This window comes from Cryptomeria japonica, chromosome 2, assembly GCF_030272615.1.
Source record: "Cryptomeria japonica chromosome 2, Sugi_1.0, whole genome shotgun sequence".
Lineage (NCBI taxonomy): Eukaryota > Viridiplantae > Streptophyta > Pinopsida > Cupressales > Cupressaceae > Cryptomeria > Cryptomeria japonica.
Genome location: NC_081406.1, coordinates 238,436,109 through 238,508,197, shown reverse-complemented (window position 1 = coordinate 238,508,197; position 72,089 = coordinate 238,436,109). Strand labels below are relative to the sequence as shown.

At 35.4% G+C, this 72,089-nt stretch overlaps 1 protein-coding gene across 1 annotated transcript; it reads right to left on the bottom strand.

Annotated features, from left to right (window-relative positions):
- Positions 1 to 12,583: 12,583 nt before the first annotated feature.
- On the bottom strand, positions 12,584 to 68,391 carry LOC131046577 (protein NODULATION SIGNALING PATHWAY 2-like). The gene is made up of 3 exons (XM_057980339.2): positions 66,969 to 68,391; positions 24,263 to 24,523; positions 12,584 to 12,705 (listed from the first exon to the last, which is right to left on the bottom strand). The coding sequence occupies exons 1-3, from the start codon at positions 68,389 to 68,391 to the stop codon at positions 12,584 to 12,586; spliced, it is 1,806 nt and encodes a 601-aa protein (XP_057836322.2).
- Positions 68,392 to 72,089: the final 3,698 nt, after the last annotated feature.

Below are 72,089 nucleotides of genomic sequence, written 5' to 3'. Positions count from 1 at the left end.
ATTGGCTATATACCCACAAAGCCAAGATGGATTTTCACCAGAAGAAGATTGAGTGTGTGGATGATCAGGGTACCTCCATAGTTATTTCAAGGATTCAGAGGCCCGTGTCACTTCGTATGATTTCCACTATGCAGCTTAAGTGGAGCATGCGAAAGGGATGTTAGTTGTTTTCTATCACCATTAGTGATAGAGAGGAAGAGAATGAGGAGCCTTCCCTAGATGATCATCCCATCCTTGACAATTTTGCAGATGTGTTTCCTTCCAAGCTACCTAGTATACCACCTAGCAGAGAGATTGATTTCCACATAGATCTTGTACCAGGAGCCAAGCCGGTTTTGAGAGCACCTTATAGGATGACCAGAAATGAGCTTAATGAGCTCAAGATGCAGCTTGAGGAACTCTTAGAGAAGGGTCACATTCATCCTAGCATCTCCCCTTGGGGCACACCAATCATCTTCATGAAGAAGAAGGACGGGTCCCTTCGGTTATGTATGGATTACATGCAGTTGAACAAAGTGACCATCAAGAACCGTTATCCCTTGCCCAGGATCGATGACTTATTTGATCATCTTCAGGGTGCTAAAGTGTTTTCCAAAATAGATCTGAAGTCAGGGTACCATCAGTTGAGGATTGTGGAGAGCGATATCCACAAGACCGCTTTTCATACCAGATATGGTCACTATGAGTTCACCGTGGTCCCATTCGGTCTTACGAATGCTCTAGCTATATTCATGAGTCTCATGAATGGGGTATTCCACACTTTCCTTGATCAGTTTGCGATTGTGTTCCTCGATGACATATTGATATATTCTTGGAATGAGAAGGAGCACAAGGAGCACTTGGGACAGGTATTATAGTGCTTGAGGGACAATCAGTTATATGGTAGTCTATCGAAGTGTGCATTCTTCAGATCAAAGGTCAGATATTTAGGTCATGTTATATCTGGTGATGGGATCTCAGTTGATTGATCGAAGATCAGAGCTATTATGGATTGGCCAGCGCCATCTAGCATGATAGAGGTCAGGAGTTTCATGGGTCTAGCAGGGTACTACAGACACTTCATTGAGGAGTTCTCCAAGGTTGCACATCCCATTACATCCCTTTAGCGAAAGGGAAAGAGATTCAAGTGGACATAAAGGTGTGAGAGGGCCTTTCAGGATCTAAAAAGGGCACTCACTAGTGCACCTATTCTTATTGTGCCGGACCCCTCAGCTGATTTCATGGTATGCACAGATGCTTCCCTGGATGGATTACGAGCAATCCTTATGTAGGAGGGTTGAGTTATAGCATATGAGTCTAGGAAACTTAAGACTCACGAGCTTAACTACCCTACACATGACCTTGAGCTTGCAGCAGTAGTGCATGCACCTATGAGGTGGAGACACTTCCTTTTGGGTCATCATTATGAGCTTCATTTAGATCATCCGAGCTTGCAGTACATATTCACCCAGCCTAATCTTAATGCCCGTTAGAGGAGATAGATGGAGTTTCTATGTGAGTATGATTTTGATGTTCAATACATCAAGGGGAAAGAGAACGTAGTTGTAGATATCTTGAGTAGGGGACGTCATGAGATATGCTCCATGACTATGGACATAGATTTGAAAGGTCATATATTGCAACAACTATGAGAGGACGAGTGGTATCTTGAGGTATGTTCGGTAGTGAAATCTCAGGAGGCCCTGGAAGGGAGATATGCAGACTATTCTTTAGAGTTCGATGGACTACTATGCCATAGAGGGCGCATCTATGTACCTTCTTCCAGAGGATTACGTGATTTCATTATGTTAGAGGCTCATAGAGCTCCTTATGCAACACATCCTGGAGTTAAGAAGATGCATGTAGATTTGAGACAACTTTATCATTGGCCAGGTATGCGACAGTTCATTGTTGTACTAGTAGCCCGATGCCTTGAGTACCAGAGAGTCAAGGTGGAGCACCGCCATCTAGGTGGGTTGCTCCAGTCTCATGCGATACTAGAGTGGAAGTGGGATACCATATTGATGGACTTTGTCATTGGTCTTCCTATGTCAGCACATCATCATGATGCCATCATGGTGACAGTTGACAAGTTAAACAAGGTGGCCCACTTCTCACTAGTCCGGACTACCTTCACAGCACCAGTAGTGGCATAGGTATTCTTGCAGGATATTGTTAGACTTCATGGCATTCCATGCAAGATTATCTTGGATAGAGACCCCCTCTTCACTTCTTCCTTTTGGAAGACGTTATAGGCAGCCATGGGTACCAGACTCAAGTTTAGTACAACTTATCATTTGGAAATGAATGGATAGAGAGAGAGGGTAAATCAGGTGTTAGAAAATCTGCTCCGCATGTGTACGTCATGGATCATCAGACCAGATGGGAAGAGTACCTTCCTTTAGTAGAGTTTGCCTATAATAATGGGCATCACACTTCTTTGGGGATGCCACATTTTCAGGCTTTGTAGGACAGACCTTGCAAGACACCTTTGAGATGGGACCGTATTGAGGATAGAGTGGCCATAGGTCCTGAGATGGTTTGTGATATGGAGCAGCAGGTGATTTTAATTAGACAATGCCTTAGAGAGGTACAGGATAGGCAGAAGAAGTATGCAAATGTGAAGAGGATAGACCGGACCTTCATGGTTGGGGACCTAGTTTTCCTGAGAGTGCATTTGCATAAGAGTCTAATCCATTAGGGAAAGAGTTCTAAGCTTGCACCTCACTTTGTCAGACCATTTGAGATCATTGAGAGGATAGGACCAGTTGCATATCATCTAGTTTTACCACCTAGCTTGTCACGCATCCATGATGTGTTTCATGTATCAGTTCTGAGGAGGTACATTTATGATGAGTCTCATATTCTGGATTGGGACGCCTTGTAGGTGGAGTCAAATAGGCAGCTAGCATTGCATCCCATCCATATTTTGGCTTGCCAGATGTTGTCTCTTTGAGGTCGAGAGCTAGACCAGGTTAGGGTCCAGTGGGATTTTTATGACGAGGTTATGACATCAAGGGAGGATGCAACATAGATGAGATCTCAGTACCCCCATCTTTTTGATGAACTCCAGGAGGAAGTTCATGCCTAGAGGGGGAGAGTGTGAGGCCCTACCCCGAGCCATCATAGCATTTCTATTATTTTCATGTTGGACCTATTTTGGATACTATATTGTGATGTATTTTGGACATAGATTTTATATGGTCTCGTGTGGTGGATAACATTGATATGATTATGTTATTTACTTTGATTTGTAGTACTTTATTTTGATGCTTGAAATTACATATGCATGCTCTATAAATGATTTAATTCCATATTTATGAGGATGATGCCATTAGTAGATGATTGTATGTGGATATTATCAGATAATTGGATACTTGATTTTTATAATTGAAATTTTATGCGATGTCTGAATTGTATTCTTTTGATAATATTGTACGTGATTTTGGGAATTATAAATGTGCAAGTGAGATGTGTAGGAAAATTATTCCACGTGACCATGGAAATTATTTGGAGAATCAAGCCTAGGCCTATGTGCGATTGTGAAGCCAGGGGTTGTCTATTTGGAGAGACAACTCCTCGTTTGTAAATGTATTTTAATTTATAAATGTTATGCTTGGATGAGTGTTTAATTTGGAATTTTTTTTAATTTCTAAATTTCAAAAGGGACATTTGCCATGTGTGTTTTAGTGATGTGCAATTCTTTTTATAGTGTCACTTGACACATGTGTTGTAAGTTGAGTTGACATTGTCATGTCTCTTTTTGAGAAAATTTATTTTACCAAAGCATATATTTTCAATTATCCTAAAATGGTCCCAAGTAAACCTTGGAAAGGGAGCCATTAGGAGGGTCAACTCAGGGTTGACCCGTAGGTAAACTTTGGTTGGACTTCCAAGGGGTTAAACTAACTCCTGGGGTCAAGTTAGGGGAATTTTTAGTGGGCAATATGATGTACCTATTGATGAAGGCCAAAGTTAGCCATGTGTCCACTCCCTAGGGCTTGTTTAACCTCCCCCAAAAGTGAGTTTCCCAAGTTGGCCAAATTTCATCTTTAGAAGAGCCTTCCTTTGTTAGATAACCCACTTCCTGAGTGTCATTTCTCTTCCCCATTCCATTTCCCCTTTTTGAGGTGCCTTGGTTAGGGAGTGTGTAAGGTTTTGGGAAGACCAACCAATGAGCATCCTTTACCCTTCCCAAGTGGGTTGGAAAGAGTGAGGCGTGGCTTCATAGGGAATAGTTTGGGAGGGAGAAGTTTGGTCACCCACTCTCCATTTTGGAGACTTAGAATTTTCAGAATTTTTGCAAGTATTGGGAAGATTTTTGGGCTAAGTTTGGAAGGAGAAAAGTTGTGGATTTGGGAAGCTCTCCCACAAATTCTCTTACCTTCTTTTTGGTAGATTAAGGTTGGCTGAATTACTAACTATTGTATGATGTTGTTTTATTTTGAAAAGATTGTGGTTGTTTTTATTTTTCCATTGTTGTTGTTTTTTGTGTAGGAAGGAGTAGAAATATTCCTTATGTGTTTTTGTTGTGTTTTTATGTTTCCTCGTTTTGGGAGTTTTCAAGGCCAAACTCACCCTTCAGAGAGTAGAGTGGCCTTGGGGTGAAGGGTTGTTTGATAGCCTTTGAGTGAGAGGCTCTCTTTGGAAGAGAGTGATTCTCAAGGGATTTTTGTGACCCTTGATGCATAGTATTATGTTTATGCAATGGGGGTCATAAGGGGAGTTGTTGGCTTGTATGCCTTGGGGGTCATAAGGAATTATAGGGAAAAGTTTGGAACTTGTGAATGTGTTATATTTGTAGCCTTGTTATGGCATTATGTTCACTATTTGCAGAATTCTCCTGAAGGGTACTTAGTCCACCTTCACCCCACTTAAAAAGTCACATAAGTGACATTGTTTAAACGTTGGGTTGGGAGTGTTTTTATTGTTTTGAGTTTCTGCATGTATGTGTTTGTATGGGTGTTTCCCGTCTAGCCTTGATTCTCCTAGCTTGGGGGTGGCTTCTCGTAAGCCTAGGTTGGGAGGTGAGCCTCCATGGTCACAACCTCAAGTTTTTATTGCAGGTTACTTTGGAAAAGATTTGGAAGGGAAAGATTGGAGATGATCCTATTGCTGATTGTATTTTAGTTGTAGAAAATAGGAGTTCATTATTGTATTTTAGTTGCAGTAAAAGAGTTTATTATTGTATTTTAGTTGTAAAGAAAAGAAAGAAAAATAAGTTTTCTATTGTATTTATATTGCAGAAAAGAAAATGTATTATTGACTAAGTTTTACCATGTAAAAAAAAGGGCATTGTATTTAACTTTAAGTATTTATCCTTTAATTGAAATGAATGCATTTTGGATTATTTCTGTTTTGTTATAGTTGCTAGAAAAATGATGTTTTATTCTGTTTTAAAATATTAATGCAGAAACAAAAAAAAAGGAAACAAAAAGAAGGATAAAATAGTGTATGTTGCTATAAATAAATGAAATAAACATGCTCTTGTATATATATATATATATCTGATACATTATATTCTTAAAAAAACAAAAAAACTATTTGTCATTTTAAGTTTCTGGTTTTTACAAAAATCATGCATGTGAACCAGATATATATATATATATATATATATATATATATATATATATATATATATATATTTATTTATTTATTTATTATTTTTAAATAAAAATTTAAATAAATTATTTTTTTGATAGTAGAAATGAGGGAGGTCAAACCTCCCCCCCAAAACCCTAGCGAGCTCGTGAAAGGGTGGCTCGGGCCCCCTCTGTGGGCTGAAACCCACAGGGGCGCCCGCGGTGCCACTGCCGGCCACGACCCGTAGGGGCGGCCTCGATCGCTTGTTAGGTCCCGGAGACAACTGAGAGGGGGGGGGGGTGAATCAGTTGTCTAATAAATTCAAATAAAAAACTTATTAACCAACTTAATACTTAATACCAGTAAACCAGTTTAGTATGCCGGTAGACAATGTTAACAGTAAATTGCTATATCGGTAAGAATTAATGCATGAAACATAAACACAAAGTCATCCACAACACATGACACCAATATTCGTATGTGGAAACCCTGTAAGGGGAAAAACCATGGTGGGAAACCTTACCCACAATCAGATGATACTACTATAGATAGTAAGTGTACAAAAGGGGTCTGCACATGCAGAAAGGCCAACAACCTAGAGCTCACTGCTCAATCACAAATGGGAGTCACACTAAGTATAGTTGGATGGTTAAATCCAATAAGAATGTACTGCACAAAATCGCATCTTCATATGCTGAATTCAGTACCGATGTAATGCTGATATGCTTCTACAAAAACCTAACTTCACCTTCAAATGATGTCTTTGTGTATGCCTCTGCTTTATCTCGCATATACCTTCACTTGAATCTTTTTTGCATTCCACACTTGATCTTACAAATAAGATCTTACATTTATACCATACCCTAAGACCAATTTTAGTAGGTCGGCTCTACAAGATATTACAATAAAAACATTTTACAAATAATATAATATCTGATGCAATAACCTATTAATCATGTCGGCTTAATGCATTTACAGCAATAATAAATCATCTCCATAGCGTGCCATGCTGATCTGGAAAAGATAAACCTGCCGGTGTAACCCTAGATAACCTAGAACTATTTGCTGGTAAAAGCAAATATGCAAATATGAATATACCAATGATTATTACTTCAAAATAAAGTGTCCACATGATGTCTTCGACATTACCAAGTGTCTTCTATGTCATTCTAGGTACCGGTGAACATTATATCCTGCCGGTTAATCATATACTAGTAACTGTTGCACAGATTACTGCTTGCCAGTGAATGTTGCTAGATCTCCAAAGTAGGTGTATTTAGTAGGTGTTGACATCAATGAAAAAACCATACCAAAATACCAACAATCTCCCCCTTTGGAATTGATGGTAACACAAGATGGAAAAACCATCACAGTGCCAAAACAGAAATGCCAAAAACTAACAATCTCCATATCTGCCCCTGGGAGTAACAATCTTTCATACCAATTCTTCTTAAATGTGTTTTTCAAAATTTCTCCTCTAAAATCTCTTTTACCAAAAAGATAATGTGTTTTTCCATAGATATCTCTCCCCCTTTGACATCAAATGCCAAAGTCAGAAAGGGTCAAGTTCATACAAAATTCCAACCAATTCAATATACCAACTACTTCCCCTTTGAAGTAGCTTCCTCATCAAATACCAGAATAAAGATTTTCCCATTTAATTCTACCGGTTGATGACAATCATCAACTGTCTAAGTCTCTACCAGTGGTGGTATGAATCCGAGCTGATCTCTGAGATACTCAAAAGTTTCCTTAGGCAAAGGTTTTGTGAAAATATCTACAAGCTGTTCTTTAGTATTCACATAAACTAGTTTTATCTCTTTTTCTTCAACTTTTTCCCTTAGAAAATTCAGTTTGATAGAAACATGTTTTGTTTTAGAATGTAATACCGGATTTTTAGATATATCAATTGTAGTAGTGTTATCACAGTATATAGTAATAGGTTCCTTGCATTTTACCTTTATGTCTTTCAATATTTGCTTAAGCCAAAGTACTTGTGTACAATTTGTTGCTGATGCAACATATTCTGATTCTATTGTTGATAAAGATGTACAACTCTGTTTCTTACTCAACCAAGAGACTAATCTTTTTCCAAGAAAGAATGCTCCTCCAGTGGTGCTTTTCCTATCATCCACATCTCCTGCCCAATTTGCATCTGTATATGCACATAGATCAAAATTTTCATCTTTAGGATACCATAATCCAAGATTTGCTATGCCTTGTAAGTAATGGAAAATCCTTTTTACTGCTGATTCATGATTTTCCCTAGGATTACTCTGAAATCTAGAAACTATACATACTGCATTCATAATATCAGGTCTGGTTTGTGTCAAATGCAGTAAACCTCCTATCATAGATTTATATCTAGTTGGATTAACAAGTATAGATTCATCCCTTTGAGATAATTTGTCATTTGTAAGCATAGGTGTGCTTATCGGTTTAGATTTCTCCATCCCGAATTTCTTTAGTAGTTTTTTCAAGTACTTAGATTGACTCAAAAATATACCTTTATCAGTCTGTAAGATCTGCAATCCTAAAAAGAATTTTATTTCTCCAATCATAGACATTTCAAATTCTTGCTGCATTTCAAGAGAAAATTCTTTGGATAATTCATCTTCTCCTCCAAAGATTATATCATCAACAAATACTTCAATAATCAAGATGTCATCATTAGTTACTTTGTAATATAAGTTGCTATCTGCATTTCCCTTAGTAAAACAAATTTTTAAAAGATACTTATCCAATCTTGCATACCAAGCTCTTGGGCCTTGTTTTAATCCATACAGAGATTTTCTTAATCTGCAAACCATATCATTGTCATCTATCAAAGAAAACCCATCAGGTTGTTCAATATAGACTTCCTCTTCAAGATCTCCATTAAAAAATGTACATTTAATATCCATTTGATAAACTTTGTAATCCTTGTGAGCTGCAAAAGCCAATAATAATCTAACTGCCTCAATTCTGGCTACTGGTGCAAAGGTTTCATTGTAATCCACTCCTTCTTGCTGAGAATATCCCTTACACACTAGTCTTGCTTTATTTCTGACAACCTTACCATCTTCATTAAGTTTGTTTCTAAATACCCATTCGGTTCCAATTACATTTTTATTTTTAGGCCGGGGAACTAATGTCCAAGTATTATTTTTCTCAATTTGTCCTAATTCTTCTTCCATAGCTTTAATCCAAAAATTATCTTCACATGCCTCATTGATAGATAATAGTTCAATTTGAGAAATAAGACATACCTCTTCATTTGCCAATCTTCCTCTTGTCATAACTCCTTTAAATTTGCTTCCAATTATCTGATCTTCAGAATGATTCAGTCTTACATACCGGGGTGTCTCAGTCTGTTGTTGTTCTTCAATTACTGTGGAATCCTCTTATGATACCGGAGTAACTGGATCATCATTATGTACCAGTGGATTTATTGTAGGTTCATTTGTCATAATTTCTATTTCCGGTTCAAAGTCTATATATCTTGAAGTTCATCTGAATTGTTCATCAATCTTTACATTTGTACTCTCAACAATTTTCTGTAATCTTTTATTAAAACATCTATATGCCTTGCTCTTAGATGAATAACCAAGAAATATTCCTTCATAACTTCTAGGATCAAATTTGCCAATATACTCATCTCTTCTAATATAACATTTACTTCCAAAAATTCTAAAATACTTAAGAGTAGGAATATTACCAAACCATAGTTCATGAGGGGTCTTACCGGTTTCACCTTTGATGTGAACTTTGTTGAATGTATAGATAGCAGTGCTTACTGCCTCTCTCCAGTACACATGCGGTAGATTTTCTTCTGATAACATACTTCTTGCTGCATCCAAGATAGTTCTGTTTTTCCTTTCAATAACTCCATTCTGTTGTGGTGTCCGAGGTGCTGACAACTATCTTTTGATTCCATTCACTTCATAGAATGTATTAAAATATTTAGATGTGAATTCTCCTCCTTGATCTGATCTTAAACATTTGATTTTCTTACCGGTTTCATTTTCAACCATTGCTTTGAATAGTTTGAACTTCCCAAGTGCTTCTGATTTTTCTCTGAGAAAAGTAACCCAACACATTCTAGAGTAATCATCAATAATTAGCATGAAATATCTATCACCTTGTAAGCTTTTAGTTCTAGCTGGACCACATAAATCAGTGTGAATTAGATCAACAGCATTATTGGATTTTTCTGGAATACTTTTAAAACTAGCTCTAACTTGTTTTCCAAATTGACATTCCTTGCAAATTGTATTCTGAGGTTTCACAATTTTAGGTAGATCTCTAACTGCCTTAGAAGTATTGATTTTTACCATGCAATCAAAATTTACATGACATAGTCTTTTATGCCATAACCAACTTTCATCTATATGTGCAATTAAGCATGCTTTTTCATTGCTATTCAAATGAAAGATATTACCTCTAGTCTGATTACCAGTTGCAATTTCCAAACCAGTTCTATTCATGATTTTGCATTTTCCATTTTTAAATTGTAACTGAAAACCTTTCTCAACTAATTGACCAACACTTAAAAGATTATGCTTTAATCCTTCAACATAGTAGACATTGTCAGTGTTATGTTTACCATCAAGAGATATTGAACCCTTACCTTTGATTGAATAGGCTTTGTCATCTCCAAATCTTACTAAACCTCCATTGTATTCTTGAAAGTTCAAGAATTTAACTTTGTCTCCAGTCATGTGATGTGAGCATCCTGAGTCAATAATCCATTCATCCTTTGATTCAACTTTAGCTGCTAGGGCTTGTTCTACCAGTTGAGCAGTAGGTGCCGGTTGATCTTTTGTTATAGCAATAAAAACCCATCCATTGTCTGCTAGATCCTCATCAGAATCATCAATCACACCTTCATCAACAATGTAACAAGATTTATCTTTGTTCTTCTTAAATCTATATCTCTGATATTCAGGATTAGGCTTGTATGTTCTTCGAGCTTCTTCTCTTAGTCTAGCATGTCTATCAGGGCATCTTGAAGCCATATGACCAATCTTATTGCAGTTAAAACATTTAAAGGGTGCTTTACCTTCATACTTACTTCCAATTGGACCTTTTCGCATTTTTCTTGCAAATAGTGCTTCAAGTTCTTCAAGCTCTTCATTCTCCTTCCTGGTTTCTTCAAGTTCTCTTGCATAAAAGGCTCTCCAGTCTGATTTGTCAAAAGATGGAGTAGATGATGTTGATGCTTTGAAGGCCAAATCAGTCTTTATAGTAGCAACAGGACCAAATTCCTCAATTTCAAAAGCTGAAAGTTTTCCAATCAATGTATCTCTAGTTACTGATGTATTAGGCATTGTTCTCAACTCATTTATACCCAAAACAATTTCTTTTACTCTTTCCATAAAAGCAGAAATCCTTTCATCTTCTTCCATTTTCAGATGTTCATACCTGACTCAGAAGCTTTCAAGTTTTGCAATTTTGACTATGGAATCTCCTTCATTCAGTGTTTCCAAATGATCCCAAATAGCTTTAGCAGTAGACCTATCTGATAATCCCATGATTTGTTGATCTGATAATGCACTCAAGAGTGCTTATCTTGCTTTGCAATCATTTTCTTCATCTTTGGCTAAAGTAGTTGGAGCAGTCAGACCAGCTATAGCAGCAGTATAACCATTCTTAGTAACTTCCCAGATGTCTTTACCAATGCAATTCAGATGTGTCTCCATTCTGATCTTCCATATCCCATAGTTGGTTCCATCAAGTTTAAGACTATCCTTCCTGAAATAACTAGTAGACATTGGATCTCCTCAAGTTGTTTAAATTTTGCAAAAAGAGGACTAGGCTCTGATACCAATTGTTAGGTCCCAGAGACAACTGAGAGGGGGGGGGGGGGGGTGAATCAGTTGTCTAATAAATTCAAATAAAAAACTTATTAACAAACTTAATACTTAATACCGGTAAACCAATTTAGTATGCCGGTAGACAGTGTTAACAGTAAATTGCTATACCGATAAGAATTAATGCATGAAACATAAACACAAATTCATCCACAACACATGACACCAATATTTGTACGTGGAAACCCTGAAAGGGGAAAAACCACGGTGGGAAAACTTACCCACAATCAGATGATACTACTGCAGATAGTAAGTGTACAAAAGGGGTTTGCACATGCAGAAAGGCCAACAGCCTAGAGCTCACTGCTCAATGACAAATGGGAGTCACACTGAGTACAGTTGGATGGTTAAATCCAATAAGAATGTACTGCACAAAATCGCATCTTCATATGCTGAATTCAGTACCGGTGTAATGCTGATATGCTTCTACAAAAACCTAACTTCACCTTCAAATGATGTCTTCGTGTATGCCTCTACTTTATCTCACATATACCTTCACTTGAATCTTTTTCGCATTCCACACTTGATCTTACATTTATACCATACCCTAAGACCAATTTTAGTAGGTCGGCTCTACAAGATATTACAATAAAAATATTTTACAAATAATATAATATCTGATGCAATAACCTATTAATCATGTCGGCTTAATGCATTTACAACAATAATAAATCATCTCCATAGCGTGCCATGCTGATCTGGAAAAGATAAACCTGCCGGTGTAACCCTAGATAACCTAGAACTATTTGCTAGTAAAAGCAAATATGCAAATATGAATATACCAATGATTATTACTTCAAAATAAAGTGTCCACATGATGTCTTCGACATTACCAAGTGTCTTCTATGTCATTCTAGGTCCGGTGAACATTATATCCTGCCGGTTAATCATATACTAGTAACTGTTGCACAAATTACTACTTGCCGGTGAATGTTGCTAGATCTCCAAAGTAGGTGTATTTAGTAGGTGTTGACATCAATGACAAAACCATACCAAAATACCAACACCGCCATTGCGGGCCAAGATCCGCAGGGACACCCGCAATGCCATTGCGGGCCGAGACCCGCAGGGACGCCCGCAACGCCATTGTGGGTTGCGACCCATAGGGGCGGCTACGACCGCCACTAAGGGCCGAGACATGCAGGGATGCCCGCGGGCTAGTGGTGGCCTCAGCCGCCACTATGGGTGGCCTCCTCAGCGTCGCCGCCACCGCCGCCTCCCTTAATATCTGCGGCTCTCCTTTTCTCGACACCCCTTCCCCTTTGGCCTTCCTCTGTCGCCTCCATTAAACCTACACACACACACATAGGGGCAAACAAAAATAAAAAAATTAAGATATGATAAAATATGCAACCCTAACCCATTTTCGGTTTAGGGTTAGCATTTAAAATAAAAGAGAAAATAATATATGCAACCCTAGCCCATATTGTTAGGTCCCGGAGACAACTGATGGGGCGGGTGAATCAGTTGTCAAATAAATTCAAAACAAAGAAAACTTAACCAACTGACTGCTTAATATCGGTGAACCAGTCTTTTATACCGGTGGACAGTTTTATCAGATAATTGCAATACCGGTAAAGATTAATGCATTAAACAAAAAGACAAAGTCATCCACAACACTTAACACCAATATTTGTACTTGGAAACCTTGAAAGGGGAAAAATGACGGTGGGAAACCTTACCCACAATCAGATGATACTACTGTAGATAGTAAGTGTATACAAATGGGGTCTGCACATGCAGAAAGGCCAAGCACCTAGAGCTTACTGCTCAAACACAAAATAGGAGTCACACTGACTACAATTGGATGGTTAAATCCAATAAGGATGTACTTCTCAAAATAGCATCTTCATATGCTGGATTCAGTACCGGTGTAGTTCTGATATGCTTTCACAAAAACCTTGCTTCACCTTCAAATGATGGCTGCGTGTATAGCTTTGCTTAATCTTGCATATATCTTCACATAATTCTTCTTTTCATTCCACATCCGATCTTACAAATAAGATCTTACATTTATATCATAACCTAGGACCAATTTTAGTAGGTCGGCTCTAAGAGATATTACAATAAAATCAATTTACAAATAAATTAATGCTCGATGCAATAACCCAGTCAACATGTCGGCTTAATGCATTTACAACAATAATAAGTCATCTCCATAGCATGCCATGCTGATTTGGAAAAGATAAACCTGCCGGTGTATAACCTGGACCTATTTGCCGGTAACAACAAATATGCAAATACGTATATACTAATAAATGATTTTCCAAGACAAACTGTCCAAATGATGACTTCAACATAACCAAGTGTTTTCCATGCCATTCCAAGTGCCGGTGATCATTATATCCTACCAGTGTACCAGATACTGGTGACTGTACATAAGTCATTTGCTTGCCGGTGAATGTTGTTGATTCTCCAAAGTGTCAGAGTTGATAAGGTTTAGTAGGTGTTGACATCAATGACAAAACCATACCAAAATAACAACAATCTCCCCCTTTGACATTGATGGCAATACAAGATGGAAAAACCATCAAAGTGCCAAAACAGAAATGCCAAATACCAAAATACCAATAATTACCAAAATATAATTAATCTTTCTCAAAGTAATAATCTCTCCCCCTGAGAGTGACATGTAATTCCTTGTGTTTTTCCATACCAATCACTCCCCCTTTGACATCAAATGCCAAAGTTACTACAAAAACAAGTTTATTACAAAATACAAACCAATTTAGTATACTAACTACTCCCCCTGAGAAGTAGCTTCCTCATCAAAGCCAGAGTAAATGATTTCTCTGTTAATTCTGTCGGTTGATAATAAACATCAACTCTCTAAGTATCTATCAGTGGGGGTATGACCCCAAGCTAATCTCTAAGATATTCAAAAGTCTCCTTAGGCAGAGGTTTAGTGAAAATATCTGCAATCTGCTCTTTAGTATTCACATAAACCAGTTTTATTTCTTTTGCTTCAACATTTTCCCTTAGAAAATTCAGTTTGATGGAAACATGTTTGGTTTTAGAATGTAGTACATGATTCTTAGATATATCAATTGCTGCAGTGTTATCACAATAGATGGTTATAGGTTCCTTGCATTTTACCTTTATGTATTTCAACATTTGTTTAAGCCATAGTACCTGTGTACAGTTAGTTGCTGCTAAAACATATTCTGATTCTGCTATTGATAAGGATGTACAACTTTGTTTCTTACTCAACCAAGAAACCAGTCTGCTTCCAAGAAAAAATGCTCCACCGGTGGTGCTTTTTCTATCATCCACATCTCCTGCCCAATTTGCATTTGTGTATGCACATAATTCAAAGTTTTCATCTCTAGGATACCATAATCCAAGATTTGTAGTGCCTTGTAAGTACCGAAAAATCCTTTTTACTATTGATTCATGATTTTCTCTTGGATTACTCTGAAATCTTGAAACAATACATACTGCATTCATGATATCAAGTCTGATTTGTGTCAAATACAGTAAACCTCCTATCATAGATTTGTAGCTAGTTGGATTAACATGTGTAGATTCATCCCTAAGTGACAGTTTGTCATTTGTAGTCATAGGTGTGCTTACCGGTTTAGAGTTTTCCATCCGAAATTTCTTTAGTAACTCCTTTAAGTACTTGGATTGACTCAAGAATATACCTTTATCAGTCTGTGAAATCTGCAATCCTAGAAAGAATTTTATTTCTCCAATCATAGACATTTCAAATTCTTCCTGCATTTCAATAGAAAAGTCTTTACATAATCCATCTTCTCCTCCAAAGATTATATCATCAACAAAAACTTCTATAGCCAAGATTTCATCATTAGTCACTTTATAATATAAGTTGCTGTCAGCATTACCTTTAGAAAAACCAATCTTCAAAAGATACTTATCCAATCTTGCATACCAAGCTCTTGGAGCTTATTTCAATCCATACAAAGCTTTCTTTAACTTGCAAACCATGTCTTTGTTATCTATCAGAGAAAATCCATCAGGTTGTTCAATGTAAACTTCTTCAAGATCTCCATTCAGAAATGCACATTTAATATCCATTTGATATACTTTGTAGTTCTTATATGCTGCAAAAGCCAAAAATAATCTGACTGCCTCAATTCTAGCTACCGGTGCAAAGGTCTCATTATAATTAATTCCTTCTTTCTAAGAATATCTCTTACACACTAGTCTTGCTTTATTTCTGACAACCTTACCATCTTCATTAAGTTTGTTTCTGAATACCCATTTGGTTCCAATTACATTTTTATCTTTAGGCCGGGGAACTAATGTCCAAGTGTTATTCTTCTCAATTTTTTCTAATTCTTCTTCCATAGCTTTAATCCAATATTTATCTTCACATGCCTCATTAACTGATGATGGTTCAATTTGAGAAATAAGACATACCTCTTCATTTTCCAATCTTCCTCTTGTCATAACTCCTTTGTACTTGTTTCCAATTATCTAATCTTCAGAATGATTCAATCTTACATACTAGGGTGTCTTTGTTTGCTGTTGTTCCTTAGTAATAGTGGAATTTTTAGATGATACCGGTGTAACTAGATCTTCATTCTGTACCAGTGGGTTCAGTGTAGGTTCATTTGTTAGAATTTCTGTTGCCGGTTCAGAATTTATATACCTTGAAGTTCCTCTGAATTGTTCATCAATCTTCACATTTGTACTCTCAACAATTTTCTGCAATCTTTTGTTAAAATATCTATATGCTTTACTCTTAGATGATTAACCAAGAAATATTCCTTCATCACTTCTAGGATCAAATTTCCCAATATACTCATCTCTTCTAATATAGCATTTACTTCCAAATATTCTGAAATATTTAAGAGTAGAAGTAATACCAAACCATAGTTCATGAGGGGTCTTACCGGTTTCACCTTTGATATGAGCTTTGTTGAATGTATATACTGTTGTACTTATTGCCTCTCTCCAATATACATGTGGTAGGTTTTCTTCTAATAACATACTTCTAGCTACATCCAAGATAGTTCTATTTTTGTTTTCAACAACTCCATTTTGTTGTAGTGTTTGAGGTGTTGATAGCCGTCTTCTGATTCCATTCACTTCACAAAATGCATTAAATTCCTTAGATGTAAATTCTCCTCCTTGATCTGATCCTAGACATTTGATTTTCTTACCAGTTTCATTTTCTACCATAGCTTTGAACAGTTTGAACTTTCCAAATGCTTCTAATTTTTCTCTGAGAAAAGTAAGCCAACACATTCTAGAATAGTCATCAATGATTAGCATGAAATATCTATCACCTTGCAAGCTTTTAGTTCTAGTTGGACCACATAAATCAGTATGAATTAAGTCAAGAGCATTATTGGATTTTTCTGGAATACTTTTAAAGGTAGTTCTAACTTGTTTTCCAAATTGACATTCCTTATATACTGTATTGTGAGGTTTGACAATTTTAGGTAAATCTCTAACTACTTTAGTAGTACTGATCTTCACCATGCAATCAAAGTTTACCTGACAGAGTCTCATATGCCATAGCCAACTTTCATCAATATGTGCAATCAAGCATGTCTTTTCACTATTATTCAAATGAAAGATATTACCTCTAGTTTGATTACCGGTTGCAATTTCTAAACCAGTTCTATTCATGATTTTGCATTTTCCATTTTTGAATTGTAACTGAAATCCTTTCTCAACTAATTGACCAACACTCAAAAGATTATTCTTTAAACCTTTAACATAGTAAACATTGTTAGTATTATGCTTACCATCAAGAGATATTGTACCTTTACCTTTGATCAGATAGACTTTATCATCTCCAAATCTCACTAGACGTCCATTATATTCTTGAAAGTTCAAGAATTTACCTTTTATCACCTGTCATATGATGTGAGCATCCTGAATCAATGATCCATTCATCCTTTACTTCAATTTTATCTACCAAGGCCTACTCTATCGGTTGGACTATAGGTGCTAGTTGATCTTTTGTTATAGCAACAAAAACCCATCCATTGTCTGTCAGATCCTCATCAGAATCATCAGTCACACCTTCATCAACAAGATAATAAGATTTATCTTTATTCTTCATAAATCTGTACATCTGATATTCAGGGTTAGGCTTGTATGTTCTTCTAGCTTCTTCTCTTAGTCTAGCATGTCTATCATGGCATCTTGAAGCCATATAACTAATCTTATTACAGTTAAAACATTTAAAGGGTGCTTTACCTTCATACTTACTTCCAACTGGACCTTTAAGCATTTTCCTTGCAAATAGTGCTTCAATTTCTTCAAGTTCATCATTTTCTTTCCTGCTTTCTTCAAGTTCTCTTGCATAAAAGGCTTTCCAATCAGATTTGTCAAATGATGATGCAGATGATGTTGATGATTTAAAGGCTAAATCTATCTTTATAGTAGCAACAGGACCAAATTCCTCAATTTCAAAGGCTGAAAGTTTTCCAATCAATGTATCTCTAGTTACTGATGTATTATGCATTGTTCTTAACTCATTTATAGCGGTGACCTTCATTTTATATGCCGGTAGAAATCCTCTTAAAACTTTTGAAACAATTTCATCTTCACTTAAGGTTCCTCCACAACATTTAATACCCAAAACAATTTCATTAACTCTTTCCATAAAAGCAGAAATCCTTTCATCTTCTTCCATTTTCAGATTTTCATACCTGACCCAAAAGCTTTCATGCTTTGCAATTTTGACTATGGAATCGACTTCATTTAGTGTTTCCAAATGATCCCAAATAGCTTTAGCAGTTGATCTATCAGATAATCCCATGATTTGTTGATCTGTTAATGCGCTCAAAAATGCTTCTCTTGCTTTGCAATCATTTTCTTCATCTTTAGTCAAGTTAGGTGGATTAGGCTGGCTTTGAGTAGGAGCAGTATAGCCATTCTTTGTAACATCCCAGATGTCCTTTCCAATGCTATTTAAATGTGTCTCCATTCTGATCTTCAATATGCCATAGTTGGTTCCATCAAGTTTAGGATTGTCCTTCCTGAAATAGTTAGTAGAGATTGGATCTCCTCAAGCTGTTAAACTTCTGCAAAAGAGGACTAGGGACTAGGCTCTGATACCAATTGTTAGGTCCTGGAGACAACTGAGGGCGGGGGGGGGGGGTGAATCAGTTGTCAAATAAATTCAAAACAAAAACAACTTAACCAACTGACTGCTTAATACCGGTGAACCAGTCTTTTATACCGGTGGATAGTTTTATTAGATAATTGCAATACCGGTAAAGATTAATGCATGAAACAAAAAGACAAAGTCATCCACAACACTTAACACCAATATTTGTACGTGGAAACCCTGTAAGGGGAAAAACCACAGTGGGAAACCTTACCCACAATTAGATGATACTAATGCAGATAGTAAGTGTATACAAATGGGGTCTGCACATGCAGAAAGGCCAACCGCCTAGAGCTCACTGCTCAAACACAAAATAGGAGTCACACTGACTACAATTGGATGGTTAAATCTAATAAGGATGTATTGCTCAAAATAACATCTTCATATGCTAGATTCAGTATCGGTGTAGTTCTGATATGCTTTCACAAAAACCTTGCTTCACCTTCAAATGATGTCTGCGTGTATAGCTCTGCTTAATCTTGCATATACCTTCACATAATTCTTCTTTTCATTCCACATCTGATCTTACAAATAAGATCTTACATTTATATCATAACCTAGGACCAATTTTAGTAGGTCGGCTCTAAGAGATATTACAATAAAATCAATTTACAAATAAATTAATGCCCGATGCAATAACTGATTCAACATGTTGGCTTAATGCATTTACAACAACAATAAGTCATCTCCATAGCATGCCATGTTGATCTGGAAAAGATAAACCTGCCAGTGTATAACCTGGACCTATTTGCCGGTAACAACAAATATGGAAATATGTATATACTAATAAATGATTTTCCAAGACAAAGTGTCCAAACGATGTCTTCAACATAACCAAGTGTTTTCCATGCCATTCCAAGTGCCAGTGATCATTATATCCTGCTGGTGTACCAGATACCGATGACTGTGCATAAGTCATTTGCTTGCCGGTGAATGTTGTTGATTCTCCAAAGTGCCAAAGTTGATAAGGTTTAGTAGGTGTTGACATCAATGACAAAACCATACCAAAATACCAACACATATTCGGGTTAGGGTTAGCATTTAGAAAATATAAAATGAATAGGTTAGTATAGGAATAGATCAACCCTAATTAGGGTTCACAATTAAAATAATATTAAAATGAAATGAGAGGGAATTCATTTTTTAATTTTGAAAAAGAAGAATCCCCCCCCCCCCATTTAACTATAGCTATGTGGGATTAATTTTAACTCTTTATTTTGACTAAGGTGAAAATTGATTAATTTTAATATAGTCTTTATTATCAAGGTATAATTAAAATTGGGGATTAACTTTTATATAGCTACATTAATCACATAATTGATTTAATTTTATTAACTAGGGTTATTAATGAGAAATTTAATATAGTTATTTCTCATATTTAATTAAATATGGATGTAGGGTTAAATTTCTTTTGGGGGATTGTATTAATGAAATTTATTAATTGTTTTATGCGAATTCTAGCCTATGAGGTCATTATTGGCCGATTATTAAATAGTTGAAATTCAAATGTCTTAGGGGATTTAAATTTGAATGTAATATAGAATGAATTAATTAATCTGATATTATATTTGAATTAGGTTAACTTTATTAATTTAATTAAAGGCATTTTTTGCGGTTGCTCAATAAATTTTTTTTAATATAAGTTAGCATTATCATTATTTTATTTAGTCCTGAGTATTTTAAATACTATTGAAATAATTAATATCTCCCGATTCTTGTTGGAGAATTTTAATTAGAGGAAATTATTTAGTTTAATTAGATTAATTAATTAAGTTAAGATGACCCTCTTAGGGAATAATTAGTCTTCTCTAATTATTATCACCATATTGATTTAGTTAATTAAATAAACTTTAGTAAACGACTCCATTTAACCTAGAGTTAACCCTTAGTTAAGACAAAACTTATTCATTCCTTTTTAAACGTAGATGTTTTAATGAATTTATGTTGTTTTTAAAAAAAAAATTGTTGTTCCGTTTTTGCCCAAAAGTTTGGGCATGACATATATCCTCATCTATCTTGATATAACACTTTCTACCAAAAATTATGAAATATCTCATATGAGGAACATGACCAAACCATAGCTCATAAGGAGTCTTACCAGTGTCACCTTTAATATGAACGCGGTTGAATGTGTAGACAACAGTGCTAACAACTTCTCTCCAATAGATCTTTGGAATATTCCCTTCAATCGGCATAGTCCTTGCAACATCAAAGACAATCCTGTTCTTCCTTTCAATAACTCCATTCTGTTGTGGGGTTCTAGGAGCAAATAGTTGTCTTCTAATCCCATGCTTCTTATAGAATGAATTAAACTCACCAGAACATAATTCTCCTCCTTTGTCATATCTCAAACATTTCACCTTCAATACTGTCTCAGTCTCAACATTTGTTTTGAATATCTTGAATTTTTCCAGTGCTTCTAATTTCTCCTTCAAAAATAACATAAAATATGTGTCACCTTGCACACTTTTAACATTTGTAGGTCCACATAGGTCAGTATGGACAAGATCTAGAAATCAATCAGATGTATACTATTTTCTCTTGAAATAAATCCTTGTTTTCTTACCCAATTGACATTCCTTACATACCGGATTAGCAGACTTAACAATTCTAGGCAAATCTCTAACAAATTGAGTATAATTTATTTTAATCATTGAATCAAAGTTAACATGACACATTCTCCTATGCCACAACCAACTTTCATCAATCTGAGCAATCAAACAAATTTTCTCACCGGCATTCAAATGAAAGATATTACCTTCAATCTTAGTTCCATATGCAATCTCTATACCAGAGGCATTTAAGATCTTGCATTTACCATTCTTGAAATTTAAATCATAACCTTTTTCAACCATTTGTCCAACACTCAAAAGATTATGCTTCAAACATTCAACATATAAGACAACATCAGTGTTATGCTTACCATTAAAGGAAATAAAACCTCTACCACGAATCACACGGGCTTTGTCATCTCCAAATCTTACTATTCCACTATCATACCCTTCCATATTCACAAATTTTCTTTTATCACCGGTCATATGATGTGAACAACCACTATCAATCACCCATTCATATTTCTCTTCAACTTTAGCAGCTAAAGATTTCTCCTCAATAGTGCAGCTTGTGGAATCAACAAAAACCGATACATCTTCTTTCATATCAATAAAGACAACTTCATCTCCTTCTGATTCTTCATTTCTAACACCTACATCAACAACATAGTAGTAGTTCTTCTTATGCTTAGACATTCTCTCTAGGCATCTAGAAGCAAAATGTCCTATCTTATTGCAAGAGAAACATTTCAAAGGCAATTTTCCATCATACTTACCGGCTCCCGTAGGCAATCTCTAGGCAATCAATGCTTCAAGCTCTTCCAATTCTCTTTATTGCTCGTGCATCTCTCTTCTCTCTCTTTCATATCTGGATATTCTACATTTCATATCTGGATATTCTACATTCTTCAGGGTCATATTTTTTCTTTCCAAATACAAATGCTCTAAATGTTGTCTGAGACTTTTCATTTGATTCACCAAATTCTCTCCGCTCAAATGCAATAATCTTTCCAACCAATATGTCTCTTGTCACAATAGTCACACTCTGGATCTCATCAATAGAAGCTACCTTATGTTTGTAAGAAAAAGTCAATGATCTCAGCACCTTAGTAACAATTTCATCTTCTTCAAGGGTTCCACCAACACAACTGATACCTAGGAAATGTTCATTCACTTTATCCATAAAGGAATTTATGTTCTCTTCTTCTCCCATTCTCAACATCTCGTATTTCCCTTTCAAACTCTACAACTTAGCAACTTTGACCTGTTTATCTCCTTAATACAGGGTTTCAAGCTTCTCCCAGATCTCATGTGCAGTTTGAAGTCCCATTACATTTGTCATCTCTGAATCAGTTAGGGAACTCAACAATGCTTCCTTTTCTATAATGTTATTTTTAGCTTCCTTGATATCATCAGGAGTAACCGGTCCATTCGGTGGAGCAGAATAGACAATCTTTGTAATCTTATAGTAATCTTATCCAAGGCATCACAAGTGCACCTCTATCTGATTCTTCCATATAACATAGTTACTTCCATCAAATCTCAGACTCTCGTTAAAGATAACACTTCCACTTCTAGTTGCTATCCCATATCTCCTTAAGAAGTTAAGCTTCTTCTGGAGGATCTAGCTCTGATACAAATTGTTGGCAACAACAAGGAGTGAAAAATGAGAGGTGGGGGGTGAATTATTTTTCTATCAGATATACAAACTCAACCACAAGTTCAAATCTGATAAACTATAGCAACAATAAAGATAAGAAAATTGATAGCACAACACAAAACCTATTTTTTGACCTGGAAAACCCGGTTAAGGGGAAAACCATGTTGGGAACCTATCCACAATAAGATGATACTCTGTAGTAGTATGTGAAAAATATTACAATGGGGAATGCACTAGTATTCAGGCACACTGCCTAGAGCTTACAACTCAAGAAACAATAATCCGGAAGGCTACAACCCTCAGGGAAGGTTCACTACCTTACAAGGAAGTCTCACTGACTTACAAACTGATCAAACTACAATCTGGAAGAAATGAAGTAAAATAATAACATCTCCAAATTCCTGATGACATTTTTGATTAAGCACAATTGTCTTCTCTGCAACGCCAGTCTCTACTCAATACATCACACTAAAAGATGAATCCTTGTTCGCACATACACCACTCTCTGATAATGCAGGCACAACCACGATACACAAGTATGAAAATATCACCTATTTATACAATTCATCAACCTTGACAACAAGGTCGACTAAACCTTCAACTCACAATTACAAAATTAAATCACACGATACAAAGATCGACCACCGGACCAATGTAATGATATACATGATATAACATGGACCTAATTCAAATCCCCAAATGTGCAACACCACTAAAAATCACGCCAAGATCAATTGCAACATACTACACCACTAGGAAAACCACATAACATGAAGAATATCATCGGTTTAGCAAAATCACCAAGAACACACACAACAATCAATGCGGATCACCAAAACATGTTAGAGTAAAGTAATTAATTAACTTTGCTCTCCTCTTAAGATTTCTCTTTATGCATACATTAGTCATTTAATAATTAATATTTAATTATTAAATTCTCACACCTTAGGGTTAGGTTTTCCTTTTGGTGTTGATCTCCTTTATAAGGATTGATCTCTTGTATTATTCATCTTCTTGATTCATTTTTCTCTGATAATACATCTTTTCTCTTTGTCAGAGCCAAAACCCTTGTATTCGTTCTCTCTCTTTCTCTGTGACAGGTTTCTTGCATGCAGGTTTCTTTTGGGTTCTGTGGATTTGTATTTCTCAAATCCTACATGGTATCAGAGCTAGATCTGCTGCAGCTTGTTCAGACTTTTGAAAGATTTTGAGATCCAGGTTTTGGTTGCATCAGATCTGTGTTTGTCTTCTGTTTTTTTATTTTGGAATAGGGGGTATTTTTTTTTTCGGTGCACTTTAAGCCCAAACGGACCTCACCGTTGAGCTCGTAGCACCCAAAAACCCCTATTTCCATATAAAATTCGTCCGATTTGGACACAGTTGCACCAGGAGGCAAATTTTTTTTGGCCCCAAGGCTGTACGACCCTAGGGCACGAAAACCGAGGCGGAAAAATAAAAAAAACCAGAAAAATAATATAAAAAACGCAGTTTTTTATAACAAAAACAGTGCAGCCGATTGGGAGCACCGCGCCGCCGCCCGCACAGCCCGGCGGCCACCGCCGCCGGCGGTCAACCGCCCCCGCGCCGCCTGCCGCCCGCCGCGCCGCCCGTCGAGAACCCCCACCCGAGCGCCGCCCGCCCGCAGCCAGCGCGCCGCCCCCGCGTCGCTGCCTCCTGCGCCCACCCTTGGTCACCCAGAGGACCAGGGGCTGATTTTTTTTAAGCCCTTGAGGACTTAGGGGCCCATCTGGGTTCTTTTTGAAGCTGTTTTTACAAAATCGGGCATAACTTGGGCATCCGATCTCTGTTTTTCGAAAACAAATAGGCGTTGGAAAGCTGGTTCCGAGCCGGATCTAATTAATGCAGGACTTTTTTTCTGATTTTGCCGTTTTGTAGTGTTTTTTTCTAGTCAAAGTCAGAACAAGTTTTTTGCACTCCAGGAGCCATATCTTTTGCATACAGACTCCGTTTTTCGAAAGCGAATAGGCATCAGAAAGGTGGTTCTCTGCTCTTTCCAGCTCTACAGTCTATTTCATCAAAAAAATCTTCAGGTGCTCCAAATTTTGTCTCAACCCGTTATTGCTTTCTATCATTTTCTGGCTTTCAGTTTGTACTGGGGATTAGTTTTTTGCATTGTGGGGGGGTGTTTTCTCTTGCTTTCTGTTATTTACATCAGAAAACTAGCATTTAAAAACACCAATACAAAAAAAATCAAACCCCCTTCTGCATCTTCTGTCTAGTTCTGAAAGACCACTTAATAATAATTAAAAATTCAGAGCAGTTGAGGCATAGTTCACAGGATGGCAGACAAACCTATTGAATCTCTCACACCGCATAATTACCACACTTGGAAGGGTCGCATGATGACTCTTCTCCAGTCAAAAGGGTTATGGTCCTGTTTGGATGAGGTTCAGCCTCAGTTGACACATCCTTTTGAGATTATGCAACACAGGAACAATATGGATCAGGCTATGGGATTGATGGCTTTACACATTTCCGACAGTCGCCAGTTTCATCTTGAGGGTTGTATCACTCCTCGAGCCATTTGGATCAAGTTTGAAGGACTTTTTGGTACTGTCAACGAGTTCAGAGCTTTGCAGCTTGAGGCAGAGTTAACTTCCTTGGTATCTGATTCATTTCCTTCTATTGAGGACTTTTTGATGAAGTTCAAACAACAAAGATCAATCTTGCAGGGTTGTGGTAAGACTAAGACTGATATAGAGTGCATTTTCCTGATTCTCTCCAAGCTTCGGGGTCCATTTCAGATCTTCTCTTCGACCTTCTATTCCACCATGGATGCCTTGGGTGCTCGACATGTCTTGCCTTCTTTTGAGGTCTTTTGTGATCATCTGACTCGTGAGCAAGCTAAGCTTAAGCAGTTGGATTCACTTTCAGGTTCACAGAACCAAGCATTGGTAGCCCAGTCCTCCAAAGGAAAACAGAAGCAGAAACCGAAGCCTAAGAAAGATTCAGAGGCTAGTGAGAATCCCTCCAAGCCACCACCTAAGTCTGATTCAAAACCACAATTCAATTCTAAACAAGGAAAATCTTCAAAGTCTGGTGAGTCTTCCTCCAAGACTAAGAAGAAATCAGGTGATCCTTGCAGTTTTTGTGGCAAGGAAGGACATCCCATTTCCAGGTGTTGGAAACGTTTAGAGGCTTTGGAGGAAGCCATGCAGCAGCATAATATCAGTGCACCACAACCTCCTTCACAGCCCACAGGGAAAGGTCATGCTCTTTCTGCACGAGCATTGTCCTCAGCGTCCACTTGGATTCTAGATTCTGGTGCCTCTCACCATATGACACACACAGAGGATTTGGTCACCGCTCTTGCTCCTACAGGCACTAGACATATTGCAGTTGGTGACTCAGCACAACTTTCCGTTCAGGGTTCTGGTACTGTTTCATTGGATGGTGGTTGTCTTCAGGATGTGCTTTTGGTTCCTGACATTTTGACAAACCTTCTATCCGTTTATCAGATTTGCCACTCTGGCTCTGGTAAGACAGTTGAGTTCTCTCCACATGATGTGGTTATTCGAGATCTTCATGATCCTGACTTGGTTGTGGCTACTGGGAGTGTGGATTCTGCATCTCACTTATATAGTTTTGATGGCTTTGAGAGTTCAGACACTGTTGGTTCCTCTCTTATAGCACATGCAGATTCAGTGAGCAGGCTTTGGCATGAGCGTTTTGGTCATGTCAATTACAGATATCTACAGCAGATGAGTACACAGGCACTTGTGATTGGGCTTCCACAGATTTCTTGTATAGATGGTGTATGTCGTGGTTGTGTCCTTGGCAAACATCATCGACATCCTTTTCCTAAGGGTCGAGCCTCTCGTGCTAGGGCAGCCCTAGAGTTGGTACATAGTGATCTTATGTCCTTTCCGACTCCTTCTTTTTCAGGGGCCCGTTATGTACTCACTTTTATTGATGACTTCTCCAGACGTACATGGGTGTACTTTCTTAAGTACAAGTCTGATGTCTTTGACTCTTTCAAGAAGTTTAAGACATTTGTGGAGAAGCAATCTGGACTTTCTATCAGGAGGATACACACAGATAATGGGGGGGAGTATGTAAATCAGGCTTTCAGAGATTTTTGCACTGAGCATGGTTTACAGCATCAGTTTACAGTTTCTTATACCCCTCAATAGAATGGTGTTGCTGAGAGAAAGAACAGAACCTTACGGGAGATGGCAAATTGTATGATACAGTCTTGAGCTATGAGTTCTTCATTTTGGGCTGAGGCAGTCAATTGTGCCAATTATATTCAGAATCGGATGCCCCATAAGGCATTACGACATATGACTCCTGAGGAGGCTTGGACCCATGTCAAGCCCGATGTTTCTACATTCTGAGTTTTTGGTAGTGAGGCTTGGGCATTTATTCCTGATGCTCAGCGGATAGCCATGGAGAGGAAGAGCCGACCACTCATATTTGTTGGCTACTGTGAGGATGTTAAGGCATACAGGTTGTTTGATCCTGATTCCAGAGAGGTCTTGTTTCGGCGGGATGTCCAGTTTGATGAGTGCTATCCTCAGATGGATTCTCCATCACCAGCTTCTCCCTCATTGCCTACTCCTTCCTCTTCATCTCTTGAGGATTACTTATCTCTTGAGGATGATGTAGATCATGATCCACCATCTCCACCACCACCAGTTGCTCCGTCTTTGCCGAAGTGGGCCCATGATACTGTTGATGCAGCTGGTTCTTTGGTAGGTGATCCTTCAGATACTCGTCGCACTCGTGCTCAGACATCTAGTTCTAGTCTTTTGAGTCATACCCTTTCAGATGATCCTCAAAAGTTTTCAGAGGTGATAGGACACCCAGAGTGGGATAGGGCCATGGATGAGGAGTATTCTTCTTTGATGAAGAATCATACTTGGGATCTTTGTCCTCTTCCTAAGGGAAGAAAGTTGGTTCGGTGCAAGTGGGTGTATCGTACCAAGTATGTTGTAGATGGTTCTATTGATAAGTATAAGGCCCGTCTTGTTGCGAAGGGGTTTTCTCAGGTAGAGGGTATTGACTACTCTGAGACCTTTGCTCCTGTCGCCAAGATGAATTCTATACGCCTGGTACTTTCACTTGCAGCTTCACAGGGATGGCAGTGTTTCAGATGGATGTGAAGAGTGCCTTCTTGCATGGAGACCTACATGAGGAGATCTATATGGAGCAGCCTCCGGGTTTTGTGCAGGACACTTCTTTGGTTTGCAGACTTCGACATTCATTGTATGGTCTCAAACAAGCCCCCAGGGCTTGGTATGAGAAGATGGACTCCTTCTTGCTTTCCTCACACTTCACACGCTGTCATTCCGATCACACAGTCTATATTCAGCGTCAGGAGGGTGATCTTTTGATTCTAGTGCTATATGTAGATGATCTCATCATTACAGGTAGCTCATCCTCCATGATTCAGAGTGTTCAGAGAGCTTTGATGGAGCAGTTTGAGATGACAGATCTTGGTCTCTTGCACTTCTTTCTGGGTCTACAGGTTATTCAGTCTTCGGATGGGATTTCCATTTTTCAGGAGAAGTATGCTCTTGATATGCTTCAGCGATTTGGCATGCTTGATTGCAAGTCTGCCCCCACTCCATTTCAGTCAGGTGTTGTTTTGTCTTCCACTTGCTCTACTCCTTCAGTAGACCCCACTTTATATAGGTAGTTGGTTGGCAGTCTGTTGTACCTGACACATTCTCGTCCTGATCTTTCCTTTGCGGTTGGCCTTGTCTCTCGGTTCTCCCATGATCCTCATGAGAGCCATTAGCAAGCAGCCAAACGTATTTTGAGATATATTCGGGGCACCACACATTATGGCATTCACTACTCTTCAGGATCCCCTCATATCATTGGCTTCACTAACTCCGATTGGGCTGGTGATGTCAATGATCGGAAGTCTACTTCTGGCTTCGTTTTTTGCCTTGGTTCTGGTCCTATTACATGGTCTTGCAAGAAGCAGTCCGCTATTGCATTATCATCTATAGAGGCTGAGTACCGAGCAGTAGTGTTAGCCAGTCAGGAGGTTTTATGGCTTCGACAGTCGATGACAGAGTTTGGGTTTCCTCCAGATTGTCCCACTATTCTTTGGTGTGACAACCAGAGTGCCATTCACATTTCTCGCAACCCAGTAGAGCATCAGCGGACAAAGCATATTGAAATCCACATGCACTTCATCAGGCAGTTGATTCAGGATGGTTCTCTCATCTTGGAGTATATTCCTACAGAGGAGCAGGTTGCAGACATCTTCACTAAACCTTTGGCATCTCCGCGCTATCTTCAGTTGCGCTCAATGCTTGGGGTGAAAGAAGTTGTCCTTGGGGGGTCTCAGTGAGGCCTTCCTTCCTTCATGTTTTCTTTTCAGCATGATTCTTTATCTCTTTTTGGAGAGGAGTTTTTTCCCACTGGGTTTTCTCCTTTACTCCGCTTTATAGAGATTTTCTTGTATTCGGGTACCTCATCAGGCCTTGTTGCCGGGACCCTCCTTTGCATTGTAGTTCCTTTGCTTTCTTCTGCATTGTTTGTAGCTGCATTGTAGCTCATCTTAAGGGGGGGTGTTAGAGTAAAGTAATTAATTAACTTTGCTCTCCACTTAAGATTTCTCTTTATGCATACATTAGTCATTTAATAATTAATATTTAATTATTAAATGCTCACACCTTAGGGTTAGGTTTTCCTTTTGGTGTTGATCTCCTTTATAAGGATTGATCTCTTGTATTATTCATCTTCTTGATTCATTTTTCTCTGATAATACATCTTTTCTCTTTGTCAGAGCCAAAACCCTTGTATTCGTTCTCTCTCTTTCTCTGTGACAGGTTTCTTGCATGCAGGTTTCTTTTGGGTTCTGTGGATTTGTATTTCTCAAATCCTACAAACAAATGGGGCACAATTAGGAAACACCAACAAGCATGTTAGAATAATCAGTAATAGCTGCACCAACACCACTTATCAAATTTGCATTTATCTTGACATTTGAAACTTAAGAACACTCAAACATCAACAACTCTCATGATGAAAAGATAACTTGTAGAGCACCAAATCACAAACCATTTGTAATGAAGATATACGAGACCATCTCAAATAATCTCCCAAAATCTCAGCTCAAGATCAAATCACACTAGAATATACTAGAGGAAATACTGAACTCTGCAAATTACTGATCAAAAAAACAAATTGCAAAACTGGATCATATGATATGATCAATTAAGCTTTCCAGATCACCAAAGGTATTATAGAAGAATATAGTGATATTAGAAATATTCCATACACCAAACCATGATCCTAATAAACCAATCTGTAATGACCAGAGCAGGAATATGTTGACATCAATGACAACAACATATCCTAGTAGTAGCAATGTCCAACATTTAGTTACTTCCTTCAGACAATCTTATCAAAACCCCAAGCTACATTGAAATCTTTGTCTTCACCAAAGCTACATAAAACTCGAGCTTATCAGTGTAGCAACATAACTTCAGTTGATTGTTGTGGGAGACATACCAAAACTACAATTTATACCAATATACTGCTTCATGTCCACAAGACACATCAACTATCTCCTCGATATTGGTAAGAGGAGTGAATTATCCAAACCTCTTGGTAGAGTCTTACTGAACCCAGATGCTATATCGAAATCACTACTTCTCCAAGCAAGTGCATAACATGAAGGTTATCAACTATTGTATCAATAACACAAAGGTTATTATGTTCTCTTTCAAGATGATCAATAACACACAGGTTATCCACACTGAACTTCTCATTTGAGAGACCAAGTGCCATATGTTCGAGATTTCAACCAGTAAGTTTGAGACACCCATTCTCAACAACAATAATATATTTTAAATTATTAAAGGTTATTTGAGAGTGGGTAATATCTCATACACTTCAATGGGCTCAAGTTAAACATGAGAGGGTACTTCATGAGGTATACTTTAATAAGTATTTAAATTGATTATAGTATAACATTCCTAACAAACTATAACTTTACTTAGTTATACACTTGACCCTCATGTAGTTTCTTTCTTTTCAATAGGTTAATAGCTTGGAGGAGCATTACCCATAGATTATTAACATAAAATTTACAAATTCATGATAGAGCTTGAAGCCACCATGTATACTTGTTCCTCCTATTACACTTCCAGCAACTTGTCAAAGAGTCCAAAAGTAACAAACCATTCAAAAATTACAAGACTCTGCTAATATCGTCATTGTATATATAAATGGTGACATCTCTAGTAATAGAAAAGAAAAGCTATATAATTATCAAAAGGGGCACGAAAACTACTAAATTCATTTCACTTCATCTAGGTCCTTAAATTGATATTAGCTTTGGATATCACTAGGGATTTTGAGTTGCAAGACATGACCCTCATAATTGTACTAGGTCAAGATCCATAAATTGCAAAAGGCGTCTATAAATTTGATAATACACCTAGCACATGAACCTATAGAAATTAGCATCATTACAATCCCTCAATATGGTTTCATTTATCATTTTTTTTAATATTGTGGCAAGGTACAAACATGCATGTTCAAATTCTTTGTTGATATGACTATCAGGTTTTCTTAAAATGTTTCCTTGATTTATATTGTCTAACCATTAACAACATGCATTAAACCTAATATAAACATAATATAGGGTATGTGCACCAAGTTGTGGTACCAAAAGGGAGTCTTAAGATGCCACTTTTTTTTTTTTTCGAAATCAACGAAGTCTGAACTTCAACGACAAATTGAAGATAGTTACACTCCAAATTTGAAGATGCAACAAGAACAAGAGTTAGAGTGCTTCGAGTATACTTTCTAAACTAGTAATTTTTTTTGAAAATGGTGGAGATTAAGGGCTTCAAAAAGGGGGGCCACAAAGAGTGGTCCTGTTTTTATGCAAAAAAGATAACATAGCGTTTGTTGTGGCCCCCCTAAAATGTTATAACTTTTTTTTTTGAATTTTTAAAATTGCTTCAATGAGAAATTAGCTAACACCTTGTAGTTTATGCCAAATTTTTCAGCTAATTTTTTAATGAGTATATGATTTTTTTTCTTATTTTTGAAGTGGACACATCCTGAAAAACAAAAATTTGAGCGTGCTCCCCCCTAAAATCATTGAAATCTGATAAAAAATCAATTTTTTTTTTAAAATTGTGTAGAATGGAGTCTAGGTTCTAAAAATGTAAGTTTTTTCAAAATCTAATGATCATGTAAAAATGTATACCCAAAATAGTGCATGTAACTTTTTGACAAAAAACAGACACACTGACAAAAGAAATTATAGATGAAAGACTTAACGAAATAAAAAATTGAAATAAATTAAATTGTTGGATAGCTAAGAGGGAGCTCAAGTTTACCATGGTATTTTTTTTTAACTTCATTGAAACACGTGCAAACCTGACGGAGAGCACAACAAAAAATATGTCAAAATTTTCAATGTTATGATAAAAACATGTCTCTAGCCTGAAATGGTTGTCCAAACCTTTGGGTTGGATTCCCAAGGCAAATCCAACCCATAGGTTTGGTGTTTCCCAAAGTAGGCCATTTGGCACGCGCCAAATATGGTGCTCACCCTATTTGGTGTGCACCAAATGTGATGAATGGATTTTTCCATTTGGGGCGCGCCAAATGTGGTCCATATTCTACATTTGGCGCACGCCAAATAGGGAGAGTGCCAAATGTGTACATAGAAACCCCCATCTCACCTCTCGCTTCTTTATCTCCCTTCCCTTGTAGTTCCATCTCTCTCTATGAACTAGATCTCATATTCTCTCTCTCCCCTTACCTCTTCTCGAGCTCTTCATTCTTATAGATACATACTCTTCTTTGTCCTTCCCCTCTCTAGCTCTCACAATTGCCTTATTCTCCTATGCCTCGAGCTATCTCCCTCTTCATCCTTACACCCATCTAATTCCCTCTCTCACCTCTTTCCCTCAGTTTCTTCTTCACTCCCTCCTCTCTCTAGGTCCTAAGGGATCATAGGACACCATATGACCCCTTAGGACACAATATGACCCCTAACGACACCTAAGGGGTCATATGGTGTCCTAAGGGGTCATAGGACACCATATGACCTCTTAGGTAACCATAGGACCCATAATGACACCATATTCTCTCCTAAGTGGTCATAGGACACCATATGACCACTTAGGACACCATACAACCCATAACGACACCATATGACCCCTTAGGTGTCGTTAGGGGTCATATTGTGTCCTAAGGGGTTATATGGTGTCCTATGACCCCTTAAGACACCATATGATCCCTTAGTACACCATATCATGTCAGTATGGTTCGTATGGTGTCCTATGACCCCTTAGGACACCATATGAGCCCCTAAAACACCATATGGGGTCAGTATGGTCTTATGGTGTGCGATGATCCCTTAGGACACTATATGACCCATTAGGACACCATACGACCCATAATGACAACATAAGGTGTCCTAAGGTGTCATATGGTGTCTTAAGGAGTCATAACACACCATATGACTGGTTAAGACACAATATGATCCCTAACGACACCTAAGGGGTCATATGGTGTCCTATGACCCCATAGGACACCATATGACCCCTTAGGACACCATATGACCCATAACGACACCATATTGTGTCCTAAGGGGTCATATAGTGTCCCAAGCAGTCATAGGACACCATATGACCCCTTACAACACCATACAACCCATAACGACACCATATTATGTCCTAAGGGGTCATATGGTGTCTTAAGGGGTCATAGGACACTAGATGACCCCTTAGAACACCATGTGACCCCTTAGAACACCATATAGTGTCGTTATGGGTCATATGGTGTCCTAAGGGGTCATATGGTATCCTAATGGGTCATATAGTGTCCTATGACCCCTTAGGATACCACATAACCCTTTACATGTTGTTAGGGTTCACATTGTGTCCTAAGGGGTTATATGGTGCCCTATGACCCCTTAGGACACTATATGACCCCTCAGGACACCATATGGTATCATTATGGGTTGTAGGGTGTCCTAAGTGGTCATTAGGTGTCTTATGATCCAATAGGACACTATATGAACCATAATGACAACATAAGGTGTCCTAAGGGGTCATATTGTGTCTTAATGGGTCATAACACACCATATGACCCGTTAAGACATAATTTGATCCCTAACGACACCTAAGGGGTCATATGGTGTCCTATGACCCCATAGGACACTATATGACCCCTTAGGATACCATACGACCCATAATGACACCATATTGTGTCCTAAGGGGTCATATGGTGTCTTAAGAGTCATAGGACACCATATGACCCATTACGACACCATGTGACCCCTTAGAACACCATATAGTGTCGTTATGGGTCATATGGTGTCCTAAGGGGTCATATGGTGTCCTAACAGGCCATATAGTGTCCTATGACCCCTTAGGATACCATATAACCCCTTATGTGTCATTAGGGTTCAAATTGTGTCCTAAGGGGTCATATGGTGTCTTATGACCCCTTAGAACATCATATGGTGTCATTATGGGTCGTATGGTGTCCTAAGGGGTCATATGGTGTCTTAAGGGGTCATAACACACCATATGACCCGTTGAGACACAATATGATTCCTACTGACACCTAAGGGGTCATATGGCATCCTATGACCCCATAGGACACCATATGACCCCTTAGGATGCCATATGACCCATAACGACACCATATTGTGTCCTAAGGGGTCATAGGACACCATATGACCCCTTTAGACACCAAACAACCCATAACAACACCATATTGTGTCCTAAGGGGTCATAGGATACCATATGACCCCTTACAACACCATACGACCCATAATGACACCATATTGTATCCTAAGGGGTCATATGGCGTCCTAAGGGGTCCTAGGACACCAGATGACCCCTTAGGACACCATGTGACCCCTTAGAACACCATATAGTGTCATTATGGGTCATATGGTGTCCTAATGGGTCATATGGTGTCCTAACGGGCCATATAGTGGCCTATGACCCTTTAGGATACCATATAACCCCTTACATGTCGTTAGGGTTCACATTGTGTCCTAAGGGGTCATGTGGTGTCCTATGACCCCTTAGGACACTATATGACCCCTTAGGACACCATATGGTGTCATTATGGGTCGTATGGTGTCCTAAGGGGTCATATGGTGTCTTAAGGTGTCATAGCACATCATATGACCCGTTAAGACACAATATGATCCCTAACGACACCTAAGGGGTCATATGGTGTCCTATGGCCCCATAGGACACCATATGACCCCTTAGGACACCATACAACCCATAACGACACCATATTGTGTCCTAAGGGGTCATAGGACACCATATGACCCCTTAGGACACCATACGAGCCATAACAACACCATATTGTGTCCTAAGGGGTCATATGGTGTCCTAAGGGGTCATAGGATACCATCTGACCCCTTAGGACACAATATGGTGTTGTTATGGCTCGTATGGTGTCCTAAGGGGTCATATGGTGTCCTATGACCCCTTAGGACACAATATGGTGTCGTTATGGGTTGTATGGTGTCCTTACCATATGACCCCTTACGACACCATATGACCCATAACGACACCATATGACCCCTTAGGACACAATGTGAACCCTAACGACACGTAAGGGGTTATATGGTATCCTAAGGGGTCATAGGACACTATATGACCTGTTACGACACCATATGACCCCTCATGACACCATATGACCCCTTAGGACACAATATGGTGTCGTTATGGGCCGTATGGTGTCCTAAGGGGTCATATGGTGTCCTATGGGTCATAGGACACCATATGACCCCTTAGGACACCATACGGCCCATAACGACACCATATTGTGTCCTAAGGGGTCATATGGTGTCATGAGGCGTCATATAGTGTCCTATGACTCCTTAGAATACCATATGACCCCTTACGACATCATGCGATCCCTTAGAACACCATATAGTGTCGTTATGGGTCATATGGTGTCCTAAGGGGTCATAGGACACCATATGACCCCTTAGGACACCATGTGACCCCTTAGAACACCATATAGTGTCTTTATGGGTCATATGGTGTCCTAAGTGGTCACATGGTCTCCTAATAGATCATATAGTGTCATATGACCCCTTAGGATACCATATAACCCCTTACGTGTCATTAGCGTTCACATTGTGTCCTAAGGGGTCATATGGTGTCCTAAGGGATCATAGGACACCATATGACCCCTTAGGACACCATACGACCCATAACGACCTCATATGGTTTAGCATATTGGGTTATAGGGTCTATGGTTATTGTATAGGGTCAAGGATTTAGCATATTTGATCATACGATCTAGGGTATTTGTTATAGGTTTGAAATGGTTTAATTTTTATGGTTGTGGCTATCAAACTATAGGGTATAGAGTATAGATTATAGGGTATAGAGTATACATTTATCAAAGGTTAAAAAATTTCAATGGAAGTCATTTGGCTAGCGCCATATTTGGTGCTAGCCAAATGAGTAGCACTAAAAAACGGTTATATGGGACCCTTGACCCATGATCCAAGCCCACATTCTCTCATAAGGCGCATGCCTTATAAGGCGCGTGCACTATAGGGTACACGCCCTATAGTCTTGGTGTGCTGCTTAGCACACCAAGCCTATAGGGTGTGCACCCTAGAGTGCGCGCACCTTATAAGGCGTGTGCCTTATGAGAATTTTTCAGTTTTTTTGAAGTGTGGCACCTTTTTGGTACCACAACTTCGTGCATATACCTTATAATCCCACAAATAGCCACATTGAAAGTGATTAAATGAAGGATTGATTGCTCCTTCATCAATGAGGACTGATGTGTGCTCCATTTGGAAACCAATTCATAAACAATAAGGAGGAAAGAAAATTCCTTCAATAGAGAATAAATAGAATTAGGCTAAGATTCATATGAAAATTAATTATTATATTTATCCAATAGACATAATAATCTACAAATAAAACTATAATGACCCATAGGATAAAGATGTAATTATATTATTAAATATTTATAATACATTAGGTGCGGTAATGCACACACTAAACCTTCATTATACTCATGCCAACAAATGTGGCAAGGAAAAACATGTAATGATAATTATATATTTCCCTGAATCAATTGCAAAAGATATACATTAAAACATGCTTCCTACACTATGTTGATTGCATTCCTTCATTTATAGTTAGTGAATAAAATGCTTGATGCCCTAAAATATTTTGTTGCTAAACTCAAAATCTAGTTTGACTACCAACCCTTTCAAAGAATAAAAATTAGAATATATAGATCCTTTGTTTCTTAGAGTTTAATAATTCAAGAGAGTCTTGAGGTAAGGAAAATTTTGAATATTTGAGGAAACCCATGAAACTGTATTAACAACCATCCACATGCCATTGTTGATGTCTCAAATCATAAACTTCTTGCAAAAAAATGAAATATGTGGAGTAGGCATGAAAAAACACAATATTGATCAACAAATAATATTTTTTATTACACCATTCAATTTGACATGTTAGGATATTGTTGAGCTTAGAAATCTACTACAAAATATTCTAGGGATGCTGTGAATACCATTAGGTCTAAAAACCCCGTCATATTAAATACATGATCCAACTTTTATCTTTTATTTTCTTTGAATGCAAAATTATTTGATTAAAAAATAATTTTGTCATGATAATACCCAATGTGATGGTAATAGATCTTCACCATATAATTTGTGATATTTCTCAGTCTTTTTTGTATTTATGACTACAAACTTTGTGTAAATCTATGCCCTTTGATGAACAATGGTTTATAATGGGAGAAACTCTAATTTGGAAGTTGTGACATCAACCCTAGTCATAAATGATCTTTAGCTGAGTATGTTGAACAGTACAATGTGTTAGATTTTTAAAATTTGAGGGTTAGAAGTAACTCATATTTCATGCCTTCATTAGGGCTTCAAAGATTGGGAGTGAGAGATACCCTATGACAAATACTTGACAAGATGGAAGGCCAAAATTTTGATTGCAAAGGAGTACTTAGTAAAAAGGTTTAGGAGTTGTAGGCATGAAAAATTTACTTGTGTAGAAGGAATTCCACAAATCCTATTTTGAACAAACACTTAGATCATGTCGAGAGTTGGAAATTAGGAAAGGTCCATATGATGTACCCAAGTAAGGGATACTCTAAAACTCTAGTTCAAATGACCTAGATAAATTTTAATGATAAAGGTCTGGGAGGTTAGAATTAGGTTGAAAGGCGTGCCAAAGAAAATGAAGTCTAACAACCTGATCTAGATAAAAGTGATGGTGGATATGCATGGGTTGTTATAATCATGGACAAAAATAAATGTTTGAAACTCTAGCAACTTACACAAAAAGATGACACCATATATTTAAGTCCCCACATTTACAGTAAACTTTATTCTCTATAGACTTTTTTTGAACTTCTAGAATCTTGAAGCAACATCTTATTTCCACTTTGTAGCTTTGTTGTTTGCATTTTTCTCTTGTATCCTTATGATTCAAACTTTAATCTTATTTCGGTTTTGAAAATAAAATCTGATCCCTGTCCAAATCAATCCTTTGGTCAATGAATTCGTGCCAATATGGTCTTCATCAGAATATCTCGTGTCATGAACAAGTTTGAAGGGCTCAAATATTATAATGAGATCAAACCAATTCCAAAACATCTATACGGAAATGCATAGTTTTCAAGTAGTTTTGTAGTTGTCTAATTTTCTTGCCCATCCAGCAAGTTTTCAATCTTACGAAGAACGTGATGTGAGATTATCACCACTTCAAATCAAATCATTGAAAACGTTATAAATTGTCTTCCTATTTCCGTAATTTGACTCCACGGACGCCTTGAAATTCTGGAAACATCTTGGACTTGCATAGAAGTAGAACTACAAAAATGCTTTAGCTATTTTCCACTTTCCTCCTTCCGGATGTTTACAGGACTACTTTTGCTTTCTCCGATTGATGCGCATTAGGGGAACCTTCCCTACTTATTTGACCCGAATGTCATGCGCTAACTTTTAAATTCTACTTTTTCACAATCAATGACCTTCTCAGACTCTAACCCTAATTCTCAAGCCCAGCACTTTTAACGCTCTCTTATGGAACAAGAGATATACGGAGCAAAATATCTTGTTTCATTAGCATAGTTGGTTGTGTCTATTTACATAAAAAAATTACTGGTCATTATAGCTAATTGAACTCTCTTCTTTTAATGTTTGGACACATTAAACTTTGGTCCATATTTTCTGTGAATTGATTAGTAATTTTTGATGTAGATAGGTACCAATCTATAATTTCTTTACAATTATAGTTTTTCTCTTAAGATCATGCTCTTGATTCTTTATCATTATAGTAATTTTTTAAATTTATTTTTGGCAAGATGGCAATGCCACTTGATAAATTTTATTAATAATATATAATTTTTACAATATGAGCTCCCAAGAAAAGAACCAGCAAGAAAAACTCTGGTCATTGCTCATCAACATGACTATAGAAGAGAAGTAGTGAACAACTATCATTATAGTAATTAAAACTTTCAAATCTATCAACTGCTGTATTTAGAATAATTTTTCTAAATTGATGTCTTGTGTCTTAGAATTCTATGGTCACGGATGAGGATTTGTATTATCATTGTCTCCTTAACTACACATGTGAAAAGACGCTTTGAATTCGAGTGATTACTCTTATTTTATCTCATACTATTGTTGTTGAATATATTAAACTCACTTTTTGTTAAGGTGTAAATATAAGTGTGATTTTTACTTGTTAACACATACTTTGTTAGATCTCCATCATATCATCAGATACCTTGTATTTCCTAATCCTCTAAGTATATATTCTATAAAAAAATTGACGCTTTTTATATATGTATATCCATACCAATTGCTTAATAACTCTCGAACTATATTTTTGTAATATGTATTATGGAATTAAATCATTCTTTTCTTCTCAAAAACTTGCAAATTTTTTATTTTCTTCATGTCTCCCTTTTGTGTGAAAGCATTACTTATAACCTTTAACTCTTTTAGTTTTATTTTATGACTTCATCCATGGTCAAAGATATGAATTATTATTTCAACAAGGTATCTCCCTAAACCAAAATTACATATTCACTTGGGTTTATATCTAATATAGACCTACAACCCGTTGACATGCCATACTTCTTGCAAGGAATGTAGGCAAATAATAGAACAGCAAGAGTTAGATGTAATGCTGATAGTGGAATAATACAAGCCACCACATTTCCTATATTACTTGAGTCTCTTGAGTTGATTTTTGTGTGTGCAAACCATTACGATTCTTAAAATTGGAAAATGAAGTGGTTTTGTAAATTACTCTTAAGAGTGAGATGAGTAAAATTTCTAGCTCCTTCACTCCTCAAAGTATGTTCTACATACAACTCTAATGATATAAATGAGTTTCATAACCTAGACTTGAAATTATCCATGAGAAAGATTTAAAAACCATAGCTAGATAACCCAATTAAAACCTCAAGTAGGATCCCAAAGACTCTTCATATGAGTGATTTCCAAATGGAGATAATAGTTTGACAAATTTGTTGAGTAGAGTCGTAGGAAGCCCAAGTGCTAAATAATTACAACCTTGGATGTTTAGATTTAATACTTCAATTTTTAATAATATGTATAAAATTGATTGGGTGAGCCTCATTAGTGATATATCACACAAACCATTATCAAAAATTCAAAAGGTTAATAAATTTAAGATGAATTCATCTTTGATGTATTTAACAGAAAGGGTGGATTTTTTTTAGGATTAACCATAAATGAAATAACTAGTGTAGAACAATAAATGGTGTTGGAATTTCATGTATAACTTAAATTCAAATAAAGTTAACAACCTTTCAAAAGGGTCAATGAAACCTTTATAGTTTATTTGATTAAGTGAATAGAAAATGATATAAACAAATGTCTATCTCTAGAGACCATAGCTAAAATTACAATTTTTGCTTGGTTGGACACTTGACAAGTGCACCTTATAGATTACCCAGATATGTTATTAACATGTTTCTATTATTAGAATTGACAAGTCAATTGCGTAAAGTTTATAAAGTTCTAGTTATTAACCACAAGCTAGTTGTATCATATCTAATTGGCATTAATGTTTATTATTGTTCTTCACTTACTCATAATTTTTTTTAGGATTGTCAAGCCTTAGTTTGTATCTTTATAAAAAATATCTTCATTTGATCCTTTTGTAAATGCACACAAATCTATAGGGATTGTAAATTATATTTATTAAAATGAAGCGATAAAAAGAAGATTTTATTAGTTAGCTTTTTTTTTTCAAATAAGAGATTTGGAACTAATGGCGCACCTAAAATCATATTAAATTAGGAGAGTGTTTTGTATCATGTTCATAATTTTAGATGTATTATAAGTTACTTATTCATATTATGGATTCGTCACAAAAAGATGAGAGTTCATTACAAACATCAAGAAAATAAGTTATTATAGTAGCTAAGATGACTTCATAATAAATTAATATATCCTAGTGTTCTTAAGAAAGAGTAAATTAAAGATGGCAAGACTCAAAGTATCCTTCAAAATAAATAAAAATATAGTATATCCAAAGTAATCCATGGAGTTGGGGTCCCAAAATTGAGTGTGCCTTGAACCTAAAATAATGAGAGAGGGAAGGAGAAGATACTCAGATTGTGAAGAAGAAAAAATATACATATTCAAAGTGGGGGAATAATATATATAAATAATATTGTGACTAATATTCTTAAATATTACATTCCCCCAAATCAAACCTCTAGATTATCTCCACATCAATAAATACCTCCATAGATTCATGATCCCATTCCACCTCTCCTTCCATAACCACCAAATTAACCTACCTCTACGCAATTAGTTTGTTATATTCTACCCACAATTTTCACAAGATCCTTGTGTATTCAGTTCATCTTGCCACTAGTGATTACCTATTTTTCCAAATTCCCTATTTGTCTCTAGGTAATTTTTCACACATTAGTTATTGAACTATATACCGCTTTCACATTTATGTATGGATGAAACTTTATATTGACCATAACAATGTGATTACATTGTCTTTGATTTGACTAATCTTAAACCGTTGACCTCATAAGCTGACTATGATGGATAATATTATGTAAATCAAGGACATGTGTATCATTGGTTTCTTTAGAGCTATCACCAAATTTTCTATTAGTGGTATTTATTTGTGTAGCATCCTAAATTATACTCCCTTACAATTTAGTCCATATTTTGGGCCCCCACCTTAGTGTTCATCTCCCCATGCTTAATTAAGACATGATTATGCTTGCATCATAATCTTATTTTCACTTTATACACCACATGGCCCCTTAGTCTCGCCCTAAAATAGGGTATGACCAGGGCGTGGCACTTTGATCTTCATTAGGACTAGGGAGCCACACTATAGTCCTCCTTATTTTGGACCCATTTTGAACCCTTTTGGCATTATCAAATTTGGGCAAGAAACACATCTTCGTGTCGACTCATGTCAAAAAATTAACATGTTTTTCGATGGGAAAGCATATAAGGAGGCTTTTCCCTCTCATTTGGAGATACATGATACAAACATTGAAACCAAAGCACACTAGAAACCGCTAGAAAAAGACTGGAGATAACCAAAAATAAAAACCATCTAGCCACCCACCAAAGACACTAAGTAATGGTCTATTGGACGAGGCATTACCCTCTTGCCATTTATTACATAGAGCTATAACTTTGTCAAAAAATTATTTGAATCTTTTGTAGAGGCCAGAGACCCATAATCTAGGGTATCCTTTATCATAGAGGTAGGGGATTAATCATTTCATTCACCTTTATACATTCAATTTTCTCCTCTATAGCATGCAAGGAGGCTAAATTCTTTAATGCAATCTCCTAGCTCAACATAGACATTTCCTCGACTCTTTTCTTTAGAAACTCCTATTTCTCCTTCATCTCAACCACATTATTTATCTCAACCATCTGAGATATTTTTTTATTAAGGTCATTTAACATCACCTCAACCTTATCCCATTATTCTAATTTTCTAGCCATATCACTAGCAACCTTCCAAACCCTATCATCCTTATCCTCCATCACCCATTTGTGAGATCTAGCCTCTGCCTCCATCACCACTTCAAGCATGTTTATATTTCTTATGAACACAACAAATTGAAAGAGGATCCATTTAATAAATACCTCCTATCACCTAATATCATCTTCCATCTTATACTTTTTTGCATCCAAAGTAGAGGAGTTTAGACTGGGGGTAGAAATAGCTTGGCCAAGTGAAAAGGGGGAAAGTTTCTTAGAAGTAGAAAGAGACTAGTTAGAATCTAAGGCCAATGAGGATGAAAAATCCTTTGAAACCTCCTCCTCATCTGAGTCCACCAAGTCAACTTCCTTAGAAGGTGGGACTTGGGTAGTTTTTTTATTTCACCCTTCGAATAGGGTTGAAACGGGTAGGCACTAGTTTGTTTTAAGATGGAGAGGCAACATTGGGTTCCAGTTTTGAAATAGGGGCACCATAAACCTCCACCACTAAATTTGAATCTGACAAGGGGCCAGGGGAAGTCAACAGGGTCCCACTAGATGGGGTTAAAGTTAGGAGAATGTTATAAAGCCTTTGCACCATCATTAGGTTAAGGGCTTAGCCTTTGCACCATTTCTTGGGAGGCCCACATTTTAGGCACTATATATAGATTAATGTATTTATTTCATGGACTTGTCATCTTCCAACTATCAATGAGGACTCCAGACAATTCAAGTTTTATTAATGCATGTTGTTTCTAGCTAATGCATGGTCATGTATGCCACAATGTCCTAGTGATATTCTCATGTTAGGTTCTTTAGATCATACTTGAATTCAACTCTTCATAATGGTTGAAATAATATAACTATTTGGTTCTATTAATCTTATAATAGGATTTTGAAGGGAAATTATATTCAAAAAATAAATATAGTAAATAAAATGGAAAAAAGTATTTAAGTATATTACACACACACATACACACTTTGTCTTGCCTCTAGTGATTGCCTATTGTTGTCAATTCCCTAGTTTTCTCTAGGTAATTATTCAAGCATAATTTACTGAACTACAGATCTCTTTCAATTTTATACATGGATTACATGTGTTTATATTGACCATAACAATATGGTTAGTGATGTAGGAGCATCCCCGGTTCATAGAAATCTTGCATCAACCAAAAATATTTTCCTTTCTATTTTGCTTTCTATTTGTAGTTTTAGTTTTCCTTTCTGTGTGTCCTGGTTTTGGTTCACAAGATCCTATGGATTTGGATTCTACTTGAAGACTTGATCATATTTATTTCTTCTAGACCATATTGCATTTTGATAATTTTTTGACAAGATATTGTTATCGGTTTCCTTGACAATTTCCTATTACCAGTTGGCAGTTCTTGTTACCGGTTGCTTGGACCTATTTTTGGTGATCTACCATAACCCTTTTCATTTTACTTGGCATGTGGCCAACCTTTTCCCGCAATCTACATTTCATCCTTTGTATTTTACAGAGGAATCTCTTGGCGGAGGTCGACCTTGTTTATTTTGCACGGTAGGTCTTGTTCTTCGGGTTTTCATCCCTTTTGGGCCAACTAGATCCTTTGGATCGATATATATCATTATAATTTTGAATTATAATGTAATCAATCAAAGAATAAAGTAGTTAGATTGTGCGTAGAAGATAGATCTCAAGATTCAAGGTCCTAGTTATGACCTATTTTGTATGTTCTACCAAGCCTATGAGCCGGTATGCTGTAACTCAGTTGTTACCGGTTGGTCGTAATCAATTTTCATGCAATAAAACACTTTGTTATGTATTTCCTCCATCACATCTTTGTGTCTTCATTGTGTTTACTCTTGCTGACTGGTCCAGATTGATCTCTTGAGGTCTCTCCTCACCGGTAACTACATCAAGTGGTATCAGAGCTGGTTTATGAACCTATTTTGAAAGTACCTACTAATAGATCACCGAACCAAACCAAGTGATGGGACTCACTTTTAAATTAAACCTGAGAGTCTAATGCAAGAGCACTGGTGTAGTTCTTACTGGTTGAGGCAGTTAGCAATGGAATTTCTTAGAGATCGTGGCATTCCTTCATGTTTCAGAGTTTAGCATTGTGAATTGGGATTTATTTCCTTGAGTTCATTGTCTTAATCGTGTTTGAGTTTCATGGCATTTATATTTAATCCAGGTGAGTTATCGATTCTGGTATTGGTTGGATTGATATGTTCTTACCGGTTAGTCTAGCAATGTGTTGAGTGAAGCTAGATTAGGTTGCGGTTGATTTTCGTGACTTGCGGATTGTTGATTTATGTTTCTTGAGTCTTTTCTGATGTTCCTGAAGAACCGCATGATGTTTTGTGAATTGGAAGTTGTTCTTAATGATTTGAACTGACTTGTTATACGTTTCATGAACTGGTTGGTCTTTGGGCCAACTTGATCAAGTTATTATTATTTGTGGATGGTATAAAGAGAAGTTTGTGAATCATTTGAGAGGACAAAAGTCAAAAGATTGAAGAAAGAAGTTCAAGATCGAGAAAGATGTAGTTTTTGGAGAGATTCTGGTTTGGGGAGACTGAAGCTGGGATGGCTTAAGTCCGGATCAGTGCAGAACAATGCTGACTGTTACCAGAGACCTATTCGTCGAGAAAAAGATTTGTGGATCTTAGATTTGTATATTGATTCCAGTGAGATTCTTGTCTGGGGAGATTGAAGCTAGGATGGTTGAGGTCCGAATCAGTTCAGAATAGTGGAAGTTGTTACCAAATGATGATTTCTTGAGAAGATGATATGTGGATCATAGATCTAAGTTGTAAGAGTTGTTTTGTAATCTTGGGATACGGTCCAGCATGTGGCATATTTAATTCTTCAAGTTGTTATAAGATTTGTTCATACTATTTACCGGTTATGTATTCTGTGATGTTATCAATTGTTCTTTCTTCTATTTCTGGCATTGTGTTACTGGTTACTAGTATATCTTTGCATGGTGTTTGTATTAGACTGCAAGGATGGTTTGTCCTTCAATGGATCTCCCTACCTTAACTGCATCAATTAGCTAGTCTTTGTTTCAAATGATTTTGAATGGTGGGCATTAAAAGTTGACTATGATAGATTTAATTAACTAAACATAGGAAATGTGCATCTTTAGTTTAATTGGAGCTATGTCCAAATTTTCTATTAGTGGGATTTACTATTGTTAGAACTATGTGAGAACTCTCAAATCATGTGTCTCAACTATGATTTATTATTGATGATGTAGCACATTCATATTTTCATGCTTAGGTCATAGCTTTTACATCATCTCCTAGGAGGCCCACATTTTAGGCACTCTAGATATTGATATTTTTATTCTCATCAACTTAGCATGCATGCAACTATCAAATATGTCCTTGCAAATTTAAATTTGTATTAACTAGGCGTGATGTTTCAAGCTAATGCATAGTTATGCATGCCAAAATTTCCTAATAAGATTCTCATGTTAACATATTTAGATCATGTACTATGATCAAAATATTCATAAAGATTGAACTAGCATGACCACTTGGTTCCATTGATTTTGTAATATGACTTTGAAGGAAACTTCAATAAAAAAATACCAAAAATAATAAATATCTAAGGAAAGTTTAGATCATATATAAACACTTCTAATTATCTTCTAATCTATGTATTTTAAATCTTATAGAATATTTCAATACTAATTCAAAATATTTTATATAAATGTGATTAAAATTCTTATATATATATATATATATATATATATATATATATATATATATATATATATATATATAGACCAATTTTGCACAAGTTATTGATAGTATTGAATTGGTAGTTGCATATGCGTTGTAATTTTCTTTCACTTTAACTTTAGAGATATTAGGATAAAAATGTTTTTTCTTAATCAATTATTAAAATATACTCATATAATAATTATTATAATATTAGTAGGCAAAATACATTGAAATATAATCTTTTTCTAAAGACATAAACTAAGATCTTAGTTCCCATATCACAATGAATCATTGGAGGAAATATCCAATGAGATCCAAATTCTATGTCAAAGGAGACCTAGATGCTTTGTATGATTATTTCCTCTTTTTAATTTGATTTGAATTTATTTGAATGTGTAATGATTAGTTAAATTGATGCAAAATTTAAAAGACTTATCATGAAGAGAAAGATATAGAACTATAAAGAAACACATAAGTATAGATGTGGAAATGGGATGCAAAGATGAACTTGTAACTAAAATCAAGAGCTGATAGTGTCTTTTTAATGAGCTAGGTGCCCTAGAACTAAAGGCGTCTCTATTAGTTGAGGCTTTTGATTTCATATCAAGATGATCTTTGGATATTTCCCTCAAAATTCATCCTTAAGGTGTCAAACTATGGAGCTAATGAACATAGTCACGAGGTTTTTGCCTATTAAATGTAAATGTGATTGTTTATCTCAGCCTACTTTGTGCAAATATTGAACTCTCTGATGTTGGATCTATAACCTGGACACATATAAGAGAGAGAAAAAAAATATCTTTTATAGGGGTTTACCTAAGTAAAATCACATATTGATGTTTCTATCTCCACAACAATAATGATGATGGAAAGGAGAGCATACCCCTAGTAGGGCAGAGATTAAATCATAATTGATATGCTAAATTGATAAGATTATACCTTAGAATTGATAATGATGGTGATACAATTCTCTTTAGATAATTCCTCCAAGTATTAATGCAATAGCATGACAAATCATAACAAAACCCATCATGAAAAAATACTTGAAGATAAGTTGTTAATGTTGATGCTCCTTGTACTCAAATATTCTCTTTAATGAAGGAATTAAGACTCTTTAATTGTTATAACATATTATTTAGAATAGACTTTGTGATTGCTTAATTATTGCCAAGTATATAGGATTATCTAGGTATTTTAAATTTAGTTTGACTTCTAATAGTCATATTAAATATATGAATTTGACCACAAACGATGAGAATTGACACTCACAACTATTCAAATCTGGGCCCCTTTTAGAGGGACTAGGGAACTAGTTTCCATAGTCCACCAAAAAAAGGACAAAAGAAAGGTGGTTGGTGAGTAGAACGTATGGGGACATAGGATCTAGTCACCTTAATAGCATATGACAATAATTTTTATGAGATCGGGCCAAAATAGGTTCAAAATGACCCAAAAGAAGGGACACTAAAGTAAGGGCCCAAAGATATTGTAGAATTGTATATAAGAACTATAATTTATGACACTACAATAGATACTTCATTTGATGGTTTAACCCATTTTTCATCATCAAGGTATAAACAAACGACCTTCGTATAGAAAATTAATGGGGTCATACCCATGAGTGTTCTCCCTTGAGGTATGATGAGGAGTAATGCTAGTCACTAATTAGGTTTTAATTAGGATTGAAAAGTAGTGGGTTTATCTTCCACCCTCTTTGCATTATCTTCCTTTATGAAATGTATTGTGCTCCTTTTTTATTTCTTCTTAACCAATTATAAATGTGCATGATGCAATACCACTTGAAGTGCAATAAATACATATTAGAGTTTTATTAATTTTTCTTTTTATTATCTATGTCCTTGTCTAAGTATGGGCATGCAAACGCCTTATATAGTGGCTAGAGTACCACTAATCTCTCATTCCAATACAGACCAATCCTCTCCTTGAGAATGTTGATGTGTTGTGATTTATAATCCCTATAGGACATGTTTCTCATGACTCTCATGCTATTGCATAATAGGTCTTACTGGTTAGAATCTTTAAGTTTTTATCCATGGGTATATTGATGAAGTCTCTATACTACATAGGCTATAGAATTTGACTTTTCGTATCCATATTTCTTTTTGTGGTATAGTATGTTTTTAAAAAATTATATACAATATAAACAAAAAAATTTATACACTTTTTAAATATTAAAATTAAAAAAAAGTAATAAATCAATATTAAACTATATAATTTAATATTATTAATGTAAGAATTGGCTATGAAGGTATCCACCAAAGATCTAGAGACCAAATGGAAAGCACATAAACACAAGAGAAAGAATGTGACAAAAATATAATTTATTCCTATCAATGATGCAATAGAATAAAATAGAATCAACTCGATTCCATATAATGAATCAGATATGCATATAAATTATCACATAGGACACCCCTTGGTTATATAGCCAAGGCAAGAACATAGGAGTTCATAAGATTATGACAAGTGTTGTAGTCTTATTGCATGAGATAAAAAGTGAGAACCTATCAACCCACCTAAAGTGGAAAATTGATCACATGATAATACCACCAAAGGTGGAAAAGTGCAACCACGAAAGGTGGATAAGATAATGTGATAAAAACACTAATGGTGGAGACACCACATAAAGTGGAAATGATAACATGATAATGCCATCTAAAGTGGACATGCTCTAACTACTCCTATGTGGTTCCCTAAGTAAGCTTAAGTGATGTGTAGTAAGGACCTAGGTGAGGAAATAACAAAGGAAAAACACCTTAATTACACCAATAATTAAAATTAATGTGTATTTCATTAACAAGTTTTTTTTACAAGACTAGTTAACAAGAATAATTTATATTCCTATCAAGAATATAATAGAATGAGGTATGTGCACTAAGATGGTGAACAAAATAGTGGCCACTCACACAAAAATCCCAAAAAGAAGATCATACATTCAGGTTATTTTAAGATTCAATATTAACCTAAATTCATTACGACTAAAAAAAACCTGAACCTTAACACATACGAGGTTTTAGAATTAAAATCCTATACACGTTAAACTTATTATAAAACCACAATTGAAGTTTTAAAACAAAAGTATCGTGATCACTTTTTTTAGTTTATATATATATATTAAAAGGGATAACTAGGTCATCTTAAGCCATGAATGACATGACAAAGAGAAAAACCCTTGCAAGAAAGCAAGAAAAACTTGTACATGTTTCAATCAACAAAATCATCATGTCTTGACATCACAAAGGTCAATGTTGATTCATTTGTTCATTTTACTTGGTTTTTATTTAAAATTTGATTTTATTTTCATTATATTTAATTAATTAATTAATTTATTTTTATTGATATTAGATTCTCCAAACACGAGCCCTCAATAAAATTTGACTGTTGATAACCTTTAAGAAAAATTTAAGGATGACCCTCAGATGGGAAAACCTTTGACTCCTCCAATTAAATCTTCACAAAACACATAAGAGGATTTATTAGGTTGTCTAGCACAAAATAGAGCCACTATTTTTGATTTAGTGTCTAATCTGAAGACCTCAAAAAATCAAAGTCATGTAACCCTTGTCATAGCCTTGGAAACAATGATGACTTGTGTTGGCAATTGACACTCAATTGGTTGGTTTCACTATGTTGTCATTGATGGAAACATGGTATCTTGTTCCGGCTTCATGTTTTGGTTTAGTTGTGTACTGGCAGGCACTTCACTAGCACTGACACCAACATGATAAAAGGATTTCTTTGGTTACCGACAATGCAGGCCAACATGATTTAGAATATGGTTATCGGTATCGGAGGTTGACATCCCTTGGATCCAACATCGATAATTGATTTTGATATTCATGAATTTATGTTATCTAGCTGACATGTAATTTGATATTGTATACATCTTTGTAAGCCGATATAAGGCATGATAAATTGTATAGGGTATATAGGTCAGCTGGATTAGATCATTTTGATATATCATGGTAATGGAAATGTAATGGAATATGTGGATGTGATATGATGTGAAATATATCAAAGAGATTATGTATGTGAGGATATTTATGTAAGGGTTATTCTGGTAAAGGGTTTAGAGTTTCAGATCGGAACAGACAGGGCTTAATCGGAATTGTATTCTAGCATAGAAGATGCTATCTTAGCAATTCACACACTTCTCCGGATTGTAGTCTGGACTTATATGTAGTTAGCAGGGCTCGTTTTGTGATTGAGTAGTGTGCTCTAGGCTGCAAGCCTTCCTGCAAGTGTAGGCCCCTTATATTTTGTAATATGTCTTCATATGGCTAGTGAATTGATATTGTGGGTCACAAATCCCATCATGGTTTTTCCTCTTTGAGGTTTTTCACGTATAATTCTGGGTGTTATGGTTCTCATTTATGTGATTGGCTTATTGATTTCTTTACTTCTTTATATTCTGTATGTACTGGTATACCAGTTGGTGTATGCATGTTTTAATAAGGCTAAAATTGATCATTCTGGTAACACTGATTCACCCTCCCCCCTCTTAGTGCTATTGGATTCCAACAACTTGTGTTGATAGAGTTGTCAAACAAGTAACTGACTTGAAATCATATAGGGATTCATATCATGACTATTATGCAAATTTGGATTGTCATATGATGAAGTTTAAAATAAAGAAATAAGAAAAGCACAAATATGTACTCTTTTCACTAATCCTATAACCAATGAGACACTACTTTTAACTCAAAGAGGTTTCTAATACATTAGTGTAATTATGTGCCCATGAAAGTTGCTTTTTGGGATAGGTGGTTTATCCTTAATCAAATTTTTTAATGATTTTGCCATGAGGGAGTCCCAAGGTAGAGATGGAGGCTTTTCCTAGAATAGACCAAGGGCTCAATGGGTACAAAACAACCCAAATTGGGTGCCACTAATTGTGAAACTTGTTTTACAAGTCATTGTTTCAATAACCCGAAAGGAGTCCATGGAGATGCATACTCTTTAGGTAAAGAACACCAAAACCTATTGATAAAGATTCTTACTATCATTAAAGCTTGTGTATGTCATCATAAGTAGATTTTCAAATCTCAAAAGGATATTCATGAATGATCTATTTCTTTACACCAATATTTGAGTGGTATCCTGTTAGGTTCCACACTATAAGCATTCTTTCTATAAGTAACTCCTTACTCGTGAATAAAAATAAGCTCCATGTTGTAATATTTTCCTTGTGAATTTTTCAAATCCTTATTAGATTTAATCAATAAATTTATCCAATTCATTGCATAATATTATTAGAAAAGTAAATGTATCAAATTCATACTTAAATATTAGATATCTATAGGACATTTTTTATTAGATATTGTTGGTTAGTATGTTCAATATATCCTATAAAATTATTTCTAAATTTCTTTCTCTTAATATGAAATATTTGTTGTATTTGATTATATGTCCTAAATAAATCAACTTAAAAAAATTAGGGGTGTTCTTGATAATTTTATTATATTATAAAAAATGAGTGGAATGGGCTTGGAAACATTCTCATTATTAATTCATCCTCATCAAGACTGATTTTACCAAATTATATGATTATATTGATTGAACTTTCAACCTAATATGCTCTAAAGTCTAAGATTTTATCTTAAATTTATGCACATTATTTAAATTCTCTTTATTGCTCCTTGTATCTACATTACCATTAGTGGACATTAAGGGTTTCACATTATTGGTTTAAACTACCAATGTCCCCACTTCAATTTTTTTTTTTAATCTACTTTTTGTGGATAGTTTTAAATATTATTTAGCTAAGTCCATTTCATAATCATTTATTTTAAAGGTATTAATTTTCACCACAATACAACATAGCTAGTCAATGGTTTTTATGTTGATGACTCATTTCTCACTATATTTGAGGATGAAAGTAACATCTCTTATAATTTTTATTACTTGGATAATTTTTGTAAAGCTTTAGGGTTTGGTGCAGGGGCACCTAACCATGGAGATGTATCATGAAGAAAAACCACATTTTCTTTATTTTTAATTTTGTTTTAGTGATTGTAAGGTCACAAAATACAATTTGTATCAAAACAATTCATGTTGTAAGGCTTGATGAATTTTTTTTGTATCAACAGACCTAATAGGTCCTGATAGGGTCAACTGTGGTCAAAGTGTGAAGAACATCCAAAAAACTTTGAAATTTTTTAATTGGTCAAATTTGATCCATTATAACTTGTTAGGGGTGTCCATGAAGGCTAGGGTGAAATGTAGTTGCAATTTGTCAAAATTGTAAAAATTACAAAGTTGCAACATTGCCAAAAAGTACAACAAAAGTGTAAGAATGATGGAAATGGTTTATAAAACCATGTTTGGTCAAGATCAAGGGGGTAGAGAATTTTGGAGGGGATTTGACAAAGATTATCCATCAAACCCTCAAACTATCATAAGATTTTAAAGAATCTGTGACTGCCATAGATCCATGGAGGACCCCATTTGGTGTAATTTTTATATGTAGATTTTATTGAATGATATATTAATGAAATATATTTCAAATGCATCCTTTCTTATGCATTTTTGTGGAGTATTTGGCAAGATATGTTTGTTTTTTCAAAAATTGTCAAAACCCTACCAAGAGTTACTTGTTTTGAAAAAATCCTCATAACTTTTGATTTAACCATTGGATCTTGCTATAAATTTGAGATAAGTTCTTTTAATTGGCAATATAAAGTATGACTGGAGAGATTTTATTTATAATCAATATTTAAAAAGTTATTAATGAATGTTTCCTACAGTTCATGGTGAAAAGTTAATTGGTGAAGGTAGCAGCAGTCCTGTTGCAGGGTTTGGTATAGCCACATGAGGAATCATAATGAAGAAAGGATATCTGAGCTGGAAAGGTATTTGAATCCTCTTTCTAGTTCTTTTTGTCTAACTTAATTTGGTTAAGAATTGAATAATTTGTGATTATTTTTGTGAAAACATTTTTAAAAGGATGAAACCCTAAACTAGGGTATTACATGGCAATAAAGAATTTGTTCTCTCATGTTGTGGTAAATGTTATGATCTGAAATATTGAATTAAGGTCTGTAGGTATTGAATCTAACCTTTAAATGTGGTTTTGGGTTGATTGGTGGCATATGGTGGAAGTACTTGATAGACAGTCCTTGTGTAAAGATTATGTTGTGATTGCCTTGTAGAATGGATGAATATCATTTGTATTGTCACTTAAAGATTAGATTGTGAGTTTTGGAGTTGAGAAGAGTGGTTGATCTTTTTATATGCCTCCTGATTCAAGTTTAAGGTCTTGTATTAGTTTTGTGTCAGCAATACTCTTGAAGGTTTTATGGTTTGTAATAGATGCTTTGCATCAAATTGGTATCAGAGCTAGAAGAGCTTGAGCATGTGGGTAGAGCACCAAAGGAAGCAATCCACATCAGGACATAGCCCAAGAAGATTTGAAATGTGTGTTGTTAGTTGTTGATTTGGTTGTAGGTTCTTCTTCCATCTAAGGTGTAGGAAGAAGGTTTCTGAGAAGTGTGTGTGGTCAGACAAGAGGAGGTCTATCATTACCATCCTCCAATAGAGATTAAGCTGGCTCGAAGGTGCAAGGCAAAGAGAGAGAGAGAGGCATCTTCCAAGATCTTCTATTGGGTAATATTGATGGTTTGGAGAGTTGGTGTGGTGAAACAGTGAGAGAGATGGACATCTGACTAGTAAAGCACTTGAATTTGCAGGCATTGAAGTACTCCACTAATGGGAGTAATGGAGAAAGTAGATGCAAGGATAGTCTTGTGTCTTTTTGAAGGTGAACCCGATGACAAGAGAAAGAGGAATGGAAAGAGGCAAAGCCGAAGAAAGAGAATGACACCAAGGCAAGGATAAGAACATTTTTAGGGAGAGGACCACTCCAAGGCACAAGATTTATTGCAAGTTATTGTTATATCTTTCCAAGGGACTTGGAAAATTTTCTAGGCTGATTATATGGTGCAGGGGCACCTAGCCATGGAGATGTATCATGAAGAAAAAACTCATTTTTCTTTATTTTTAAAGTTGTGTTAATTATTGTAAGGTCACAAAAGACTATTTATATCAAAAAAATTCATGTTGTAAGGCTTGATGATCCATTTTGTATCAAGTGACCTAATAGGTCCTAATAGGGTCAACTGTGGTCAAAGTGTGAAGAACATCCAAAAAAGTTTGAAATGTTTTAATTGGTCAAATTTGATCCATTATATCTTGTTAGGGGTGTCCATGAAGGCTAGGGTGAAATCTGTTGGGATAACTGGTGAACAAGTGAGAGGCGGGAGGGTTGAATCAGTTGTTAATAGATTATAACTTTTAATCTACTTAATAACCTTTAAACAGATCAAGTATCGGTAAAGCACATATAGATGTCAGTAGAAACAGATACCGGTAAATAATACAACTTAGTAATTAAACAGATAATCAGTGCAAATCAACCATACCACATAACACCATGATTTGTACGTGGAAAAACCAGAAAGGGATAAACCATGGTGGGAAGCCTACCCATAGTTAGATGATACTTCTGTAGAAAGTATGTGATACAATGAGGGGCCTGCACATGCATGAAGCCACATTTCCTAGAGCTTACTGCTTATTAAAAAAGAGTCTCACTAACTACAGAGAGGCTACAACCATCTCAAGTTAAGTGGACAACAATCCAATAGAGTGAATTTCTAGAAATAGCATCTACCATGGCTGATTATAGTCTCAGTTAAGCTCAATACTAGAGGCCTTTGACCTCTTCCTTAATCCCAATTCAATCACCTATGATCGACCAAATCTCCTTCGCATATGATATTGCATTCCAAGACCATGACACATAATCCCCATAATCTACAATGAGATCTTACATCATTTTATACATACCCTAAGACCTAAGCCAATTAGGTCGGCCACCTAAAAGATATTACAATAAGATCATTACATAAATCCATATTACAAGGATATGTCATGTCATCTTAAGACCAAAACAACAATAAAAAATCCATAAATCCTCCTGAAACATCCTGGTAACGTGCAAAGTACACGTTATCATGATACTGGTCCATAACCTATATAGGTACCAGACCTATTCTAGGTCCACCATGCCAAAGCAATGTCTTCCAGTAGTTGAAGCACGATCAAAAAACATCTTCAACATCCTGAAATCCATGTAGAAGCCACACCAACACCAATTATGCATCCTGTCAAGATTCCTTAGTGAAAGCTCTGCCGGTAGAGCCTTAAACCAATACCGATAAGGTTTTACCAGAATGTATGATAGTATCCAATACCAAGCAAATACCAACTGACCAAAATATGCTCATGGAGCATATAACACATGAAATCAAACATACTTCACTAATCCAAACATGCCAAAAGTGTCCAACAAATAATCTCTTCTGTTGGTAACACTTGATCTTCTACCGATAACCAAAACCTGTCTGTCGGTAACCATCCATATCAGCTAGTGTTGACATCAATGACAAAACATCAATTGAACACATAATCAATTCATCCATAATGCCAACAATCTCCCCCTTTGGTATTGATGGCAACACTAGATGTGAAGAACATCTAAGTACCAAGAAGTGCCAAACAAGTCTCCCCCAATGGAAGATGACCAAAAGTATGTGTGAATGATATATCTGTAGAGTTCTAAATAAATCTCTCCCCCTAATGTATACAACTCATTTTTCTTTATTTTCACATCAATATCTCTCCCCATTTGAAATCAATGCCAGAAATCTGACAAAAATATCAAAGCAATAATGTAAACCTCTGAAACTCCAAGATGACTACTCCCCCTAAGTAGTAGCACCACTCATTAGTGTCAGAATGAATAATGTCTCTAGTAATGCATGCCAGACTAATGACAAACTGCATCAATCAAGTCTCTGTTGGAGGCATAGAAACCCCTAACTTGTCTCTCAAATACTCAAATGATTCCTTAGACAGTGGTTTAGTGAATATATCTGCAATCTATTCTTTAGTGTTCACATAAACCAATTTGACTTCCTTCGCTTCTACCTTGTCCTTCAGAAAGTTATACTTTATTGAAATATGTTTAGTCTTAGAGTGAAATACCAGACTCTTAGACATGTCAATAGCCATAGAGTTATCACAGTAGATAACTATCAGTTCACTACAATTTACCCTGATATCCTTCAACATGTGCTTCATCCACAAGACTTGAGTGCAATTAGTTGTTGTTGCAACATACTCAGCTTCTGCAGTAGATAAAGAAACGCATGATTATTTTTTGTTGATCCATGAAACCGGTTTCTTTCCAAGAAAGAAAGCTCCAATAGAAGTGCTCTTCCTGTCATCAGTATCTCCTGCCCAATCTTAGTCAGTATATGCACATAAAGTGAAATCATCATTTTTAGAATATCATAAACCATATTTTGTTATTCCTTTCAAATACCAGAATATCCTCTTTGCAACACATTCAAGATTTTCTTTAGGATTAATTTGATATCTTGAAACAATACTTACTGCATTCATAATATCTGGTCTAGTCTAAGTTAGATATAACATATCACCAATCATAGACTTATACCTTGTCAGATTTACCAATGTAGAAGTATCCTGGATAGATAATCTCCCACTTGTCACCATAGGAGTACTTACCAGTTTGGAATTATCCATACCAAACTTCTTCAACAACTCCCTTAGATACTTACTTTGACAGATAAAAATCTCTTTGTCAGTTTGAGTAATCTGTGAACCTAAGAAAAATCTCATCTCACCAATCATGGATATTTCAAATTCATTCTTCATGTTGTTAGAAAATTCCATGCACAATTTATCTTCTCCTCCAAAAATGATATCATCAACAAATACTTCAATAATCAAAATATCATTATAAGTAATCTTATATTATAAATTACTATCAACACTGCCTTTAGTAAAACCAAGCTTCAAAAGATATTTATCCAACCTTGCATACTAAGCTCTAGGAGCCTATTTCAATTTATATAAAGCTTTCTTCAATCTGCAAACCATATCTTTATCATCTGTAAGTGAAAATCCATCAGGTTTCTCAATGTAAACTTCTTCCTCAAGTTAACTATTCAAAAATACACATTTAACCTCCATTTGATAAACCTTATAGTTCTTATAAGCCACATATGCAAGAAATAGTCTAATCGCTTCCATTTGAGAATATTCTTTACAAACCAATCTAGCCTTGTTTCTTACAACTTGACCATCCTCATTCAGTTTATTCCTAAGAATCCATTTAGTTCCAATAACATTCTTATTTTTAGGTCGGGGAACTAAAAACCAAGTCTCATTTTTCTCTATCTGATCTAATTCATCTTCCATAGCCTTTAACCAATGTTTATCCTTACAAGCTTCAATAACAATTGCTGGTTCAACTTGGGAAATAAAGGATACCTCTTCATTTGCCAGTTTTCTTCTTGTCATAACTCCCTTGTTCCTATCTCCAATAGTTTGATCTTCAGAATGATTTAATCTTACATACCTTGGTGTCTTCTAAACTTCAAGTTAATTTCTCTAATCATCAGTCACAGTTAAATTTTCTAATTGTGTCGGTGTAACTATTTCACTTTCTTGTATCGATCGAGGCATTGTCGGTTCAGTTATGATCATTTACCCTGTCGATTCCCTATCATATGATATAGAATGTTTTTTGTATTGTTCATCCACTTTCACATTAGCACTTTCCATAATTTTCTACAATCTTTTGTTATAACATCTATATGCTTTTCTTTGAATTGAATACCCAAGAAATATCCCTTCATCACATCTAGGATCAAACTTTCTAATTGAATCATCTCTTTTGATATAGCATTTACATCCCAAAATTCTAAAATATTTAATAGTAGGTGTATGTCCAAACCATAGCTCATAAGGAGTCTTATCGGTTTCACCTTTGATGTGAACTCTATTGAATGTGTAGATTGTTGTACTTACTGCTTCTCTCCAGTAGATATGAGGCAATTTGGCTTCCATCATCATAGATCTTCTTGCATCCAAAATGGTTATGTTCTTTCTTTCAACTACTCCATTTGGCTGAGGAGTCCTAGGAGTAGATAGTTGTCCATTGATTCCATTTGTCTCACAATAACTGTTAAATTCATGAGAAGTGAACTCACCTCCATGATTTGATCTTAGACATTTGATTTTCCATCCAGTTTCTGTTTCAACCTTTTCTCTAAAGATCTTGAATTTCTCAAAAGCTTCAGACTTCTCGCTTAGAAAAGTCACCCACATCATCCTAGAATAGTCATCAATAATCAACATAAAATACCAATCACCTTGAAAGCTTCTAGTCCTTGTTGGACCACATAAATCAGTGTGAAGCAAATCAAGTACATCATTAGATTTATCATGTATGCTCTTAAAAGAACTTCTAACTTGCTTTCCCAATTGGCATTCCTTACATACTGGATTATGAGGCTTCATAATCATAGGTATACCTCTAATTGCCTTAGTTGAATTGATCTTAACAATAGAACCAAAATTAACATGACACAACCTATTATGCCATAACCAACTCTCATCAATATGAGCAATCAAACATGTCTTGTTACCAGTGTTCAAGTGAAAGATATTACCTCCAGTCTGAATAGCGGTTGCAATCTCCAAACCACTCTTATTAGTGATTTTGTATTTTCTATCTTTAAACTGAAGTTGGAAACCCTTATCAACCAATTGACCAACACTCAAAAGATTATTATTTAAACCTTCTACATAATATACATTATCAGTATTATGCTTACCATCCAGAGAAATAATACCTCTACCTCTTATCATACATGCTTTGTCATCTCCAAATCTAACTCGACCGCCATTGTATTTTTGCAGGGACAAAAATTTCCCTTTATCTCCAGTCATATGATGTGAGCATCCACTATCTATTACCCATTCATCCTTATCTTCAACTTTTTCTGCTAGGGCCTTTTCTTCAATTTTGATAGACGATTCCGGTTCAACATCCTTTAAAGCATAGAACACCCATTCCTTTCCATTGTCCGATCCACTAGTAGAATCTTTTGCCAGTTCATCTTCCTTCAAAGCATAGAACACCTATTCCTTTCCATTATCGGATCCACCAGAAGAATCTTCTGTTGGTTCATCTCCAGAGTCATCAGTTACCCCTTCCTCATCTGCTATGTAGCATTGTTTACTTTTCTTGAATCTATATTTTTTATGGTTAGGCTTAAAAGATTTCTGAACTCTTTCCTCAAACCTTGCATTCCTTTCAGGACATCTAGGTGTAAAATGACCAATCTTGTTACATACAAAACATTTAAAAGGTGTTTTTCCCTCATACTTACTTCCAGTTGGTCCTTTAGGTACTCTTCTAGCAAATAAGTCTTCAAGTTGCTCAAGTTTTACATCTTCTTTCCTCATGTCTTCCAATTATTTTTCATATAGGGCTTTCCAATCACGTTTGTCGATAGATGATGATGCATGAAAAGAAGGTTCAGACTTTACAACTCCAGAATATCCAAATTCTTCAAGCTCAAAAGCAGATAATTTGCCAATTAGAATGTCTCTGTTAACTGAAGTGTTTGCCATTGTTCTTAACTCATTAATTGCAGTTGCCTCCATCTTGTAAGCCAGTGGAAGGGGTCTCAAGACTTTGGAAACTATTTCATCTTCACTTAGAAATCCTCCACAACATTGAATTCCCATAACAATCTCATTTACTCTTTCCATAAACACATCAATTCTTTCATTATCTTCCATCTAAAAGTTTTCATATCTTACCCAATAACCATCAAGTTTAGCAATTTTGACAGTAGGATCACCTTCATTCAGAGTTTGCAATTTATCCCATATAACCTTAGTCGATGATTTATCAGTTAATTCCATGATCTGCTGATCAATAATTGCACACAAGAGGGCTTCTCTAGCTCTATAATCATTCTCAATGTTCTTATCCAAGTCTGCAGGAGCAGGATTACCAGATGCCAGATCATAGGGTGTGTATCAGTTCTCAGTGATCTCCCAAATATCCTTGCCAAGACATCTAAGATGAGTTTCCATTCAAATTTTCCATATCCCATTATTTGCTCCATCAAGCTTAGGGATTTCTCTTCTGAAAATAGTTGTCGATGGATTAGAAGTGTTAGTTGTCATAGGATCTACCTCAAGTAGTTAAGCTTATGCAAAAGAGAACCAAAGCTTTGATACCAATTGTTAGGATAATTGGTGAACAATTGAGAGGGGGGTGAATCAGTTGTTAACAGATTATAACTTTTAATCCACTTAATAACCTTTAAACAGATCAAGTACCGGTAAAGCACATCCAGATACCAGTAAACAATACAACTTAATAATTAAACAAATAATCACTACAAAGAAACCATACCACATAACACCATGATTTGTATGTGGAAAACCTGGAGAGGGAAAAACCACGATGGGAAGCCTACCCACAGTTAGATGATACTTCTGCAGAAGTATGTGATACAATGAGGGGCTTGCACATGCAAGAAGACACACTTCCTAGAGCGTACTGCTCATTACAAAAGAGTCTCACTGACTACGGAGAGGCTACAAATATCTCAAGATAAATGGACAACAATCCAATAGAGTGAACTATTAGAAATATCATCTACCATGCCTGATTACAGTCCTGGTTAAGCTCAATACCGGAGGCCTTTGACCTCTTCCTTAATCCCAATTCGATCACCTATGATCGACCAAATCTCCTTCGCATATGATATTGCATTCCAGGACCACGACACATAATCCCCATAACCTACAATGAGATCTTACATCATTTTATAAAAACCCTAAGACCTAAACCAATTAGGTCGGCCACCTAAAAGATATTACAATAATATCATTACATAAATCCATATTACAATGATATGCCATGTCTTCTTAAGACCAAAACAACAATAACAAATTCATAAATCCTCCCGAAACATCTCGGTAATGTGCAGAGTACACGTTATCATGATACCGGTCCATAACCTAGATAGGTACCGAACCTATTATGGGTCAACCATGCCAAAGAAATGTCTTCAAGTAGTTGAAGCATGATCAAAGAACATGATCAACATCCTAAAATCCATGTATAAGATGCACCAACACCAATTATGCATCCTATCAAGATTCCTTAGTGAAAGCTTTGCCGGTAGAGCCTTAAACCAATACCGATAAGGTTTTACCAGAATGTATGATAGTATCCAATACCAAGCGAATACCAATTGACCAAAATATGCTCATGGAGCATATAACACATGAAATCAAACATACTTCACTGATCCAAACATGCCAGAAGTGTCCAATAGATAATCTCTTCTGCCGGTAACACTAGATCTTCTACCGGTAACCAAAACCCGTCTATTGGTAACCATCCATATCGGCTAGTGTTGACATCAATGACAAAACATCAATGCAACACATAATAAATTCATCTATAATGCCAACAAAATGTAGTGGCAATTTGTCAAAATTGTCAAAATTGCAAAGTTGCAACATTGCCAAAAAGTGCAATAAAAGTTTAAGAATGCAATCCATTGGTCATGAGGTGGTTAGAGTAGCTATGAGGATTTGGAAATGGTTTATAAAACCATGTTTGGTTGAGATCAAGGGGGTAGAGCAGTTTGTAGGGGATTTGAGAAAGATTATCCATGAAACCCTCAAACCGTCATAAGGTTATAAGGAATCTGTGATTGTCATAGATCCATGGAGGACCACATTTGGTGTAATTTTTATATGTAGATTTTTTTAAGTGATAGATTAATGAAATAGATTTCAGATGAGTCCTTTTTTATGTATTTTGGTGGAGTATTTAGCAAGATATGTTGTTTTTTTAAAAATTGTCAAAACCCTGCCAAGGGTTTTTGGAAAAATCCTCACAACTTTTAATTTAACCATTGGATCTTGCTTTAAATTTGAGAGAAGTTATTTAACTTTTCAATATAAATTTTGACTGGAGAGATTTCCTTTATAATCGGTATTTAAAAAGTTGTTAATGACTATTTGCTACAGTTCATGGTGAAAAGCAGATTGGTGAAGATAGCAACAGACCTTTTGCAACATTTGGTATATGAGGAATCATAACGATTAAAGGATATATGAGTTGGAAAGGTTTCTGAATCCTCTTTCCAGTGCTTTTGGCTGACTTAATTTGGTTAAGAATTGAATAATTTGTGATTATTTTTGTGAAAACAGTTTTTAAAGGATGAAACCTTGAACTAGGGTATTTCATGGCAATAAAGAATTTGTTCTCTCATGTTGTGGTGAATGTTATGATCTGAAACATTGAGTGAAGTTTTGTAGGGATTTAATCTAACCTTTGAAAGTGGTTTTGGGTTGATTTGTGGCATATGGTGGAAGTACTTGATAGACAACCCTTGTGTAAAGATTATGTTGTGATTGGCTTGTAGAATGGATGAATATCATTTGTATTGTCACTTAAAGATTAGAATGTGAGTTTTGGAGTTGAGAAGAGTGGTTGATCTTTTTATATGCCTCTTGATTCAAGTTGAAGGTCTTGTATTAGTTTTGGGTCAGCAATACCCTTGAAGGTTTTATGGTTTGTGATAGATGCCCTGCATCAGGGTTGAGCATATAGTGGTAGAAAATTCAATATTATAGGGAAATATTTCTCAATCAATACTAATTATGTCAATTCCTATAATTGGAAGTATATTCATTGTGATGAAGTGTTCAAAATTTTAGGCATATATTTTACCTTTCAATATAATCTTTTCTTTCCATGAAGATTATCATTTTGGAGCTAATAAAAAATAGCATGTCAAATAATCAAGCCTCTTTGTCTAGAAATAAAATTTTAAGTACATTTAAAAAATATTATTTTTAAACACGTTTATCATTCCTAAATTAATTAGTACCTTCCAAACACGTAGATCTAAACCTTACAAAAATCCTAGGTGATTTGAAGATCAATCTTCCTATAACCAAGGAAAAGGATTTCTTAAAATAACTTAGGTGTTTCATTATTTTACATAATGACTCTAGTGGGCTTAGTTTGATATTTTTCTTATGAAAAGGTATAATTCTATTTTCTAAATTATTTATTTGATTTGTGAAAGTGAATGAAGCTTGGAAAGTATTTATTGGAAATTTTATTTTTGCAATCTTACAAAATAACCATAAAGAATAAAAGAGTTTAGTTTTCATAATATTCTCATAATGAAATATATTATCCATACACAAGACACATTTTTCATCAAATAAAAACATGGAATACTTTAGAAGTCCTTAAACTATATATTTTATGAATGAAAATAATATCAACAAATTATTTATATTAATCAACATTCTATTTAGTGTTCTCTTGTTACTTCTAGCTAGAATCATCCCCTTGATAAGAAAACTTTGGCGCATTCCTCAAAATTCTACGATAGAGGAATCAAGTCCTTGGTTGACCTTATGTCTAAGCCTATTTGTATATTCAATTAACTAAGGAAAATTTTGTGTAGTTAGTATTTTTATCCATTATAAACTATTCTTGAGTACTGACAATATGGCTCATAAAATTAGGGGGAGACTTCATTTAAGACTATTAAATTTTTTTAAAATGGTATCTAATCATATTATTTCACAGTTATAGACTTTGCAAGGAATATACTTGGCTCCCTCCTCACATTCATATAGTTTTGAAATTAAATCATGGATGGATATTGGTAACTTTGTAGATAGGTTTTTTTTGGAGTTAGATTCATGATTTCATTAGGTCTTTTCGGCATGAACCATTTTAATAGAATTTTCTTATTTTTTATATTGGTCTATAATTCTTAATATATTCACTCAAATTTGGTAGATTTTTAAGGTAAAATTTTTTTATCGTTTGAAAAAATAAAAATTCTACTAGTTTTTTTAGTTTTTTATGTTGATAGCCAATTCTCACTTTATGTCAGGGCTTTGATTTATTTTTAATATTTTCATGAAATTTAAGTGCAGGAAAATAAAATTATACTTGAAGTGGGCTATTTACAAGGTATTTTAGATCACTATGAAAATGCCCCATGTATAATTGCTAGATTGCCACTGATTTAACCCTCTAGTAGAGTCACTTCCTTCCCTATGGGAACTGATGTAGACACAACTAGAATTGCCATGGTAGAAATGACTCTCAGCTAGATGCTTCCTAGTTCACTCCAAGAAGAGTTATGGGTCAAACTACTCTTGGTTTATTTCAACCATCTTGTCCAACTTTAATGTCTTTTGAGACTTGTGACTATTGGATCTTTAGATGGATAGACTTTAGAATGTTTTATCATCTTGTTCTGGCTATTTCTCATACTCATAATAATCATTTTACCATTGAAGAAAAAAAGGAAGAAGGTCTAATTACTAGTTCAAAACCTATTCCTAACAATTTAGACCTTGTTGATATTTGTGGAAATCCAAATGATATTGATCCATCCTTACTAGTGTCTTAGCTCCTACTACTTAATGACCTTGTCTATTGTCTCTATAAAGTTTTGAAATAAACCTAAATCTTGTATGAATTTCAACATGAGACCATTTTCACTTGCATTTTTTAGGAATATATGTGATTGTGTTACAAGACATAACCTAAAATGACAATAGGGAGGAGAAATATTTTTTTATCATGAGTATGAAAAAAATAATTGAAGAAAAAAAAATAAAAAACTAACAAAAAAAAAAAAAAAATGATAATTCATAATTAAAATTACAATAAAATTAAATTTAAATAAATTTTATTGGAGAGAGGAACTAGTAGCTAAGCACTCTAACCTCATGCCTCTCCAAATCCTACATGAAGATTTTAAATCACTTCCAATTTTTTATAGTAGCTCATTGGGCAAGTCTCTTGCTTAAAATTAAAGTTTTAAGGCCACATCATCAAATATAGTGCCACACCAACATGTTTTTTGTTGACGTGTCCAAAAAGGCCTAATAAAATTAGACCAATAATTGTACACAAAGTTAACATCATATGAATTATAGCTTTTTAGATCTAAGGAATACATTTCATTCCAATATTAGTACTCATGATCAACACTAATAACTTTAAAGTCACAACTATTAGTGCTATATTATTAAAAATATCAAGCATTAAATCAACAAATGCTATCACAAATATTGGAGCATGCTCAACTACAAGATCTTTTACGGTAACTAATCATAGTTGTAATACAACTCTAATCTCATTGACTAAATAAAACTGTAATACACTTAACTTGCAAGAAAATTATAATACAACAATAATCTTCATTCAACCCATAAAATTGTAATCTTTTTATATCAAACTATTATCTTTTCTCTCTAAATTAATATATTATAATTCATATAACCAATAGATACTATTAGTATAATGGTACCATAAAATGACACTTATTTTTTTAATTGGATTGAATCCCTAATGCAACACCGATAAATTTTATACAAAACAGTGGTCAAGAGCCGTGGTTATTCTGGTTCCAAAATGGATTTTCCGTACAGTGTGATAGCGACGTGTTAGTCAATCGCAACCGTTTATTGCAAAATCGATAATATAAAACGTGCATCAATCCATAGTACTATCATTTTGCAGCCAAAATAAATGCAAACATTACACATTCTAAAAATATGTACATTACACCTGTCGATCATTTTATCGACCGTGGTGAATGCTATTCAAGTTATAAGTATATCTACCTCCAGAAATATTTCAGACAATCTCGTGCTGTTACTGAAAACATAACTCATATTACGAATACAGACAAACTGCAGCCTTTCACGCAAACCGTCAAAAATTAAAATCACACCAACTCAAAATAAATGTCTAAGCATATTCTTATTGTCCAGTTGTGGTGTGCATTCAAGCAAATAAATATTACTTCACAGAGAGAGTTATTTCCGACAGAAGTTTAGTTTTGATAGAGACATGGATGGACGAGATGAAATGCTTTGTTCTACGCATGTGCATGTGGGATTTTGGCTTCAAAATGGGTATGGTGTGCATAATATGTAAGTTAGGCTAGTTGCATTAGATTTTGTAATAACATGTCAGTGTATAATTTGACATTTTGGAGCCAAAATAACTGCAGTCTGTCAGGAATGTAGAGAGTAGAGATATCATTACGATAATGACCCGCATAGGTAGGTTTAGAAAAATATATCTGGACATCTATTCATAAACTATTTTACTCATAAATAATTATATGAAATTCTTTTTTATTCATAAACTATTTTCATTTAATTTTAGAATTATTTTATCTGTTATATATTTAGAAATATAAATTTTGTGAGTTATTTTTATTATAGGAAAATAATTAGGAATGCATAGATGTTGGATATTTGGTCTTTATATAAGAGATTACAATAATTTGAATAAATATATATCTAATTTACACATGAGTTACCTTCGGTAAAACATCATGTGCAAAAGATCTAATCTGTCAAAATCATTCAATGTATCTCCAAAAATTTGAATCATGATGAATGATCCTATATTACAGACCATCATCGTCGTCAATTGCACTCAACAAATCAAACTGCCTTCCATGATGAATGATCTTAGATCACAGACCTTGTAATCAACAAACCCAGCTTGAAACCTAATAATAGTATTCATAAAACCCACTGTTTACTCCTTGCAGACCTGGGGAAGGTGTATTCCAGACATAAACACACAACAAAGGAATTGAAGCCCATGTCAGACAGAGCCCGCCATCTCCCCGCCCTTCTAATCCATAGCATTTTCCTGCTTGACGAGAAATCAATGCCCTGGCTTGGATTCTATTCTCCTCACTTACAGCACCAACTTTAAAACCAGCGTGAAATGCAATATCAGCCACGTTCGATCCTTTCTCTTGGCACGCCAACGTACGCATTATCATTGGCGCGATGAAAATTCTCTCTATCACTGCTCTTGCAAGTGGATGTTCTGCGACTTCCGCTTCCAAAGAGTCTAACATGGCGCAAGAGTATTGCAGGCACTGAACAAAACGGCTGAAAAAGAAGTTGCTTTCACATTCAAATGAAGCTCCCACTCCCACAGTTAGAATAGCAGGACGGAGACAACTGACGCCATGAATGAATTCTGAGACCTTCGCTTTGCTCCTTTGCGTCGACATATGTGGAAGCTCGCTCATGCAGTTCGCCATTACGATCTCCTCCTCCTCTAAATAAATGTTGTTCAAATCCTTCAATTCGTTTTCGTGGAAAGTAAAAGGAATCCCAAGGGATTCTGCATACTCACACAACCTTCTTCCTGTATGCTTTCCCATCAATTCATCCTCCTCCCACTTGATTGCAGTAATTTTCAAGTGCCCAACTGCAATCTTGTTAGCAATCATGGCTTCCATTAGAGGCGGCCATTGCATGCCCTCCATAATATCAAAATCGACAATATGGATTCTTTTCTTGCTGTTTCTATCATGGCTCGCAGCCTTCACAGCCTCCATTATGCTTTGATTTGCAGTGAAATGGGCCATTCTGGTATAAGGGTATCCTTGGTGAAGCAAACTAAAAGCTCCCATAAAATGCTCTGATCTCCTTAGACTCAACAAGTCCATTTCCATTTGACCCACAGGGCTAATCCTCTGAATAAGGCTATTATATAAGTAAAAAGCCACCCTCTCAAGGACAGAACCAGTGGGAGCAACCAGTTCTCTCAACCTGCAAAGAGTAATCTCAACAACATCAGAGGTTCCCTCAGAAATTCCCTCGGCACATGCAAGTAAAAGATGTAAAACTCTCAATCCTTTGTACTCGTTTTCGCTTGAGCAATTCAAGGATCCCATAATTTCATGTTCAGAGCAACTGAAGTGCTCCTGATCATTCATCTCCTCCGAGCAACTGAAGTGCTCCTGATCATTCATCTTCTCAGAGCAACTGAAGTGCTCCTGATGATTTATCTGCTCTTCTATCGCTGTATTGATAATCTCCTGATCATCACTCTCGAGCATGAAATCACACAAAAGGTCTTGATCCTGTTGAGTTGCATCAAACTCCTCCAGAATAGCATCCCAGTTGAATTCATCGAGGAAAATGCAATCTTCCATTTTATTTCTCTTACTGCAATCAAAATTACTTCACCGAACAGAACGAAACACAAAGTACCGTTGGCTAATTGAATGTGTCTATGGCTATAATATATGAGTACTTGATGTAGATAAAAATATTCAATTTCTTGAGAACTTTGCTTGTTATTGGTGTGAAAAACGCATTGAATTCTAGAAACATTTAAGGCTGTATTTGGTTACCCTCTTTTCAACAGCACGTTCTACTTAACGCCACGGCCCCCACAAGTAGATCTTACTATTGCAGGCTTACGTTACTGTTGCACGTTTGCGTCACTTGAACTTTATACCAAATTTAAGCTAATTTACTCACCCCAGTACGCAGTTTTCCATATATTTAGTTTTAGGTCCATTTTGATGGAATCACTAGTACAATGTATACGTTTATAATGAAATATGCAAGCTGGCCTATTTTAAGGTCAATAACTTGAGGAGAAATGAAATCAAACGAATAAAAAGTAGACATCCGAACTGCTGAAATTTCGGGACACTTTTGAATGGAAGAAAGAATACAATACCTACTAAAGAAAATATTTGTTCATAGGAAAAAAAAACATTTAACACGGTTGACATGCTAATTAATTATAAAATGTTTATATTAAATTTTATAATCTTAAAAATTGAAGTTTAAAATTACTTTATATATTTCATTAGGTAAAGACAATTTGTTTAGTTTTTAAATAATGAGTTAATATTAGTTAAATGATTGAAACAAAAAGTTGGTTATGAGTCTTAATGATGATCATATTATGATTTTAAGTTGAATAGTAGAATCATTTTTTTAAAGATATTACAAGTCTCATAGAAGTTCTAGAGGTAGGACGAAGAGAGAAGCAAAAGTCATGGTAATGATAGATGTTGACATGAATTTTGACCTCTAATTTCAACATGGTAGGCTAATGGTGATCATTGTAGTACTCAAGTCAATAAATCCACCATAATTACAATCTTTGACAGACATGACCTCTAAATTGTCAAACTAGTACCCATCACTTAATTTAATTGATTTAGATTTGTTTATTGTGGCATCTTGGAAAAAGGTGCCCCAACTTGTAATTTATATTAGTGTGATAGACTAGAGTTTTATCCCACTTTTAGCTAGTGAAATATTTTCATGTGAAATAGTTGTGACTAAAACTATGTGGCACCAAAATTGCAAAATGGATTTAAGTCAAAATATTTCTAATCAAAATAGTTAAACATGATAGAAAAAAAAATTCCAACATCATTTGATATCAACTTCAATTTTGACATTCATATGTTTTGGGTGGAATGGTTTTGACTAAAACCCATTGATTTAAAACCATGGAATGGTAGCCTAATCCATCTTTTGAGGTAAATTCAATAAAATTGGATCTTCAACTCCACATTTATCCAATCAAAGATATTTTTTGAAAATACTCATTGGTAGGACTCAAATTATAGAATCTAACAATATTAATTTAATACTTTAACTAGCTTTATTATTAATATTTTTAAATTTGTCACGAACCCTATTTTTTCATAATTATTTAATTAGGAAAATGATGTTTAATTTTTCGCAAATGAAATTGGAATTGTTAATGAAATAAGATAGGAGATCGAATGCACTGAAATGATCTATATACAATTGAATGATCAGTAATATTTTTTTTTGCAAAATTGGGATCGTCATTGCTAATGAGCAACTGAGTGTAAGTGAATGCAGGAACTGGCAAATGAAAATGAAGGCGAGAACATGGTTCAGGTAGAGTTGTCTTAGCTCATGTATTTCGTTAGAGTAGATGGAATCTCTCACACACCACATTAGGATTTATAATTTGCATCTTGAAAAGATGGATGATTTAAATAACCTAATTTGAGTATTTGTTTAAATTGGAATGAGTAGTAGATTGATTTAAATGTTTATACATGTGCATTTATTGCATGATTTGAGCGATGATTGAATTAAATCCAAGTTACATGAGTGAATGTGAAATATTATGTCTTATTTTAAAGTAAAATTATTTTGCTAATGGGTTAGATATGAATATTGATCATAGGTTTATATGTTCTTTATGTTCAGATATGTATAAATGTATGAAATATCGTACTTATGAGTTTACTTTTGTAAATTGGATAATAGTATAATATATATATGTATGGGTGGGTGCAAGAAGTTGGGTCCCAATTCTGTGGAAGTCTGCAAGCAAAAACATTTGCCGCTAGAAACGAGTGCCCCTTTTTTAAGAAATGGGCACCCGTTTAGCTTCGGAGCCTCGACCCATAAAAATAAAATGGGTGCCCGTTTAGGATTGGACCACCATAGAGAAACGGGTGCACTATTTTTTAGAAATAGGCACACGTTTCTAAAATCAGATACCCGTTTCTAAAAACGTGTACCCATTTCTAAAAACGGGCACACGTTTCTTAAAGTGCTATAAATTTGAAAACAGGTGCCCGTTTTTTGAATTTTAAATAACAGGCGCCCGTTTCATAAAAGATGGAGCGGGAAACACACCTATGCCTTAGTTTTGGCTTTGGGTTAGGCTTGGTGGGACCAAGCCTATGCTTGGACCTCCAAAAAACTGGCTAAGGCACTGGAATACCAGATTTTTGCCTTCGCATAATTTTTTGAAGGTCTTCCTGATTGTATTTTTTTATGAAACAAAAGCCCATTAGAGTTCTCACTGTCCTAATTTCAAAAATGTAAATTTTATAGCGATATGATTAGTTTTACTATTTTTGCATTATTTATTAATCAAAAGTTGTACCTAAATGTAAAATAGTGAGGTTAAGTAAAACTTTAATAACTTTTTTGTTTTTAGGTTGTTTTGAAAATAAATTATATGACATCAATCTATATACAATTCTTTTGAAGATTAAAAATATGAAATTTTTATCAAATTATGGTGGTCGTACACCAGATGTTTTGAAAATGTACTTTATAGTCAATTAAAAATTAATTAAAAAAATAATATTCAATAAAAAAATAAGAAAAAATATTCTCATCAATATTTGGTGTATTAGGTATCTTTTCCCAGAAGGATTTGCAAACATTCTTTTATTTACGTCAAAATATGGTGGTTGTACACGTGTGGTATGGTCCTGAAACAGGCATTTTGAAAAAGTGGTTTTTAAATATGCCTACTAAAAAGAAATTTCTACCATGTGGGTATTGAAATAAATTACATATTTGAAAATTAGACTCCGAGCACTACATTTTTTTTTACTAAAGTTGTTTTAGATTCAAACTCTAAGTACCTCAAATTTTGATATCAATCGACAAAAAATTCAAAAAATAAGGAAAACACTTCCACTTTTTGCCCAAAAGTGGGACTCAACTTCTTGCACCCACCCGTATATGTGAAATTGATTCAATCATATATATAGTTATTATATAAATATCCAATTATCGTGAAATTTGATTACTTCATGAATTTTGTTTTATCTATACATAATCATTTGAGATTAAATATGTGTGTGTGTGTGTGTGTGTGTGTGTGTGTGTGTGTGAAAGTTCTAATAATGATTCAATCATGGACTTATAAATACATATGTAATTATCGAATATGTAAATAGATTTGTGAAATTTAAATTACTTTATGAAATTCCATATATATATATATTAACATAAGAATGGTTTATTAAAGAATTTGTTAACAAGTTTAATATATATATAAATAAAAAGTCATTATTTATTTATATATATATAATTAAAA

Bases quoted from the DNA above. Each gene is read 5' to 3' on its own strand.
- LOC131046577 (XM_057980339.2), bottom strand. From the start codon at position 68,391: ATGGAAGATTGCATTTTCCTCGATGAATTCAACTGGGATGCTATTCTG. The intron at 24,524-66,968 runs GTGGGTTTTATG...TTCGAAAAACAG, and splicing joins AGGTCTGCAAGGAGTAAACA to AGATCGGATGCCCAAGTTAT. The intron at 12,706-24,262 runs GTGCGGGCGGCG...GTGTGTGTGTAG, and splicing joins GCGGCGGTGGCCGCCGGGCT to GTTTAATGGAGGCGACAGAG.